Source organism: Bos indicus x Bos taurus, chromosome 2 (assembly GCF_003369695.1).
Source record: "Bos indicus x Bos taurus breed Angus x Brahman F1 hybrid chromosome 2, Bos_hybrid_MaternalHap_v2.0, whole genome shotgun sequence".
NCBI classification, from domain to species: Eukaryota; Metazoa; Chordata; class Mammalia; order Artiodactyla; family Bovidae; genus Bos; species Bos indicus x Bos taurus.
In genome coordinates, this window is record NC_040077.1 from 122,028,766 (window position 1) to 122,099,641 (window position 70,876).

The 70,876-nt window shown below is 49.6% G+C and overlaps 1 protein-coding gene and 1 long non-coding RNA gene across 2 annotated transcripts; both read left to right on the top strand.

The window, feature by feature from the left end:
- The first annotated feature begins 962 nt into the window (after positions 1–962).
- Positions 963–46,830, top strand: NKAIN1 (sodium/potassium transporting ATPase interacting 1). The gene is made up of 7 exons (XM_027517871.1): positions 963–1,039; positions 40,174–40,311; positions 42,171–42,251; positions 43,473–43,670; positions 44,016–44,076; positions 44,612–44,693; positions 44,843–46,830. Exons 1-7 carry the CDS (start codon positions 986–988, stop codon positions 44,850–44,852), a joined length of 624 nt encoding a protein of 207 aa, XP_027373672.1. The 5' UTR covers positions 963–985; the 3' UTR covers positions 44,853–46,830.
- Positions 46,831–57,055: 10,225 nt separating this feature from the next.
- LOC113877616 lies at positions 57,056–59,063 on the top strand. The gene is made up of 2 exons (XR_003506777.1): positions 57,056–58,113; positions 58,712–59,063. It is a non-coding gene; the product is annotated as an uncharacterized LOC113877616 (long non-coding RNA).
- The last annotated feature ends 11,813 nt before the right edge of the window (positions 59,064–70,876 follow it).

The window sequence follows — 70,876 nt, forward strand, 5'->3', positions numbered from 1 at the left end:
CGCTGCAGGGCTCATTTCTGGATCATAGGGGCCCCAGGGGTGTGTATGCAGTCAGGTCGGGCTCAGTAAATGTCAGTAGAGGAAATGAGAGAAGGAAGAACTCTGGAGGAAGGCTGGGATGGGTAGCAGATATGGGAAGTGGAGTGGAAGGAAATAGAGGCCGAGATTGGAGCCGCCAGGCCCTGGAGACAAGGTGGACAGAGGCATGCTCCACACTCTCGGGAGACCAGGCACAGAACTAAGCGCTTGATTCACGTAACTGCATTTCATCTTTGTGGCAACACGACAGCAATCATTATTGCTCCTATTTTGTTAAGAAAACGGAGGCCCAGAGAGGTGACGTGATTTGCCCAAGGTCACACAGCGAGCGAGCTGCGAAGTCTGGGTTTGACCCAAGCTTGCTCTCTGCTCACTTCATTCCCTGCCTCTTCGGCTCTGCTCTCGGTTTCCCTACCCCTTCTCCCCACCCCTCCGCTTCCTTGGCCGCCCCGCCCCACCTCTCTCCTCCCCTCCTCTCCCCTCCCCTCCTCTTCTCTCCCTTCTCTCTCTCCGTCCTGCCCTCCCTCTCGGCAGCCGCGGCAGCCGAGCCACGTGGTGGGGCCGGGAAACCGCGGCCGCCGAGCACCCGGGCGGCTGCCCCAGCTGGGCAGTGCTGCTCTGCGCTGCGCCGCGCTCGGTGCCTGCGCTCCCCTCTCCGCGCTCCCCTCCAACCGCCCCGGGGCGGGAGGCGCGCCCGGCAGCGGGGCGTCCAGACAAAGGAGGCGCGGCAGAGCCGGCGCGCGGGCGGACGGACCATGGACTCCGAGCGCGAGCGGCCGGCCCCAGCCCTGAGGACCCGGCGCTCCCGGGCCCGGCCCTAAGGCGCCCGGCCCCGCCGCCCGGGGCGCCCAGCGCGGAGGACGCGGAGCCCGCGCCGCACGGAGGAGGCGGCGGCCGCCGAACTAGAGGGGCGCCGCGGCGGTCGGCGCGCGCGACCCCCGGAGCCATGGGCAAGTGCAGCGGGCGCTGCACGCTGGTCGCCTTCTGCTGCCTGCAGCTGGTGAGCGCCGCGCGCCCGGGCGGCCGGGCCGGGTAGGGTAGGGCGCGGCGGGGCGGGGTCCCGGGGCGAGCGGGTGGGGTGTGGGTCTGGGTGTGGGTCTGGGGCGAGCGCCGGGGTTGGGGGTGGTCTGGAGTCACGGAGAGGACGGGCGGAGCCTGCTCCTGCTGGCCCGGCTGTCTCTTTGTGTGCGCCTCTCGCCCGGCGCTCCCCGGTCCCCGAGTGCGTCCTGTGCGCGAGTCCCCGGCCCGCCCGGCGCCTGGGGCTCCACGCGACTGGCCCGCACTGGACGAGTGGCCTCCTGTTGGGGAGATGCGCTGTGGGAGTGTGGTTCTCCGGGGCTTGGGGGTGTGTCCGAGGCGGGTGTGTGGATCCCTTGAGGTTCCTGCCGTGTGTTTTCCTCTAGATCACTCGTTTGCGTGGGTCTCTGCCTCTGGTCTCCGCCCCACTGAGCGTTTCTCACAAACTCTCTGCTCCTGTGTGTGTCTCTCTCCGCGTTTCTCCTTGGTATGTGTCTAGATCTCTGACCATTTCTGGTCCATGTTCATCTGTGTGTGGGGGGCTCTTAGACTCCAAGAACCGTTCACTCTTTTGTGCTCTTCCTGCCTGCCTCCACCCTCCTGACTGGGCAGGCCTAAGAGCCCCTCCCTGGAGAGGGTCACAAGGAGCTACTAGGTCCTGGGCCAGCTGATCAACCAGGTGCGGGACTGCCCTCCCTGCTTTGGCTGTGACAACCCTAGCCATAGGCATTGTCAGTCTTTCCACCAGAGGGGCGGGGTGTGGGGGGGTGGAGTGGGTGAGATAGGGCTGGCAAGGATGGGAGTGGAGATACTTGGGTGCCCAGGGAGGGTGGGAGTACCTGGGGACACTGTACATAATCTCAGCTCAGGGAAATCAGGTTCTTGTCTCAGGGAAGTGAGGGGAGTGAATTTGGGGGCTGAAGGGGACCAGCTCTGCCCCTCAATACAGACTCTGGCAAGTGAGTTTGGGAAAGTGATTAAGGAGAGGCCAGGATCTCCTGCCTATGCTAGAGCTGAGATCTAACCAGTAAAGAGGTCTGGTCTGGGTTCCACTTTTGCCTGCATCCATTGCCCTTCCTCCACCACTGGTGTGTACATACAGTAAAGCAGAAGGAAGCTTTGAGTGTGGATACACACACCCCATTCATCTTTCTTCTTTCCTCTTGGGGACCCCAGCCCCGAACACTCCATCCACAGACCTGCCCTCTTGGACAGCGGCCCAAACAGCTGGACCCTGAAGATTGGAGCCCTGCTCCCAGCTGTGGGCTGCAGGGCAAGTGACATCTTGGTCAGCCTCTCTGTGAATTGCTCATCCTTGAGGTTGGCAGGGGGGATTAATTAAGATCAGGTAGAATGGAAACTCCAGAAGAGCAGAGATTATCTGTTTTGTTCGTGCTAAATCCCCAGCAGCTGGAACAGTGCCTGGCACTCCATTAATATTTGTAAAGTAAATGAGTGAATCAGTTATTTGGCAACTCCTGGCTCCCGGTAGAAACACCCTTCTTTATCTCCTTTCAAGAACATAAAATTCCAAAAAGTTCTGAAACTTTCCAAGGAATTTTCTTTCTGAGTTTATTTTAAAATTTTAAACTAGGACTTTTTCTTATTAGAGAAGTAATATACAGGGACATCTTGGTGGTCCGCTGGCTAAGACTCCTTGCTCCCAATGTCGGGGGCCCAGGTTCAAGCCCCGGTTAGGGATCTAGATCCCACATGCAGCATCTAAGAGTCTGCTTACTGCAACTTAAGATCCACTTGCTGCAAATAAAAAAGAAAAAGAAAGAAAAGTAACATACACATTTTATAAAATGATTAAATCAATAAATAACCAAATAGAGCAGAAGATAAAGACGTTTCCTTCTATGCCCAGTCCTATACTCCAGAGATAAGCAGTATTAACAGTTTGACCCACCGTATTCTCTGTTGATGATAATAACAGTCCTTAGCTTTAGGGAACAGTTACTAGGTGCTAGGTGCCCTTGTAAGCACTCTTCCATGTATTAACTCATTTAATTATCATAACGATCCTATGAATTTACTGGTCCTGAGTTCTCTAGTTAGGGGCTATGAAGCCAGGCAGCTGACCAGCATCCTCCCTTGCCTTCTTTACTGGAAAATAAGTAGTTCTGGCTGTGATGAGGGGTGCTTACTTCTCTGTAGATAAATGAAGGTGGCGAGGCAGTCTCCCTGCTTCTCTCTTACCTGCCTCCGTAGCTCTCCCTAGCTCAGCTAAACCCACCTTTCCACTTGGAGGGCTCCCCAGCATAAGCGGCTCTGGAATCCGACAAGACCTGGGTGGGATTCTGATTCTTCTGAGTCTTAGCTGGATGCCTTTGGGTAGCTTGTGAGCATTCCATGAGATAATCTGGGGAGGTGCTCCAAGGAGGGACTTGGAAATTGGTCTCTTGGGTCTGTTGCTCTGTCTGGGCCGATTGCAGAGTGGGTCCCTTCAGCTGTCGCTAATCCCCAGGAGCCTCTGCTGCCTCGCAGTCTCGTTAATGTGCTCCTGGATGGTAGAATTCACCAACCTGACCATCCCAGGGAGAAGGGAGCCTGTTTTCTCATCCAGTGGAAAGGGGCAGAGAAGGAAGAGGCCGCTAAATGTTTCTCAGCTAAAAACTTTTGCAGAAGAACTGTATCATTTTTCTTTCTCATGTGGGGTTTGATGATTACAATAAAACAGCCCAGTTCTAAACACTTCTGGAGTTGGGTTAGACTTGCTTTGGGTGAGGGAGTAGGATGTGAGGGTGCACTAGAGGTGGAAGAAGCGGGTGAGGGCTGAACTGTTCAGGTAGACAAGTACAGGGGACAAGCCTCTGGAGTTTGACAGGACAGACATGGGGTTGAGTCCTGGCTCTGTCACTTCCTAGCTGTGTGATCATAAGCAAGTTGTTTGGCCTCTCTGAGTCACGTTTTGTCATCTGTTAAATGGAGATGATAGAAACAGTTCCCGGGGGACTTCCCTGGGTGTCCAGTGATTAAAAATCTGCCTTGCAATGCAGAACACCTGTTTGATCCTTGGTCCGGGAAGGTCCCCTGTGCTGCAAGGCAAGTAAGCCTGTGCTCTGGAGCCTATGCCTACTGAGCCTACGTGCTGCAACTCCTGAGGCTCCTGCACCCTGGGACCTGCGGAAACTGAGAAGCCACCGCAATGAGAAGCCTGTGCACCTCAACTAGAGAGTAGCCGCCGCCCTCTGCAACTAGAGAAAGCTCGAGCAGCAACAAAGACCCTGTGCAGCCCAAAATAAAAAAATATTTTTTGAAAAAGAAAAGAGTGCCCAATCCTTAGAGGTGTTGTGAGGGTTAAATGCATATAGCTTGCACTGTGCCAGGCACAGAGTAAGCATTCAGTAAACTGTAACTTTTTTTTTTTTTAAACTGTAACTTTTTGTTGTTGTTATCTTTTTAGAAAAATTTTTTTAATTTATTTTTTTCACTGCACTGGGCCTGTTGCTGCACTCGGACTTTCTCTAGTTGCGGAGAACGGGGCGTGCTCTCTAGTTGCGGTGCATGGGTTTCTTACTGCAGCGGCGTCTCTTGCTGCAGAGCACAGGCTCTAAAGCACGCAGGCTTCAGTAGTTGTGGCCCATAGGCTTAGCTGCTCCACAGCATGTGGGGTCTTCCTGGACCAGGGATCGGACCCGTGTCCCCTGCGTCAGCAGGCAGATTCTTAACCACTGGACACCAGGGAAGTCTGTATTGTTATTATCTTAATGATGTGTATCCTGAGATGCTTCCCCGGAATTGTGACCCAGACATATCCAAGGGCCATCCTGCACTCTTCCTTTGTGGGAAGCAGCACGAAATTGGACACGAAGCTAAGAGTCTGGAGGCCTGGATTCAAGCCTTCCTCACTGACATCCGGTGAACCTGGGCAAGTCTTTTCCCTACTGCAAGCCTTGGCTTTTCCTCATCTTAAAATGGGAAGAACCACTGGTCTGTGTCTCTAGGGTCCTGCTAGTTCTGCCCATCTGGCACACTGGGAGGATGTCTAGACTGGCCTGGAGGTTTCCATGTGTCTCAGTCTGGTTCCACTATGTGGAATATCTTGGGTCCCTTGCTTTCTCCTTTCCTGGTGTATCATCTTGACATTATTAATGTTATTCCTAATTTTTGTGTGTTTCCCATTTACCTCCCCTGCCCTTCTTTCCTGGTTCACCTCCTTCCTGAAACCTTGCAGGCTATGCTATTCTTCCAGTAAGAGGATGAACCAAGGAGATTTACACAAGGGAATCATCATCAATTTCTTCACCATCGTCATTTTCTGGACTCCTGTGCTAAGCACTTTATATGCATTACCTCATTTAACCCAATGAGCTTACATATGTCACGTACTTGGCAGAGTGCCTAGTGTGTGTTCAACGATCGATAAACGTAAGCTATTTTACAGCTTTTATCCTTCTTATTGTTACCCTACAAAATGTGATAGAGGTTTTTATTAGCCCCTTTTTCTGATGAGGAAACCGAGGCTCAGAGAGGTCTAAGCTAGTCAGTGACGGAACCAAGATTCATGCGCTCTTTGGCCTGAGCAGAGAGCCACCCTCTCTGCCCTGTGTCACTCTGCTGCTCATGCTTCAACAGCCTGTGGCCTCAAGTCTCTTCACTGCGTCAAGCCTCAGTTCCCTTATCTGAAAACTGAAATGGTACTATTTCAGTAGGATCACGCACCTGCCGGGCTCCGTGAGCCGTGAGTGGTCAGTAATACATCATTGCCATGGTTGTTCTTGTCCCTGCTCCGGGTGACCTTGGGCACATGCATTCGTTCCTCTGGGCCGCGGTGTCTTTCTCTGTCCAAGAGAAAGAGTTATCCTTACCCTTCAGAGTTGGAAAAAGGGCTTGGCCAGCTGCCGTGTACATAGTAGGTACTCAAAAAAAAAAAAAAAAAACCCACCGATTTTATTCTTTTCCCTTCTGGAAAGCTCTTTGCTTTCTGGAAGGTAGTGGATGAGGGGGGGAAATATGTTGCTTCCTGCTGAGCTGCGAGTAATGGTGTGAAACGTGGTCAACCTGATTGATGTCGTTATTAGCAGCAGTGATGGTGAAGACCTGAGGGAGCGGGGTTCTGCAGGGGCCTGTGCTCAGAAGCAGCTGCATCTGCATGCTCAGGGCTTCCTGGGGAGGGGCCGGCTTCAGAGTCAGAGCACTGGCCCTCTTTGTTCCCTATACCCCTTTGGACAACATAGGGGCTCAGGTAATCAAGTCCCTTTTGCAGATGGACAGACTAAGGCCAAACAGCCCTCAACACCCTGGATTGGGGCAGGGGGCAACATATGACCCTGGTTCTGCTCCTTTGCAGGGGTGGGTGCCTGGGCGAATTTGACATAAGTACCCCATAAATGGCAGCCACTCTGAGATCTGGCCTCCAGTACTCTTGCCTGGAAAATCCCATGGATGGAGGAGCCTGGTAGGCTGCAGTCCATGGGGTCACTAAGAGTCAGACACGACTGAGCGACTTCACTTTCACTTTTCACTTTCATGCACTGGAGGAGGAAATGGCAACCCACTCCAGTGTTCTTGCCTGGAGAATCCCAGGGACGGCAGGGCCTGGTGGGCTGCCGTCTATGGGGTCGCACAGAGTCGGACACGACTGAAGCGACTTAGCAGCAGCAGCAGCAGCAGCTGAGATCTGGCATAGAGGGGTGAAAGACCAGTACCTCTGGGATCAGGCAGACATTGCTGCCTTGCTTTGTGACTTCCACAAAGTCTCTTACCTTCTCTGAGCCTCTGCTATAAAGTAATCAGAATAACCATGGTACCCCATGGCAGTTTGAGGGTGTTCCCTGAGCTGATGATCCGACAGCACTGGCCCAGGCAAGTGCTCCCTGTGGCCTTGAGGTTCGGATAAGTCACTGCAGCTCCCATCTCTGCCTGGATTAGAGATTTTAGTGATCAGATTCATACCCATTAACTTTCCAAGTCTTAGTTTCTTTATATGGAAAATGTGTGGTTCTGCCAGAAAAAATAATAAGAACGATTTCCTTTTTATTTGGTGTGTGCTGTGAGCCAGGCACTACACTAAGCATTTTACATACCTTGTCCCTTGTTACTATCTGGCTTATCCACGGCCACCTGTATACTGGGGACAGAAGAGGATTCACACATCAGATCTAGAACTCCACACCTTCTACCTTGCATGCCCTGTTGTGCCCTCTGTAGGATTTGGGAGATGCAGGATGTGGAAGCTGATGGAATAATCTAAATCTTCCTTCATCCGTAAAGAATTGTTACTAGATGACTAGATGCCAGACCGTCTGAGCTGCTTATTCAACTGCAACCCCATCCAGCATCCCCACTTCTACTCACCGCAAGGCCTGTGTTAGGTTTAAGAGAATTTGTGACACAGGTTAAGAACAAATTACCCAAGAAATTAACCTGTATTGAAGACTTATCAGCCCTCATTACAACTCGATGAGATAGGGACGGTCTTTATACCCATTTACTGATGGGCATACTGAAGTCAGAAGAATGAAATGACTGGTTGCCAAGGAAACAGAAGATACAGTCTAGGCATCACATAAATGATCAAGGGGAAAGGATCTGAGAATAGTTGCAAAATCTGGACCAAGTAGAGATGGTCAGCTCTGATGGTTGAAGTCTCTTTTCTCCTCTAGTTTCAGGGAGTAGTGAGTGATGGGAAGCAGGCTGAGACCAGAGATGTGGGGTTTTTTAAAATTATTTTTGGTTGCACTAGGTCTTCGTGGCTTTGCACAGGCTTTCTCTAGTTGGGGGGAGCAGGGGGCTGCTCTTTGTTGCAGCACATGGGCTTCTAATTGAGGTGGGTTCTCTTGTGGAACACAGGCAGTAGGCACGCGGACTTGGTCGTGGTGGCACATGGGCTTAGCTGCTCCACAACATGTGGAATCTTCCCAGACCAGGGATCAAACCCGTATCCCCGGATTGGCAGGTGGACTCTTATTCACTGTACCGCCGGGGAAGTGCAGAGGTGTGTTTTTAAAGGCCGGCTCCTGGCCACAGTGGGTGGAGATGGCTTTGGTCTGGGGGACCCCAGTCCTATGCTCTTGGTCTCCCTGCTCGTCCTGGAGAGGGAGAAGGATGGTGATTCAGAGACCGAGGGAGAGCCTCAGGCAGCAAAGCACGCCTCCCTGGGACTTGTGCCAGCCAAGTACCGGGGTTTTGGAAGAGCAGTTGCTGAGGCTGTGCGTTCTGATGGCTTACCCTGGTCTCCTGGCCCCTGCCTTTCAAAGCAGCTAGTACATCCAGAGGCAGGGAGTTCAACTGGGAAGAGCTTGAGCTATGTCGTCTGGCTGGGGGTTGAGTTCCATCTCTTGTCTCTTTATAGCTGGGTGACCTTGGGTAAGACACCTAACCTCTGTGAGGTTCCACCTGCACTTCTCTAAATCAGGGTACTAGTAATGTGCCTCAAAGAATTGTCCTTCCTGGAGATAAAATAGGCTGCCTAGGAGCCCACAGAGTGTTCACACTCTTTTTTAAAAGTACATTTATTTAAGTAAATTTATTTATAATTTTCTTATTTTTTTATTTATAAATTTTTATATATTTATTTGTTTTTAGCTGTGTCAGGTTTTGGTTGCAGCATGCGAGGTCTTCGTTGTGGTGCATGGGCTTCTCTCTAGTTGCGGTACTCGAGTTCCAGAGCGCGTGGGCTCTGCAGTTTGCAGTCATTTGGGCTCAGTGGCCCCATGGCATGTGGGATCTTCATTTCCCTACCAGGGATCGAACTTGCGTCCCCTGAATTGGAAGGTGGATTCTTAACCACGGGACTACCAGGGAAGTCCCAGGGTTCACTCTGGAATGCCTTGGAAATGAAACAGCAGATTCTATGAACCTGAATATCGTGGGATAGGAAATGGACATGTCCTTTTATTAAACTAGTTGAAGCAGAGGTTCTGCTAAATCTGTGTGGCCTTCCGCCTTACTGTCCCTCGATCTTCTGCTGTCTGTTTGAATGAGATTCCCTATCCCAAATGCCCACATGGCATATTTGGTTGTAAAATCAAGTCTCAGGCTACAGAGGCTCAGAGCAGGAGGTTCTAACCCATCACTAACTCCTGGCCCACCTCAGGGGAACTTCCTCACCCCAGGAAGATAAAATACTGTCGGGTAAGAGGGCAAACATTGCTTCAACTAACCCTACCCTGAGTGGCATTCAGCAAATATTTATGAAGCATCTACAAAGTTCTGGGCATGATTCTTGCTGCTGCCCAGAACCATGATTCTTGGTCACTTTAGGGTACAAAGTATGCCCTCAGCTGCAAGGCAGAATCCCAGGATTCTGGTACTCACTTGCTGTGCAACTTTGAGCTGGCCCTGTCCCTCTCTGGGCCTCTTTCTCTCCAGTCTATGAAACCAGGGGATGGAGGAGAGGGTGTTGAACTCTATCAGCGGTTTTCAAACTACAGAGGCTCTGCCTTGGTGGGCTGACCATTGAGTGGTGAGTTCCCTGTCTGTCATAGTGATTAAGGATTAACATGTAGGTTGGATGACTTGGATGTGTACCGATCTAATGATGATCTGAGTCCTTTGGAGGCACGAGATGCTGATTCTAGGTCCTGAGAGGACAGTGGCTATCGTACAAAATGGTATATATTATGAATAATGAAAATTGTGAGCACTTTTGTGCTTTCGCCATGTCCCTTTACCTTGAGCCTGTTCCCCCACCACCCCAAATCACAGAGCCTGGCTGAGCTCCTGGCACTGAAGTGGGGAAGAGTAGAAGTCTGCAGGTACTTTACTCCATGCTCACTCCGGCTACCCGTAGCCCTCGATGGAGAGGCAGCCCTGGGATTATTAGGGTGGGGTGGCTTCTACGCCTCTTTCTTTGGGGGTGGGGGTGTTAGGTTCTGCAGCCCCAGCCTGAACCAGAGACGTGGGTTTTCAATTACACAATTAAATGCACAATTAGGCATAATTACCAGTGCTCAGAGCCCGAGACTGCTCATAATAGGCGTGTAATCTACTGCAGCCTCTGTTTATACTACTCAGCGAGCTCCCTAATGCTGCCAGGATGCCTTCACACTGCACTGTTGCCATGGAGACAAGCCCGCTACCACCATGCAGGGCTGACAAATGGTGTTCTGGTCCTGGACCCCTAGATTGTTTCCGAGGTCTCGGCGGCCAGCCCGGGAGTGGAGGGGCCAGCCAGGTGCTCCCTGCCCTCTGACATACCCCGCTGGTTTGAGCTAGCCTCAGAGCCACCTGGGAGGGCAGGAGGCAGGAGCGTCAGCTTCCCCTCCCCCCGCCCCAGAGTCCTCGAGGCTGGAGCAGGATGGCCCAGGTGCTGTGAAAGGTCTGAGGTTATCGAGCCCCAGTCTGGACACAGGCTGGACAAGGAGCCGTGCACACAGCCGGCTCCCGCACGGTCCTGGCTTTGCTGTGCACTGGCTCCATGACTTCAGAGAGGTCTTCGCCCTGCTCCAGGGCTCAGTTTCGCCATGTGTAAAATGTCCAATAGAGAAGATTTACGGAGCGTTTCAAAGCACTGCCTAATGTCACGACTGCTTTACCTGGAGTAGCCTATTCACACTCGCTGCACCCCGTGTGGTAGACAGTTGCGAGCCCCGTTTTCCAGGAGCAGACTCCAGGGCCACAGGCAGTTATGTCAGGCCGGGATACAAACCTGACAGGCTGACACCAGATCCCACTCTTGGCCTCTAGCATGTGGCCTCACCTGTGTCATCCCACATCCCCAGAGCTGGACCGCTCTTCTCCTCACCTCCTAGAGGAGGCCTCTGAGATTCAGAGAGGAGCAGTTACTTGCCCTGTGTCACACGGCAAGGCAGTGACACAGCCGGGTCTGGCTGATGCCAGAGTCAGGATGGCTAACTGGCCTCTTAGTGGAAGTCATAAAGGGTGAAAAGATTTCCTTCTAAAAGTACACACCGAGAACCCCTTGATCACCACCCGGCCTGGCCCCAGCCACGGATGAGTCCTGGGGTCTCTCAGATCCAGCCCTTCTATTTGACCTTGAAGGAAATCTTGGTCTAGTTCTTTAATAATCTGCCCCAACCTTGGTCACTGTAAACAGAGCATATTGTTATACTCTCTCTCTCTTTTTTTTTTTTTACCTCCTTTCTCTGTCATTCAGCATATTATGGATACTGTATGCCATAATATCCATATGTCCCTAAGAGCTGGTACTGACTATGTGCCAACTGTTGGGGCCCAAAATGATCAAACACAGCAGAGAAGCGACACTGGACCCCAGAGCTTCAGGGTCAGGTGGGCTTGGGTTCAAATCCTGTCATATAATGCATGGTCTGGGGCAAGGTGTTTAACCTCTCTGTGCCTTAGTTTCTTCATGTGTTATGAAGGCATCGATCTGTACCTTGTATGGTGTTGACAGTATTCTCAATAATAACTGCCACTTACCAGATGCTTTCTGTATGCTAAGCATTTGGCTAAGACCACTCACTATATGTTCTGGGTGAACCTTCATCACACAGAATCTCTCATTCCCGTTTAGCAGACAAAGCAACTGAGACTCAAGAAGTTCAAGTGCCTTGCCCAGGGCCCCAAAAGCTCAAGTCCAGAGCCCCTACTTATCTTTACTAGGCATCCTGCCAGCATGGACATGCGTGAGTTCCTCCTGCCACCTCCCTGGAGGCCCTGGCTGCTTGGCCAGTTCTTCTTAGGGAAGGAGGCATCCAGATGAGAGGGCAGTCTGAGGGCAACAGTGCCCTCACCCACGGTTCTGTCTAGCTGGATGGTACCCACTGAAGCCCTAAAGGCTGGGTCTTCTGAGAGGAGGGTATCAAGACACATCACTTCCCCTCCATACTCTCCAGCTGGGAAAACTAGGATTTGCATAAGTTAGTGGTAAAGAACCCGCCTGCCAATGCAGGAGATGTAAGACACCCAGGTTCAGTCCCTGGGTCAGGAAGATTCCCTGGAGGAGAGCATGGCAACTCACTCCAGTATTCTTGCCTGGAGAATCCCATGGACAGAGAGGAGCTTGGCGGGCTACAGTCCACAGGGCTGCACAGAGTCAGACACGACTAAAGCGACTTAACACAAGGACAGTGCAAGTCAATGGCAGAATTGAGGCTAGAACCCAAAGTCAGTTTCGCACACTTCTTGTTACCTTCCTTTTACCACTCCCCACCCCCCACCAGTCCTTTGGAGAGAGGTATCTGGGGCCTGTGGTCTGTATATTTCTGTGTTTGTATGTATGTATACAGGGGCTTCACAGGTGATGCTAGGGTAAAGAACCCACCTGCCAATGCAGGAGATATAAGGAGATAGGGTTCAATCCCTGGGTCAGGAAGATCCCTTGGAGGAGGGCATGGCAACCCACTCCAGTATTCTTGCCTGGAGAATCTCATGGACAGAGAAACCTGTCAGGCTACAGTCCATAGGGTTGCAAAGAGTTGGACACAACCGAAGTGAGTTAGCACGCACGCATGCATGTATACATGCAGCTGTACACAGCTGCATGCCCAAGCGTTTGTGGGGCAGACACTGGCACACGGAGATTTGTGGATCGATAAACATCCCTTCTGCTTCCTCCCTCTTCATTTATTCATGAACTCTGAACTCTTTGGCTCCAGAGAAAACTGCCTGGAAGAAAGCAATTAGAGCATAATTAGAACCACTCCTATTATCAACTCTCAGTGGGAGAGGAAGGGGGGCTGCTAGGGCGTAGGGGTGGCCCCGGGAGTTCCCATCACCCCAACTCCTGCAGTTGCCCATTCAGCTCCTGCTCACCCCACGGAACTCAGCCACCATGGAGTCCCAGGCCCTAGTCCATCTTCAGCAGGGAATAAGGACCTCATCCCTGGAGGCGTCCAAGCGCTTGATAAAGCCAGGGAAGAGAGCGTTCTGCCTTGCACGCTGAGTTAGAGTAGGTGATTTCCAAGACCTTTCCATGCTGAGCTGCTTGGGTGCCCCTGCCAGGACCGGAGCCAGGCACTGCAGGAAAACTAAGAAGCACAATATGGCTCCTGCTTTCTAGAAAACATCCCTGTATCAGATTGCATTGAATGAAGATTACAGTGACAATAGGAAATGTAAATTACCTGGAGGAAGCAATTTACCATTCATTGATGGCTGATTAATAGTAATACTAACAGCACGAGCAGTCGATGTTTATGGAGTGCTTCTGAGCCCAGAGCCACGGCTCTTGAGCAGCGGGGGTCCCACCAGCAGAGAGGGAGCCAGCGTTCCTCCTCCTGAACCTGAGGACAGGAAGATAAGACGCAGTGGGGTGCCAGGCACTATGCTTCTCAGTCAGACGCATTTTCTTACTGAATCTTGCAGGGACTCTAGAGGGTAGATACTAATATCTCCAGTGTACAGGTGAGGAAACTGAGGCTCAAAAAGTGACACTGGCTGCCCAAGATAACTGCACCAAGACTCAAACCCAGGCCTTTCGGACTCTAGAACCCTCCTGTGCTTTGTACTTCACTGGGTTTGAGGGTGCAGTTTGCTTTCTCCTGATCTTCAAGTTGGCCCTTGGAAGCTATTTAATGCACCCTCTGTGTCCATCTCCTAGCAGAAGGTAATGTGTTGAATCATCTTATACCTCTTTTTCTCACCATGTGCCAACTGAAGAAAGAATGGAAGAGCCCTACTCCTGATCTGGGTCACTGCTCCCAGAACCAGCCTTGGCAAAGGACATTGCTGGCCTAGCAGATGAGGATCTGGGGCCTCTTGAGAGAGGGTCACCATGGATACAAGGGCCTGGGCTGTAACCAAGGAGACAGCCCCCCAGCCCTTAGACTGTGGCAGGACAGTGTGGCCTCATGATGGGGAGGGGAGGAGATTGCCACTTGGGGCCCAGGTGGACAGAGAAGGAGATGCTGGGCTACATGCGGTCTGAGGAGGAACCCAGGACTGTGATGCTCCCACCTGGGGATGGGGTGGATACCTAGGGACCACAGACTTCCTCTTCCTTTGTCCTGTCCCACCTGAGGGGAGGTTGCCATGATAACCAATTCCCCTTCATTGACCCTCTGCAGGGTGCTGCCCTCTTTCTCCAAGTGACAGGTGGTCACCCTGGCAGCAGGCTCTGTGTCCCCCAGGGGTCTCTGACTTTCCAGGAGCCCCTCCCTTACATGTGAAGATAGATGGTTCTGCTACACGCTGCAGCTCTGTCCTGCTAGAGCTGAGGGTTCACGTTGGACCAGCTTTTGTTTGTTTTTGACAGCCTTGTGTGGCATGTGGGATCTTAGTTCCCCAACCAGGGCTTGGACCCATGCTCCCTGCTTTGGGAGTGTGGAATCTTAACCACTGGACTGCCAGGAAATTCCTTTTTTTTTTTTCTCCAGCGTGGGGCCAGCTTTCAGATGTGGGCCTTTTACCAGCCCAGTGATCGTCATGAAGTACAGTCAGATCCTGCCTCCTTCTGTTCCTCCCCTCTCCATGGCTCATTGTTGCCTACAGGGGGACGTCTGATGGGTCTCAGACTTTAGCGTGCATCAGACTCATCTAGAGGGCTTGTTCAAATACAGACTTCTGCACCTTGCCTCAAGTTTCTGACTTAGTAGGTCCAAGGTGGAGACCGAGAATTTGCGTTTCTAACCAGTTCCAAGGTGCTTCTGTTGCTGATCTCACATTGAGGACCAGTGGGCTAGCCAGTGGGACAGTGGGCCGCCCCACGACACCACTTCCATGCCCCTGAGCTCAGGCCACGTGGAGGGAAGCTCACAGCTGCACCTCACACCTCTGTGCCTTGCATTTGCTCTTTCTGTCTCTGGAGGGCCCTTCCCCTCTTCATCTCCTAAGGCCCGCTCACTCATCATCTCCTCTTTGGAGCCTGTCTTCCTGCACCTGTCTTCCTATGGACGCTGGCAACACCTTGCCCCTATTACGGCAGGTATCAGTCTGTTGTCATCTGTTCCTATTTCCACATGAAATCGTTCTCTGTAGACTCTGAGCTCCGTGGAGTCTGGAGAGGAGCCTGAGCCATCTGGTCCTCGGAGCCTGGCGCTGAGTCTGGCCCTCAGAAGGCCCTCAGTGGTGGCGATGCTTGAGTGAGCCCTGTAAGCAGATGGAAAACCCGGGTGAATAATCACAAAGCTTACTTTGCCTACTCTAGTTCTGGCCCTGTGCGAGATCCTGGGAATTCAGTGGTGTGGGAGGCAAAGTCTTGGCCCATGTGGGTTCAGGTGCTGTCAGTGATCATATTGCCGTGTGGGCAGAGCTTTGCAAAAAAGAAGACAGTGACGGAGCCAGGTGTTAAGGGGAGGGCTTCTCAGAGATAGCCTTCAGGGGAGTTGAACAGTCTGCAAGCAAGGCACAAAGCTTTTCACAGACTTACTGCATTTACTCCTGACTACAGCCCCACCAGGCAGGAACTGTCGTCGTCCTTGTTTTACAGATGAGCAAAGGGGGACCCAGAAGGGGAATTCACCAGCCACAAATCACAGCACGCAAGCAGCAGAGCTGAGGTCTGCCTGGATTTCGTGATGCTAAATCCTAAGCTCTCCATCTCCTGGGGCTACCCAGAGTCCAGGCACCTATGTGGCCTGAGACTTTGTCGGGAATGTGGCTCCAGTGAGGGCTTACCGGCTTGCTCACAGCAGACCCCAGGGTCCCCTGTTAGGTCAGCCCCAAGGCCACTTTCAGGACCTGCCAAGGCACGTCCAGAGGGAGCCTGTACAGCTGGTGTGTGTGCTCCAGAACCCCTGGGACAAAGGACCACTGTCGGGGGGCAGGGAAGGTGTGGGTGTTGGCCTGCACGTGTGTCCCAGGCCCCCAGACCTGTGTATGAAGCTCCTGCACAGAAGGGACCAGGAAGACCCTACTGTCTAACAGCGCAGAGCCCTGAGGAATCTGAGAAATCTCAGCACACAGCCTGGCCTTCCAGACTGCTGGGTCTGGAGGGGAAGACAGACCATATTTTATTCAAAAGTTTGTCAGCTTGATTCGGAACTTAAATATTTGGACGCACGGTGCTCTGTTGGTACTTTTGCCTCAGTGTCCGGAGGCCCCCAGATGTTAGCAAAGCTTCTGGACTCAGGGGTGGGTGCAGGCAGAGGCTCCCGGGTGCCTTGTCTGCCTCCGGCGATGCCAGCTGCTCCAGCCTGTCACTGCCTGTCTGCTGGTCAGCAGCCCCGGAAGCCACCTGAGTGGGCTGCTGTCCCTAAGCTGCCACTCGCTGTCATCCCCGAGATAGGCCACCAGGGACACAAGGATCCTCCCGTGAAGGGAGAGGCTGGCTGGGGTCCAGCCTGGGAATCACACCGTGCTTGTCAGCTGTTGACAGGTGGGGCTGGTTGGCTCCTGGGCCTGATGGGGGTGGGATGGAGGGTGTGAGGATGCGGCCAAAGGCCTGTGGCCAAATCCTTGACATATGCTAATGGACTCTTGCCCTCCCAGCTTCGGGAGGAAACAGGGAGGAAACAGGGAGGAAACAGTGAGACAACCGGCTTCTGCCTCTCCTGGGGAACTTGAGCGGAGGCAAGGTGCTCAGCCTCTCCGGGGCCAAGTTTCTTCATCTGTAAAGTGGAGATCATCGGATCCTGCCTCTTAGGGCTGCCCAGCAAATTCAGCAAGAGAATCCGTGAAAGGCGCTCAGCGCAGCACCTGGCCCTTAATGCTTACAATGTGGTTCACTTCAGTTCAGTTCAGTCGCTCAGTTGTGTCTGACTCTTTGTGACCCCATGGACTGCAGCACGCCAGACCTCTCTGTCCAGCACCAATTCCCGGAGTTTACTCAAACTCATGTCTATTGAGTCGATGATGCCATCCAACCATCTCTGAGGTCCCCTTCTCCTCCCACCTTTGATCTTTCCCAGCATCAGGGTCTTTTCAAATGAGTCAGTTCTTTGCATCAGGTGGCCAAAGTATTGGAGTTTCAGCTTCAACATCAGTCCTTCCAATGAACATTCAGGACCGATTTCCTTTAGGATGGCCTGGTTGGATCTCCTTGCAGTCCAAGGGACTCTCAAGAGTCCTCTCCAACACCACAGTTCAAAAGCATCAATTGTTCGGCCCTCAGCTTTAGCTGCCGTAATTACAGCCAAGGCGAATCACGCTGAGGCTCCAGAAGGTAGTATGGCTGTAAAACTCCCAGTTAGGACTGTTTGCTGAAAGGGAAGCTCGTGACAGAGAATCTGGGACTGCGGGAGCCGGAAAGTTCCCAAAGAACATCCCTCCAACCCGTTGTACAGATGAGTCCACAGAGGCCCAGGAGACAGTGGGCCCGAGGGGATGTTAATCCCTGTCTCCTTCCCAATGAAATTCAGGGAGCCTGTCACTGAGGCTCACCGTGGACTGTTCCAGAAAGCGAGCTGGGAAGGATCGTGATTACGAGTGTGATTCCAGACCAAAAAAAACCCTGAATAGAAATAAGCTCTCCAGGTGGGTGGAAGCGGATTGCTCTCTGCTCAGTTCTGGGCAGCCATGGGCACAAGGCTGTAGGTAGACCTGTTCTCGTGGGCTCGATGTTTCTGGGCAGGAGTTGGTGGGGAACAGGGGCAAAGTCAAAATGCTATAGACATTCCCAGGAGATGAGCGCAAACCCCATTCTGACACCTGGTGACCTCAAGAAAGGGCCTCCCTCTCCCTCTCTGGACCATGGGGACACAGTTTCCCTAGCAGGATACAAAGTCTGTTACTCAGGTCACCTAGGGCCAGAGGACCTGAATTAAAGCTTCACGAGCTGTGGGCCCTCGGGCAAGTTACTTTTCTCCTTCATGCTCCAGTCTTCCCATGTGCAGAGCGTTGAACTGGCGTGTTTCTGTGGAGGATTAAGTGAATCAAAGCATGCTGAGCATTTGAGATACTTGGCAATCATAAGTGTTAGCTATTGGCCTCTGTGTCATTCTGGGGATAGAATGAAATACCACCTGTGAAGGACGCTGCTCACATGTGCGCATAGTAGGCACCTAAGAACCGTGACTTCTTGGGACTTCCTTGGTGAGCCAGTACTTGAGAATCCACCTCCCAATGCAGGGGGTGTGGATTTGATCCCTGGTCGGGGAACTAAGATCCCACATACCAAGGGGTAACTAGTGAAAGTCGCTCAGTCGTGTCCGACATTTTGAGACCCCATGGACTATACAGTTCATGGAAGTCTCCAGGCCAGAATACTGGAGTGGGTAGCCGTTCCCTTCTCCAGGGGATCTTCCCAACCCAGGGATCAAACCAGGGTCTCCTGTATTGCATGCAGATTCTTTATCATATGAACCACCAGGGAAGCCCAAGAGGTTAACTAAGCCGTCTCAGCTAGAGAGCCCACACTGCAACAAAGACCCAGCGAAGCCAAACAAAAAAGAACCATGCCTTCCCTTTCTTTCCTCCTGTGAACCAGGCCTGGGGATGAGGCAGGGCCCATCCTTGGGAGGGCCCCTCCCTCTCCCTCCACTCTTGGCTGCCTTGCAGACCACGCACCCCTTCCTCCAACAGGTCCGCCAGCAGCCTTCTGGCCTGCAGCCAGGAAGTGATTGCAGGCGGCAGCTCCACTCCTCAGCTCCCCTGCCCTCCCTTTTCATCTTCCTAGCCAGTCCCTCAGGAAGGGGGATAGGGACAAGGATGAGAAGGTCTCCTGGGGGTGGCAGGTATCTGGTTAAGAGCCAGGCTCTGGCTCCAGAACCACCTGGTTTGCCACTGCTCGTGCCCTCTCCAGCTCTGAGATCTCAGGCCACGCTCCCCTCCATAGAACAAGGATGATAGCCCGTCCCTCATTTAAATGAGAGAGTGCGTACAAAGCACTTGCCTCAAAACCCCGTCCCTCATTTAAACGAGAGAGTGCGCACAAAGCACTTGCCGCAAAACCTGGAGCAGAGCTGCTGTTTAGTCTCAGTCGTGTCTGACTCTGCAACCCCATGGACTATAGCCCGCCAGGCTTCTCTGTCCATGGGATTTCCCAAGCAAGAATGCTGGGGTGGGGTGCTATTTCCTTCTCCAGGGAATCTTCCCACCCAGGGATCGAACTCATGTCTCCTGCTTGGCAGGTGGACTCTTGACCACTGAGCCTCCAGGGAAGCCCCTGGCACAGGGTTAAGTGCACACAAAGTACCAGTCATCGATGTTAGTGTAGTATTGAAGTTCAAAGCCGGGCATTTCAAAGGGAAATACTTCAGCTGTGTCACCCAGAGGGGCAGGAGGGGTACTGCCCTCCTGTGCAGGGTCTCTCACAATCCTTTTTTACTACCCTGGCTCTCACAGACCTCACATGATCCCTTCCTCTAGCCTTCTGTTGGGCCAGAATAGAACACTGGGGGCAGGTCCCCTGGAACCGATAGATCACCAAGAAAGGAAGAGGGTGACAGGAAGGGGGAGTGACACTCCATTCTTTCCTAGGTGCCACAGATGAATCAGAGCAGGAGACTTGCACAGATGAGCAGACCTTTACCATATGGGAGAGTGAAGGCAGCACAGAAGGAAGGATGCCAGAGCCCCCCTTTACCTCTCCGAGCCTCAGTGTCTTCATCTGTCCAGGGGGGCTAACAATCCCATTCCAGGGTGGTGGCATCCATTGCACCATCTTCTGAGCTGTGAAGAGCTGCCCAGATGTTGGCAGCTGGCTGTGATTCCCCACTGGAAGGAGAAGCCGGGACCTGAGCCAAGGTCTGGACAGTGCTGGAAGGGGGATTCTGAAGCCCCGGAGAGGGACTTCTAACACCCACCACAGTTGCTAGGCAGACTTCCCACCTGGCCTCTCATCAGGATGGCAAGTCAGAAGTGGTTGCTGTTACCATAGCAGTGAGACTGGTTTTCATCAGTGTTTCCTCCTTGGGAGCATCAGTACAGGAGGGGCCACTAAATAAGGCAGGGAATTGGGGTTTTTTCCATCAGGTCACATGAAGAGTGACTCAGCCAGGAGAAATGACCTCCCAACTCATTCCAGATGTTGACTGGGAGCACTTGACCCCTGCAGTAGGTGCTTATCGCTCTCCACCCCCACACCGTGAACCTTTACCCAAAGAGCACTCAGAGGGCTCGGTACCCCTGCCCCAGCCACAGTGGGCCTCCCAGCCCTTCTGTCTACCTTCTCCCTCTCATTCCCCCTGCTCTAGACATGGGGGTCTTCTCTGGACCCTTCTACTTGCCAAGCTCCTCTCATGCAGGATCCTCGGCCTGAGTGGTCTTTCCTCCTCTCCTGTCCTTGCTAACCCCTCTTCCTTCAGATCACTTCCTCCCTAAAGTCTTCCTCAACCACTTCTGTCATACCTCTCATTCTTGACACCTCTCCCATTATTAGCACAATAATAATTTCCGTTTGTGCACATGTGTCTTTGTGTGTGTGGTTCCCTCCCCCTACCCACCCTTGAATGTAATTTCCATCAGGATGAGAAGGGCAAAAATGTCTGGACTTTTTTTTCTCCTTTTTTTATTGAGATATAATTCATATACCATAAAATTCACCATTTAACAATTCAGTGGTTTTTAATATGTTCACAGAGTTGTGTAACCATGGCCATTATCTAATTCCAGAACATTTTTCACTGCCCTAAAAAGAAACCTCAAACTCATTCCCCCTGCCCTCTGGCCCCTGGCTACCAGTAATCTACTTTCTGTCTCTCTGGGTTTGCCTGTTCTGGACATTTGTTATAATAGAATCATACGATGTGTGGTCCTTTGGGACTGGCTTCTTTCACTTAGCATGATGTTAGGGTTCATTCATATTGTGGCATAGGTCATTCCTTCATTCCTTTCTGTAGCTTAATAATATTCCATTGAATGGATGTATCACATTTTGTTTATCCACGAATCAACTGATGAATGTTTGGTTTGTTTTCCCTTTTTGGCTGCTATGAATAAGGCTGCTGTGAAGATTCCTGTACAAGTTTTGTTTGAGCTCTGTTAAATTCTGAGGTATATACCTCGGCATGGAATTGCTGGGCCATGTGATGTGTGTGTGCTCAGTTGCTCAGTTGTGTCCGACTCTGCAAGCCCATGGACAATAGCCTGCAGGCTCCTCCGTCCATGGGGATTCTCCAGGCAAGAATACTGAAGAACAGTGCCATGCCCTCCTCCAGGGGATCTTCCCAATCCAGGGATTGAACCCAAGTCTCCTGCATCCAGGCAGATTCTTTACATCTGAGCCACCAGGGAAGCCCCGTGATAACTATGGGTAATTTTTTGAGGAGCTCTCAAACTGTTTCCCGTAGTGGCTGTACCATTTTACATTCCCATCAGCAATGCATAAGGGTTCCAGTTTCTCCACATCCTCGCTATACCAGCTTATTTAGAGTAACTGTTCCTGTGGGTATAAGGTAGTACTTCATTGTGGGTTTGATTTCCCTGGTGACTAATGATGTTGAGCATCTTTTCATGTACTTACTGGCCAATTATGTATCTTCTTTGGAAAAATTTCTATTCAAATCCTTTGCCCATTTTTAATTGGGTTGTTTATTGTTCTATTGTTGATTGGAAGAGTTCTTTGTCTTCCCTTGTGGCAGTTCCTGCCAGTGAAGGAGACGTGGGTTTAATCCCTAGGTCAGGTAGATTCCCTGGAAAAGGAAATGGCAACACACTCCAGTATTCTTACCTGAGAAATGCCATGGACAGAGGAGCCTGGCGGACTACAGTCCATGGGGTTGCAAAGAGTCAGACCTGACTTAGTGACTAAATAGCAACAAGAGTTCTTTATATATTCTGGATTCTAGACGCTTATCACATCTATGATTTGCAAATATTTTCTCCTATTCCATGAGCTGACTTTTCACTTTCTTGATAGTATGCTTTTATGTTCAAAAGGTTTGGATTCTGATGATGTCCAGTTTATCTAGTTTTCCTTTGGCTGCTTGTGCTTTTGGTGTCATATTTAGGAACTGTTGCCTCTTTTAAGTTCACTCAGATTGACTCCTGTGGTTCCTTGTAAGAGCTGTATATTTTTAGCCCTTATGTTTAGGTCTGTGATTCATTTTGAATGAAGTTTTATATATGGTGTGAGGTAGGAGTCCAACTTCATTCTTCTGCATATGGATGTCTAATTGTGCCAGCATCCTCTATTGAATAAATACTTTCTCCATTGAATCATCTTGGCACCCTGTTGAAAGTTTTTTGTAAATATATGAGTTTATTTTCAGATTCTAGATTCTATTCCATTGATCTGTATTTCTGACCTTATCTCATTACCACTGTGTCTTGATTACTGTAGTGTGTTAAGTTTTGACGTCAAGAAGTCTTCCAACTTTGTTCTTTTTCAAGATTGTTTTGGCTGTTTTGGGCCCCTTGGGTTTCCATACAAATTTTGGGATTTTGATAGAGATTCATTGAATCTGTAGATCAATTTGGAAGTATTGTGATCTTAACAATATTAAGTCTTCCAGGTTATGAACACTGGATGTCTTCCCATTTATTTAGGTCTTTAATTTCTTTCAGTAATATTTTGTAGTTTTCACTGTATGAGTCTTGCACCTCCTTGGTTAAATTTATCCCAAGTACTTTATTATTTTCTATATTATTGTAAATAAAATTGTTTCCTTATTTCAAGTTTGAATTGTTCATTGCTAGTATATAGAAATAAAGCTGGTTTTTGCATACTGATTTTGGACCTTGCAACTTCAGTGCTCTGATTTAGTAGCTCTAACTTCTGTGTGTGTGTTTGTGTGACTTCTTTAGGGCTTTCTATGCACAACGTCATGTCATTTGCCTCACAAATATCACGAACAAACTAGTGGCTACAGTGGGAGAGGGAAGGGAGAGCGGTGGGGGGAAATATATAGGGTGGGGGAAATATAGGGGTGGGGGAAATATATAGGGGTGGGGGAAATATATAGGGGAGGGGGAATATATAGGGGTGGGGGGAATATAGGGATGAGGGAAATATATAGGGGTGGGGGAAATATATAGGGGGAGGGGGGAAATATATAGGGGTGGGGGGAATATATAGGGGGAGGGGGGAAATATATAGGGGTGGGGGAATATATAGGGCTGGGGGGAGAGGGGAGGGAGAGGAGTGGGGGGGAAATATATAAGGGTGGGGGGAATATATAGGGGTGGGGGAAACATATAGGGGTAGGGGGGAAAGGGCTATGGGATTATATGCAAATAGGTTGTGAAACCTTTTTTAAAATTGAAGTATATTTGATTTACAATGTTGTGTTAGGTTCTGGTGTAAGCAAAGTGATTCAGTTATACATGTATGTATGTATTCTTTTTCATATCCTTTTCCATTACAGTAAAACTATTATAAATTGTAAAGCACTATAGAATTTTAAGGCTTTTTCATTCAATTAAAAAAAATCATATTATCTGGAAACAGAGATAGTTTTACTTCTTTTTTTTCCAATCCAGGTGTCTTTGCTTTCTCTTTCTTGCCTAACTGCCCTGGCTACAATCTCAAATACAATGATGTGAGGGGTTCGGGTGTTTCTCTTTAGACATTTCTGTATTTGTTTGTTTTGAGCTGTACTGGGTCTTCATTGTGGTGCACGGGCTTCTCTCGTTGTGGAGCACGGGCTCTAGAGAGTGTGGGCTCAGGAGTTGCTGCGTGTGGACAGGGCTTCTCTACTTGAGGGGTGCAGGCTTAGGTGCCCCATGGCATCTGAGATCTTAGCTCCCTGACCAAGAATCAAACCTGCGTCCCCTGCATTGGAAGGTGGATTCTTAACCCCTGGAGACCACCAGGGAAGTCCTTCCAATACAATGTTGAATAGAAGTGAAGGAGAGTGGACACGTTGTCTTGTCCCTGATCTCAGGTGCTCACCATTAAATATGATACGAGCTGTGGGGTTTTTCATAGATGGCTTTTACCCGGTTGAGGAAGTTACCTTCTGTTCCTGTTCAGTTGAGTGTTTGGTTCAGTCCAGGGCTGTGTCTGTTTCTGCTTTTGCTCACCACTAGATCTCCAGTATCTAGTATTGGTACTGATACTCGGTGAAGATGTTCTGGTTGAACAAAGAGAAAATGAAAAAGTCTCGTAATGACCTAAAGAGCTCAATCTTCTCAAGACCCTTCCTACAGTGATTCCAGCTTCTATATCTCTGACCTCAGGTGTAGACACTTTCTCTTCACTCATTCCCTTTGCTTATCCTGGCCTCACCCATAGATGTGGGCTCTGATATCAATTATCTCCATTTCAGATGAGATGGGCTCTAATATCAGTTATCCCCATTTCAGCCATGGTAAGAGGCTTACTAGCTGTGTGGCCTGTGGGCAAATGGTGGAGGCAGGATTTGTACCTGGTCTGGCTGACTTCTCAGATTTCAGTTCCTGTACCTGCCTGGTTGGTGAGGGGTCAGGGTGAGAGGAGCTGAACCATAGGATAAAGACCTGTATCTCTACAGAAGATCCATTCTATCCTGATCTGAGGGGAAATGGTAGAAGGAGAACCATAGTCTACTCTACTATGTCAGAGTAGAGAGTGTGTGTGTGTGTGTATGTTTGTATTTTCTCAGTCATGTCTGACTCTTTGCAACCCCCTGGACTGTAGCCCACCAGGCTCCTCTGTCTGTGGAATTTCCCAGGCAAGAATACTGGAGTGGGTTGCCATTTCTTACTCCAGGGGGTCTTCCTGACCCAGGGATTGAACCCACATCTCTTGCATCTCCTGCATTGGCAGGTGGGTTCTTTACCACTGCACCACCTGGGAAGCTTCAGAGCAGAATATTAGGTGCATATTCTTTTGAGATAAAACAGACTTCCAGGAGATTCTTCTCTTGCACCAGGCTCCTTGGAGGTCAGTTCTGCTGTTGGGGATGCTCAGGTGGGAAGGAGGAGGAGCCGGGGCTTTATTGTTCTGCTTCTCTTGACCCAGTTGGAACAGAAAGTGTGAGCCCAGGAGTTCTGCCCAGCGAGGAGGGGAGCTTGATGGTTCCCAGGGGTCAGTTATCCCATTGAGCCCACTCCTTAACCTGGTAGGCAAGTAGGGTAGGGGCTTCAGGCCCCATTCTACAGATGAAAAAACTGAGGCCCCGAACAGTCAAATGATTTGCCCAAGGTCTCAGCATTCATAATTTTCTGAGTTAGACAGGATGTCATAGGTTCATAGCAGAGTCCAGGAGGGAAAAGGCAGGGTCAGGAGGAGGCCCTGAAACGTGTTGGTCTGAGTGCCTCTGCTTACAGACAAGGGCCACCCACTCTCAAGGCTGACTCAGCCAGGCTGGCTCAGAGGGAGCACTGGGTCAGCTTCAAGGGAGCGTTTTGAGGGACCCCTGGGATAGCGCATTTGACATGGAGATTTGCAGAGATGCTGTGAAGGCAGGCAGGCCACCCACTTGAGGTGATAGCACAAGGGCTGCAGGAAAGCATCCAGAAAGAATGAAAGAAACCTTCACTGAAGGGGTGAGAAAACTTCAGCAGATCAGAACACCATCTACAAAAGTGAGGGTGAGGTGGACGGAAGGACTGGACTCAGAGGAGACCAGAGAATGGCATCTTCTGGGTGCACCTTCTGTGCCAGGCATCTGCTTTATATCCTCTCATGTCAGCTCTGAAAGGTGGGTTTAATTCTTTTCCTATTTGTAGACAAGGGAACCGAGGCGTAGGAGGTTTAGACTCGCTGGACATCACACGGCTATTAAATGAGGAGTCTGAACAGAACATATCTCAGCGTCCTCTGTGGTCCTGGTGGATCCTCTGGGAGGGCACCGGTTTCAGCAGTTCGGGGAGGCATCAGCAAGAGTCGTGCTGACGCTGTGCGGGAAGAAGAGGAGCTGATAGGGAGAGTGGGGTGGTGTGCAGGCTCTGGAGCCCACAGCGTGTGTTTGAATCCTGCCCTGTGACCCGGGGTCTGTGACTTTGCTCCCTGAACCACAGTGTCCACAAGCGTAAAATGACACTTCTCAGGAGTGAGACAGTCGATGACACGGACGTCAGGCCGCATGTACAGGGCAAATCCCTGGAGCGGAGGCCTTGCTTTCTGCTCTGGTCTCTCATTACACAGACACTTGGAGTCAATCTTCTGAGCAGCCAGTGCAGGCCTGGTACAGAGTCAGTGTCCACGAATGCTTGGTGAGTGAGTGAGGAGATCAAGGGTGGAGCAAGGGGCCAGACCCAGCCGGGCAGTTGCTGGACTGAAGTGTGGTGGTGGTGGTGGTGGCGGCGGCAGCGAGGCGGGTAGGAGGGTCAGGGGAATCAGGGACAGTGCCTTAAAGGAACCTGCACAACTGGACCACTGTGGTCTCCTGTCCTTCAGAACAGGAGTCCTCTGAACTGTGGGGTTCTGGAATCTACACCATGAGTAATAATCACAGTGCCATTAACATGGCTTTACCTATAGCTGAGGGCCAGCAAGTGTTCTGAGTGTTTTACACATATTCCCTCATTTAGGCCTCAGGACAATCCCATGAAATAGGTACTGTTATTATTATCTTCATTTTACAGATGAAGACATTAAAGCACAGAGAGGTTAAGTGACTTGCTGATGATCACACAGCTAGGAAGTGTTGAAGGTCAGATTCAAACCCAGACAGTCTAGCTTCTAGACCACACTTTTAACCACTACACTGTTACAGCTTCTCTGGGGTCAAGCTGCAAGAGTCTGGCCTCGGGATGAAACCAAAGACTTCATAGTGAAAGTCACTCAGTCCTGTCCGACTCTTTGCGACCCCATGAACTCCAGCACGCCAGGCCTCCCTATCCATCACCAACTCCCGGAGTCCACCCAAACCCATGTCCATCGGGTTGATGATGCCATCCAACCATCTCATCCTCTGTCGTCCCCTTCTCCTCCTGCCCTCAATCTTTCCCAGCATCAGAGTCTTTTCAAATGAGTCAGCTCTTTGCATCAGGTGGCCAAAGTATTGGAGTTTCAGCTTCATCATCAGTCCTTCCAATGAACACCCAGGACTGATCTCCTTTAGGATGGACTGGTTGGATCTCCTTCTAGTCCAAGGGACTCTCAAGAGTCTTCTCCAACACCGCAGTTCAAAAGCATCAATTCTTCGGCACTCAGCCTTCTTCACAGTCCAACTCTCACATCCATACATGACCACTGGAAAAACCATAGCCTTGACTAGACAGACCTTTGTTGACAAAGTAATGGCTCTGCTTTTTAATATGCTGTTTAGGTTGGTCATAACTTTCCTTCCAAGGAGTAAGAGTCTTTTAATTTCATGGCTGCAATCACCATCTGCAGTGATTTTGGAGCCCAGAAAAACAAAGTCTGACACTGTTTCCACTGTCTCCCCATCTATTTGCCATGAAGTGATGGGACCAGATGCCATGATCTTAGTTCTCTCAATGTTGAGCTTTAAGCCAAATTTTTCACTCTCCTCTTTCACTTTCATCAAGAGGCTTTTGAGTTCCTCTTCACTTTCTGCCATAAGGGTGGTGTCATCTGCATATCTGAGGTTATTGATATTTCTCCCAGCAATCTTGATTCCAGCTTGTGCTTAGTAACAGTAGTATTCCCATTTTACAGATGAGGAAACTGAGGCTCAAGGAAATGACTTTCCCAGATCCCACAGCTTGTTAAGTGACAGCTAGGACTCCATCCAGAGCCTGCGCTGATAACTCCTAGACTCTGTTCTCAGTCCCCTCCTGGGCAGATGTTGACTCCTGATTGTTTCATCAACTTTCCGATCTTTGCTACCCCACTTCCATTGTCATAGCCACTCCTGAGATCCTCTACACCTCCTTAACTAATTAATTCTCACTGCCTAAGTGCCAGCTTCATTAATGTTCTTTCTACCATGAGTTTTTGACTTAATAATATGGTATCGTTCATTGTACTTAATGGGGGGAATCTGATTAATCACCTTTATGTATATCCAAATGTCCATTTGTCTATAGCAGCCATGTCCTGGGAGAGCCTGGTTTATGGTGGGTTTTCTCTGTCTGGGTTGTCTTCCCCCACTCCCCAGGTTCTCTCTGGAGGGCACCCTCCTCCCAGGCCTTCACTCCCCACTCCAGAGCCTGCTGAGGAATGGCACTGGGGATATGCTGACAGTTTGGACATGGGAATGGAGCAGAGGTAGAGGGGGCATCTCCAAGAAGGTGGGAGCCCTAGGAGGGAGTCTCCGAGCATGGAGAGGGATTCTGGCTCCTGCCTTCAGCCATCCGAAGAAGGCCTTGATATCTCCATTAGATTGCCCATCTCCAGCCCCCTTCCCCAGTCAGGGAGCCCTGTGCTTGAGGCATCCATCCATGGATTCTACCTCTGTCCATGGAATCCTCCAGGCAAGAATACTGGAGTGGGTTGCCATTCCCTTTTCCAGGGGATCTTCCCGATCCAGGGATCAAACCCAAGTCTCCAGCATTGCAGGCAGATTCTTTACCATCTGAGCCACCAGGGAAGCCCTGGCTAACCCTACTCAAACCTTCCCTGGCTCCTGGGGCCAGTGGGATAAAGCTCTAGGTCTGAGGCCCAGCTGTAGCTGTCCATACCCTGCCACCCTCACTTCATCCATGCAGAGCTGCTCCAGGCCCCCAAGTGGACCACACCCTTCCACATCTGGGGTGACTAACTCATCCCAGTTTGCCTGGGACTTTGGGGTTTATCCCCTCAAGTGCTGGACCTGGAGAAACTCCACAGCCCCAGGCCAATCGGGGTGGTTGATCACCCCACCCACACCTCGGGGGGTTTGCCAATGCTCATTCATCCCCTGGTAATTTCTTCTCTATTTTGTTTTTTTATAAAAGCATTGCTCATCAATGTAGCAACCTTACAGAAATCTCTCTAGTGGACTCTCAAAGACCCCCCTCCAGTTCCAGTCTCCAAAGTTAACAGTTTGATGATTCTTTTTCTTTCTTCTGCATGAAATTTGGATCCTGCTGGGAATTCCCTGGTGGTTCAGTGGTTAGGCCTCTGCGCTTCCACTGCAGGGGGCACAGGTTTGATCCTTGGTCAGGAACTAAGATCTCTTATGCCTCTCGGCACAGCCGAAAGGAAGAGAAAAAGGGTCATGCTTCTCAGGTGGTCCTGCAGCCTTTCATACCACACAGCTTGACCCTCTTTCCACACCCTATTGTAATGTCTGTGTTGGTTTCATCTTAGGGAGATGTCATAATTTACTGCGTGTCCTTTTGAGGGACATCTGGAGGATTTGCAGTTGTTTTTTTTTTAAGTCCAAGGCCATTTTTTTTTTTTTTTTTTTTTTAGTTTATTATGTATTTTATTTTTGGCTGTGCTGGGTCTTTTTGCTATGTGAAGGCTTTCTCTGGTTGTGGCGAGCTGCTACTGCTGGTAAGTCACTTCAGTCGTGTCCAACTTTGTGCGACCCCATAGACGGAAGCCCACCAGGCTCCCCTGTCCCTGGCATTCTCCAAGCAAGAACACTGGAGTGGGTTGCCATTTCCTTCTCCAATGCATGAAAGTGAAAGTGAAAGTCAAGTCGCTCAGTTGTGTCCAACTCTTAGTGACCCCATGGACTGCAGCCCAGCAGGCTCCTCCATCCATGGGATTTTCCAGGCAAGAGTACTAGAGTGGGGTGCGAGCTAGGGCTACTCTAAGTTGTGGTGCATGGACTTGTGGGTTCTTCCTGGACCAGGAATCAAACCAGCAACCACTGGACCACCAGGGAAGTGCAAGGTCTCCTCCGTAAACCCTTCTTTAACCCTCCAGGTGGTCTCAAGTTTCTTTCTTATTACTGTCATTATTTTAATAATAATAGTTAACATTTATGGAGTGCTGATTTTCCAGCACTTGACATACATTATCTCATTTCATTTTCACAAGTCCAAGAAGTGCAGAGACTTGGTATCCCCATTTTACCGATGGGGAGACTCAGGCTCACATGGCAGATAAACCCAAGCAGTGTGACTCCAGAGCATTCCCTGAACTGCCTTGCATGGTTTTCCCAAGGGTACACTGGAGTGGTGGTGCCGGGGGCCCGGGCCAGGCCAGAGGCCCTCTGCTGCCCTCCTTCCCAGCTGTGCACCAACCAGGTCAAAGCCCAGAGGTGTTGTTCCTGAAAGGCCAAAGCTGGTAGCCTACAGTGTCTAATTCACTCTTGCCAAGATCCAGAAATTAGGGGTGGGGAGAGCAGGCTCTTGGGCTTTTCTGGGCCTGTAAGAAGGGTATGCCCACAAGCAGAAAGCAGAGTGCCAGGACTGGAGACTGGAGGTTGGAGGAGTGGGGCCAGGCCTGGACTTGGGAATGAATTTACAAATGTGTGTGCATGTTGAGTTGCTTCAGTCATGTCCGACTCTTTTCGACCCTTTGGACTATAGTCTGCCAGTCTCTACTGTCCTGGGATTCTGCAGGCAAGAATACTGGAGTCGGTTGCCATGCTCTCCTCCAGGGGATCTTCCCCATGCAGGGGTTGAACCCACATCTCTTACATCTTTTGCATTGGCAGGTGGGTTCTTTACCACTGGGGATCTAGAATACCCCTTGATTTTCTCAATACTGCTGTCAAGTAGGCACCTTGTGCCCATTCTACAGAGGAGAAGACTGAGTCACTGGTCTGAAGGTCCTTCTCTGCGCTGTCCACACCACCTCCCACTCTGGTGCCTGCGAGTTTGGACCAGATGGTCAATGAGGAGTTAGGTGTCCCATGAGATAGAGGGACCCTTTGATTTTAGACTGACCTTGGTATCGTCCTGGGCTGCTAGGCCCAAGGGTTATGCAAATTAATGTAGATGTATGCTAATTAGGCCTCTTCAAGGCCTGTTCTTCTTATGGAGCTGCCGGCTCAGAGGTATAGGGGGACAGATCTGCCCAGAAAGGGCCTGAGGAGCCCCTCAACTGGGGATAGGTCAGCAGTCACTGGGATGAAGGGATGGGGTTGCCATGGAGACAGAGGCCAAGCCCCAGCCACTGCCTCAGGATAGTCCAGGACTGGCCAGATCAGCCCACTGAGACAGTCCAGGGCCTCTCTAACAGCTCTAAGTGTGGTCTCCGAGGGCTAATTATGTGGAAGGTAGTGACCAGCTGCTCCCTGGCTCCTCCAGGCCCGGATGAGGGAGGGGGCTGGGCCACAGCGGGTGGGTATGAGAACAGACAGATGGCAGTCTGGGGGCTTGGAGGCTGGGGAGCTGTCCTGAGGAAGAGGGCGCAGCACTGGGAGGAGGGGAGGAGGTTACCCCTCGAGAGCAGAAGGCACGGGGTTGTAGGGGTGAGTATCCCAGTCTCCAAGAACCACGTGGTGGGATTCTGTAAGGGCTCCGCCCCAGCAGACATTTGCGGAATCAGCTCTTCTGTGTGACCCTGGGTAAGCCCCTTGGCTTCCTTGAGCCTCAGTTTCCTCATCTATCAGTAGAGGTCAGATTAAGAGATGTGACCTGGGACTTCCCAATTGGTCCAGTGGTTAGGACTCTGCACTGGCCTGCAAGCCATTTGGCACAGCCAAAAAAAAATAGAGAGCAATGTGACTCGAGTATAAGGGGCAGTATACAGTAGGTACTCAATAGGTGGCTGTACAATTCTAAGACCCATTGGGAGAGGTTAGTTTAGTTTGGGTGGGGGCTTTCTTTGTATTTGTTTTGTTTTTTCGTCCTCGCTGCACAGCTCGTGGGATCTTAGTTCCCCAGTCAGGGATTGAACCTGGGCCCTCGGCTGTGAAAGCACAGAGTCCTAACCCCTGGGCCACCCGTGAAGTCCCTAGTTTTCTTGTTGGAAAGAGCTTCTTCTCTTCTTGCCTCCTCCGGCTTCCCTTGCTCCCTGGCCTGGGCCAGGTGTTCTGGTATCTGTCCTGAGGAGGGGAAGGTTTCTCATCCAGGGAGGAAAGGAACTGGGCCCTGTGGACTCAACACTGAGCTGTCAGCACTAAGCCCACAAAAGACACTCAAGAACTGTTGGCAGAATGAATGAATGAGCAGATATGAAGTGCTCAGAACAGTGCCTGGTTCTAGTTGGAGGTTAATAAACATCAGCTATTACTTCTCTGCCCATGGGAGGCTGAGCTGGGGGGCTCACCAGAGCAGAGCAGATTCTGTCCCCACTTCTGCTCTGTCCCTTCATATCACTTTGGCTGTCTAGAGAGATGTCTGGCAGGTAGGAAGAGCAGTGGAGATAGAGATAAGAACTCAGATCTTAGCTCTGCCACATCCTGTCTGAGACACTTGCAGAGACTCAAGAAGACCGCTCTGAGCCTGCTGTGTAAGAGGGGAACATTCATATCAAGGTGGCCACACTAGGGCTCTGGGGAGAGGGCTGCTGGCACCTGGAGAAGGGGTGGTGATGGGTCTGAGTATAGTCAGGCAAGGGGAGGCAGGGCTGTGATGACCCAGGCAGAACCTAAAGAGACAGGTTGTACCAGGGACTGCAAAACCAGAGGTCCCAGGATCCCAAGGCCAGTCCCCCTGCAGGCAGGTGGGCTGCAGCAACAGCAGGCCTGGATAGTAACCTGGAGCTGGAGTGGCCCCCATAGTGCAGAAGAGAACACTGAGGCCCGGAGGAGTTTTGCCCTTGGTCACAAAGCATGTTCCCGTCACAGGAGATCTCAGATCCTGAGCCACCCAGGTGCTCTCCACATAGTCTTGTGATGAATCAACAACATCTTACAACATTTTCTCTTAACTTTAAAAAAAATGTAGCTTTGTTGTAAAACATCTCAGAAATCCAAAAGTGTTGTGTATTTAAAAGTAAAAGTCTCCCGTTTCCCGCTCCCTAGGGAGAACTTCTCATAACCATTTGTTGTATGTTTCCCTGGCTCTCGATTCGGCATTTACAGTTACACACATCTTGTATCTGTCTTCTTTTTTTTTTTAAACATAAATGGAATCATATTGTTCTGCAGCTCTTTTTTTTTTTTCTTTTCACTTAACAGTGATAGCCTTGGACATTTTCCAGGAGGATCCAGGCTGAGCCAGAGAGAGGCAGAAGGGCTGCAAGACCCCTGGCAAAGAAAGGGAGAGAGAGAGTGTGTGTGGCGGGTAGGAGGAATTCCCCACAAGTCACTACACACAGTGGGTGGGAAACCAGGCAGAGAAGCCTCCATCCTCGGGTCCCAGAGGACTGTGGCATCTGGTCTCTAGGCTTGAATTCTCTGTGGTCAAAGCCACGCTAGCTTGCTTATCACCATATACCCTACATTGTGCCTGGCACATAGTAGGTGCTCAAGAAATGCTTGTTGGATGAATTGAGTTCCTTTTAGTCCCATCTTCCCTGACCCTGCCAGAGACTGCCTAGTCTCCGTTGACCGTAGTCTTTTTAATCTCTTGCTGGGTGTTTATTTTGACTCATGCTCAAATGGCTATGGATGCCAGATGGACCCTAGAGAGGGGGTCCATCCCTGAGCTCTGAGACAGAGCTCAGAGAAAGAGAGAAGACCCTCCCCTTAGACAAGTCACTGCCCTTCTCTGCTGTCAGTTTGCTCCCCTCTCTAATGAGGGCTTGGACCAGCGGGTCTCCAGGGGTCCTTCCAGCTCTGCCATCTGTGGCTTCAGCCCCACTACCTCATTTCACGGATGAGGAGCTGAGTCGACTTTAATTTTGTCAGCTGCCTCAGAAATCCATTGGGAAAAGGGGGGCTTGAGTTTGGGGATGCATCTGAGGCTGCTGCCATGTCCTAAGCACCAACTGTGTGCCAGGTACCCGCTCTAGAGCTTCACGTGCACTGTCCAGAATCATCAGGGCATTTTCCCAGTAGGCAAACAGGCTGGCTCAGAAAGGGGGAGTAACTTGCCCAAGGCCACACAGTGAGTCAGGGACTGATCTGGGAGTGGAGCTCTGATCTGCCTAGAGCCCCCAATGGTGAGCTCCTCCCGCCTCAGCATCTCTGTGAACTAAAGCCAGTAAAGGAAAAAAATTAATAATGTGAAGTCAGTAAAGGAGACCAGGTTGAACCAAACTATTCTCCAGAAACTTCAGGGTCCCCTTCCTCATTGTTTCCCCAGACAATCTGACTTCTGTATCTAAGTCCCCTGGTGACATGGCTAGAATTTGGGGCAAAAAGTGATTGACTTGCAGAACTGGCTGGCAAGGGCTTGGGCACATGAGGCTTCTGATGGGGTTCTGTGGCCCCAGGCTTAGCCCTCTCCCCCAGCTAGTTTCCTGGGGCTGGGGTGGGCCCATCTGCATTATTCATTCTTCACCCCTCAACCCCCAGCCCCCCACCTGGTGTTGGGCTCCTGGGGTTGGCGTCTAGACAGACAAGAGCATCCTACTGAGAACAGAGGCAGCCCTGACTCGGGGCTGAAGGTTCCCATGGCAACTGCATCCCCCTCAGCTGGCAGCTACCCAATAAATAAATAATCAGGGATGGGGGTGGGGAGCTCAAGGCCGGGGGAGGGGCAGCAGGGGAGCCTGGTGGAGGCTTCACTCTGGAAAGAGGTGTGGGTTAGGCTTGAAGTGGCCTGGGGGCTGGTATTGCAATCAGCCAGGTGAGAGGGTAGAGGGAGGAATATGGCCAGATGTGAGAGATTCAGAAGATCAGAGAGCCGGGACTTGATAACAGGCTAGGCATGCAGGTGAGCAAGAGACTAGGACCTAAAGCTTAACTTCCTAGCTCATGCAGCTGGACACCTCATGGGGCCCACATCCCAGGCAATGGACCAGGTTTGGGCGTATTAAGTTCATGATGAACCATCTATTGGGTACTTGGTTATAAGGGGGCTGGAGGCTTAAAAGACTGAAGCTGGCAGGAGGTCGGGGCACGCATTTGCTGGGACACATGGAATATGAAGAGAGGATGGGCTGCACCGCAGTCAGACCTGAGAAGTGGAGGATGTGTGTGCCAGGCATGGCTCTCGCCGCTGGAAATGCAGCAGTGAACATCCCCACTCTCCTGGAATTTGCTGTCTAATGCAGGAGACGGTAAATAATGAGTAAGTAGTATGTTAGTCAGTGAAAAGTACCACGGAAAAATAATTAAGTGGTGAAGGGTGGGAGGAGCCAGGAGTTCTGCAACAGAATATAATTTTACATGGTGCTGACTCTCCTCAAGATGAGATGAGGGAGGTACTGTGAAACATACCCATTTTGTTGGTGAGGAAACTGAGGTACAGGGAGATTCAGTGACTTGCCCAGAGTTGTAGAAAAACCAGTGGCACCAGGGTTCTAACCCAGCTCTGCTCCTAATTTCCTGGACCAAGTTGTTATAGCAGGTGGGTGGGGGAGTGAGTGGCAGGAAGGATGTGAAGACCTTTAATCAACTTTGGATGTGAGAACCTTGGGATACATAAGGCATTAACTGGAGAGGAAAAGGCGTTGTTGTTTTTTTTAATAGAAGAGTCTTGAGCATGTTTAGGAGCCAGAGGGAAGGATCCCAGGCAGGGGAAGAAGTTGAGTTTACAAGAGAAGAGACTGTGGATGACATGGGCTCCTGAGAAGGTAGAGAACACAGTTCGGAGTGCAGGAGGAGGCATTGGCCTTGGGTGGGAGGAGGGATGGAGCCTCAAGTGTAGGAGATGGGGGTGAAGGAGACCAGGTCTTCACCCAGAGCAGGGTGAAGGACACCCAGCAGGTGGAGGACGGCGAGAAGACCTGAATATCATCAGGGAGAGTGATTTCCTGGGGAGCCTCTTGGATTTGATCATTCCAGATCTCCAGGGGCCCCAGTCTGCCCCGGGGAGTGACTCTGCAGCAATGCTTGGCTGCTTTTCAAGAACTAAGAAAACTATTAATTGGGTTTATCCAAGAGTGGGCTTTCCCTGACATTCGTGATGAAAAGGCAGAGGAGTATGAGAGTCTGGGTTGCAGGCGAAGCTGATGGTGAAGTGAGGGATCCCGTGATCCCAGCAGGCTGACTTGGGATGTGAAGTGGGGAATGGAAGCGAGGAGAGGGCTGGGGAGCTGGCACCCTGGGCTGGGCTCGTCATCATGAAGGCTATTGGAAAGAAGGTGGGGTGGTCCGAGAGGGGCTCAGGAATCGCTGACTTTGGAAAGCGTGGCAGTTACAGGTGGTGACCCAGCCCAAGAGGTGGCCGTGGACAAGGAAGAATGGAAGCCTGGGTCGTGGGAGAGGACTTAAGAGGCTGAGAGATTGGGGTACTGCAGGGGGTGCCCCCACCCGATGTTAGAGTCAACCAGGGTGATGCAGGGATCGAGGAATCATCTTCAAGGAACGGACCTGACCTGGAGTGGATGATGAAGCCAGCCATGGATGAGGGTGGGACAGCCACAGGCCTCCCACCTTTGGGCCCGAGGAAGGAGATGAGAGAAGAGAAACAGAGTCACTGAAAAGACTCCAGAGAGGCAGCGTCCTTGGGTGAAGATGTAGCAGGTGGGGGACCCCTTAGAAAAGGCACTGAGGCCAGAGAGACACTCGCTGGTGTGGAAGGGCTCGTGAAAGGGGGCTGGGGGGGTCTGGGTCAGGAAGCGGCACAGAGGGGCATTCAGATCAAGGGCAGAGAGGACTGACCGACGGGCAGGAAAGTGGGACTTACTCTGTGGGCGCTGACAGATCCAGAGAGGGCTGTGGGGCTGAGGGGTCTGGATTTCTTCTGTCCTGCTGGGACTAGTTACCACTCATCCTGCTTGTCTGGAGTCCTGAGTGACCTGAGAGTTGGCTGGCCCAGAGGCCATAGAGATTACCCCAGGCTCTCTGGGCTGCATGGACGACAGAGTGACTCAAGCAGATTTTGTGCTTTAGAAAAAGCACTCCACAGAGGTGGTCGGCAGCCTCCCTCTGCCAGGAAATCTGGCAGGAGGCTGCAGCACTTGCCCACAGAAGCCTTGTGCCAGCTCACGGAGGAGAGAGACCCAAGAAGCCAGCTTGCTCTGGCCTGTAGGCTGACCAGGTCAAAATTTCCCCAGAGTCATTTTTTCCCTCTCACTGCATGTGTACTTGAACTTTTTGCAAAGGGATAGGTTGCTGTTGTCTCCACACAAGTCCTCTCATCAAAGGAAAAAGGACACTCCAAGGCCAGTTATGATTTACACCCACTGCAGTCTTCAGACTAGTGTTTCTAAGCTGGTGGAACCAGATAGGGGAGATACTCCTCCTGTTTTTTGTTCTTATCTTTACTTGTTAATTAGCCGCATATCAGTGCTGGGGAAGCAGGAGTTCTGGAGTAACAACAGCTTTAGAATTGGGATTATATGGAATCTCAGTTAAAATATTTATTTATTTAAGTTGATCTCTGCACTCACCTTTGGCAGAAGAGGCAGCATCGTTCAGGCCTGGGTTATCACGCTTATCACAATGGTTTGTAACTGTCCAGTTTTCCATCCATCTCCCCACCTAGGCTCTGAGTTCCCAAAGGGCAGGGACTGCAACATATTCACTTCAGCATCCCAGCGTCAGCACGAGGCCTGACACAGACTAAACATTCTGTGAATAAATAAATGATGGACCCTGGATGGATGAGGGCATGTCAGATGTCGGAGGGATGAATAAAGGGATGTGGATGGGGTTTTGATGAATGAGTGGGTGAGTGTTGGATGGGAGGCTGCAAGGATGGCTCAGAGTGACAAGAACAGCTAGTGTTCCATATTCAGTGGAAAGAGAGGTCCCTCTGGGCCAGGCAAGAAGTCTTGCTAGGGAAGGAGAAAATTGTGCTATATTTTGAAAAATGAGGAGGACTTGGGTATAGGAAAAGGGAAATGATAGTGAAACCTCAACTGTTATTTCAGCTGCTTAGGGGCAGAAACTGACCCAGAATAAAGAATTGAGCCAAATCCTAGCAGCCTTCAAAGCCCAACTAAGAAGCTTTGGCTGTTAGGTCTTCTATTAATTAACTACCTTCTATTAAGTCTAATAGTTTATGTGATGTCTCCATATCCTCACAGCTTCCTGGGGGAATTCCTGTCTTCCCCATTTATAATTAAAGAAATAGTCTCAGAGAGGGGAATTAACTTGTCCTGAGTCACACAGCAATCTGCAGTCTGAACCTGAGTTGACTGCCGCTCACTCCATCTGTGAGGGCCCTGAGAACACAAGGGCTTTGAGCAAGGGCCAGGGTGGGGGTGCGGGTGATGCCAGGTTTAGGCAGTTGTGTCCAGGCAGGGTGTCTCCCCAGCTACACTGTGAGCCTGGGCAACTCTGTCACAACCTCATTTCCAGGATCCCATGCCAGCTGAGTCTAGAGCACCCACCCGGACCTCAAACCACCAGGGCTCCCCAGGGCCTCACAGAGTCAAGATAGAAAGGAGAACAGACTTGGGGCAGGAGCTTTGGGTTCAGGCCATTGGATTAAAGACCAGAAGAGCCCTTAGATTATTTAGTCTGGCAGCCTCTGTGTATGAAAGAGGAGCCCAAGACCCACAGAGAAGGTGGCTTGCCCATGTAAGCCAGGAGTCAGTGTTAGAACCTCAACCAGAAACCACATGTCTAAACTCCCAAGCCAGTGCCAACCGGGAAAGGTGGCGTGCTGGTGCCAAAATGGGACAGAAGGCAGAGAAAGGCAGGGTGTCTGCCTGGCTCTGCCACCAACCTGCTGTGTGACCTTGGGCAAGTCACTTCCTCTCTCTGGGCCTCATCGTTGCTTTCCTCTGAGCTAATGATCTCAGCGGTGCCTTTCTGCCAAGAAGTATCCAATGAGAGATGAACTTGGAAAGCTCTTTGCAACCTGCAGAGCCCTGGGAGGGGAGTCACCAGCAAGAGGCAGGCCGGTGCCAGGTCATTGGATGCCAGGGTTGGGCCTCTGCCCAAGCTTTACCATCTGTGTGGTACCATCACCTCCACCCCCTCCTGCCTCCTAGCCAGGAAAAAGCCTTCTGGGACCTTATTTTATTAGGATCATCTCTCCCTACCTAGACAGACTCTCTTCTCTCTCCTTCTATGTAGGCAGGACTCTTGGGTATAAGTGACAGAAATCAGTACAAGGAGGGAGAATTCGTTTAGTCATGGCTGGATCCTCAGGCCCAAAACAAGGTCTCCCAGACGCTCCCCTTGCGTGTTCACTCTTCTTTCCTCACTCTCTGTCCCTTAGCTCTGGCTTCCTCCTCAAGCAGGCTGTCCCCTGCATGGTGGCAAAGACAGTCCCCAGGAGCTCTCAGCTGACACTATACCCATCCAGGTATCTTGGCGGACAGGCAGCATCTCTGTCCTGATCCCCCAGCAAATATCCAGGCAACTCTCAGGGGCAGAGCGCAGAGAGAGTGCCCACCCATGAGCAGATCACTGTGTGCTGCTTATTTACTTAGACTTGGGTCCTGAGCCCACCGCAGAAATCAGTACGCATGGACTGAGGGTCTGGGAGGCAGTTTCCAAAACAAAGAGATAGGTTCTGTCAACAGAAGAAGGGATATGGGACGGTCGGTAAGCATTGGTATCCTTGGGACCTGTGTTTCTAAGTGTATCAGCTGAAAGGTTGAATCAGGGGCTATTGGAAAGGGACTGTTGATCGAGTCCTATATCAGTCACCTCCTGCTGCATAACAAATCCCTCCAAAATGTAGTGGTGCAAAAACAATCATTTTCGGGAGTTCCCTGGCGGTCCAGTGGTTAGGACTCAGGGCTTTGACTGCCATGGGCCCAGGTTCAAGCCCTGATTCGGGGAACTAAGATCACACAAGCTGCACGATGTGGCTGAAAATTTAAAAACAGTAATAAAAACAAAAAATAGAACAACCGCTTGATTTAGCTCACGATTTTGTGGGTCAGCTGGAGGTTCTTTGGTCCAGGGACATGTCTTTGGTCTGTTGTTGGGTTGGCTAGCGTCTGAGTGATCTAGGATGGCCTCACTCGTGTGTGTTGATGTGGCTGTTGGCTGGGGTGCCTTGGTTCTTTTCCCCGTGCCCTCTTATCCTCCTGAAAGTGAGCTTGAGCTCTTTCAAAAGTTGTTTTCTGTGTTATCAGTGTAAAAAGTGGGCAAGCTCCAATGCACCAGCGTTTTTCAAGCTTTTTCACCTGCTTCCTCTTGGCTCACATCTCATTGAATGAAGCAAGTCATGTGACCGAACACAAGCATTAGTATGGGAAGGCACTGCCAAGGAGCACAAAGTTAGTGTGGAAGCAGGAGGAGAAAAAGGAAAGCAAATCCCTTTCTCTGCAGCCCATGGATTCCCTGGGCCAGGACAACCTCCAGAGAGGGGTCCTTAAAAGAGGAAACTCAGTCCTACCAGCTTCCCTGGGTCCTCCAGGGCCATGGCTCATCCCTAGACCAGTGCTAGGGGGAGCCAGTCTGAATCCTGACTCCACTGAGACCCACCCCCCTGGGAAGCTGCAGGTGCCAGGCGGGGAGGCTTCTTGGCAGGGAGGAAGGTGTTCTGAACCCTGGCTCCTGTCTCCCATTAGCCCACCCCAAAGTGATCACCAGGGCTCCATCCCTCTCTCATCCTCACCAATTTGTCCTCACCTCCCAGTATCCCCTTGGGTACTCCAGGCTGGGGTGACCTTGAGACGTGTGTACAGTCAGGTCATGGTGCCTCATCACCCTGGTAACTGGTGTCCCCTGCTCCACAAGGTTGAGGAGGAGTCCCCGTCTTCCTCCTTTAGGGAGTGACGTGGCCTCAGCCTGCTCTTTCCCACAGGTGGCTGCGCTGGAGCGGCAGATCTTTGACTTCCTGGGCTACCAGTGGGCTCCGATCCTAGCCAACTTCCTGCACATCATGGCAGTTATCCTGGGCATCTTTGGCACCGTGCAGTACCGCTCCCGGTACCTCATTCTGGTATGGCTCACTCGGCCCCTCCCCAAACCAACTCCCTCTTTCTCATCCCCATCCATTCCCACCTCATTCTCCAGCCAGAGCTGCCCCCCAACCCCGGGCACCTAGACCCCTGCCTGAGTCTTGGCTCCAGCCTGGCTGGTGATATCCAAATCCCAGTGCTTCTTTGCTCAGTGGAGACAAGATTAGTACTTTCCTAAAGAATTTTCTATGGAAAAGTCCAACTATTAACCAGATGCATCATTGAGTGAGTGCTTCCCATGTGCCAGAGCTCCCTAGTAGCTCAGTTGGTAAAGAATCTGCCTGCAATGCAGGAGACCCTGGTTTGATTTCTGAGTTGGGAAGATCCCCTGGAGAAGGGATAGGCTACCCACTCCAGTATTCTGTCCTAGAGAATTCCGTGGACAGTCCATGGGGTCGCAAAGAGTCAGCCACAACTGAGTGACTTTCACTTTCATACTTCACTTTCCCATGTGCCAGGCACATGCCAAGAGTTTCACTAGCTTTACTTACCTTTACGACAGCCCTGCGAGGTGTATCTTACTGTCTCCATTTTCCAGATGAGGAAATGAGGCTCAGAAAGGTGACCAGGACTCCTTGAGTCACACAGCTAATAAGTGGCGGGGTTAGAGCATCGCTGCCAGAGCGAAGGCTCCTGCTGCATCCCCACGCTGCCCCAGTAGGTCCGTGTGAGGGATGCACTTGGTCTGGCTTCTCAAGTTGCTTCAGGAAGGCTTGGCTCTTGTCCCTTGATGTTCATCAAGCATGTGGTCTAGAGAGACTCGTGGGATTCTGAGGCCAGTGCCTCCTGCGCCCAATCCTAGGAGTACATTGTGTCCCTGGCTCCCTCCACCTACGTCCTCTTTCTAAGCTCTGGTCCCTGAAGATCAAACTCCTGTTTTCAGCTGGTCTCATCCTCGTCTGCTGCTCTTCCGCAGTGACCCATTCACACACCTCTCTTGAGGGAAAAGGCTCTTTGGTAGGTTTGCTTCATAAATGCCTGACACCTCCAATACTGATGACATGTAATTTCATGCCCCTCCCACCCCCAAGCCCACTCACCCTCATTCTAGGCTGAGTTTCCCCACCTCCAACAGGCTCAGTTCCAGAAGTCAGGTGAACAGGGCCCTTCCAAAGCTCTCCCTCACCTGAGAGGACTCTTCTCTCCAGTCCTTAGGAATTCCCCAGGCACCTCTGTAAACAGCACTGTCTTCCAGGAAGCTGCCATTAGAATCACAGGCATAGGATTTGGGTGGAAATCATCCAGCTCCTTGGGCTTCCCAGGTGGCTCAGTGGTCAAAAAACCCAACTGCTAATGCAGAATCTGTAAGAGATATGGGTTCGATCCCTGGGTTGGGAAAATCCCCTGGAGGAGGAAATGGCAGCCTACTCCAGTACTCTTGAAAAATCCCATGGACAGAGACGCCTGGCAGGCTACAGTCCATGGGGTCACAAAAGAGTCGGACACGACTTAGCAACTAAACAACAGCAACCGCGAGCTCCTCTCTAGTTCTTGGCCATGCGCAGGATGCCGTCTGGTGTCTCTGTTCTCTACAGATTGGATAGGACTACCTACCAGAGGACTTGGGTTTGCATGACAGCCCTACCTCTTCCTAGCTGTGTGATCTTGGAAAACGTAAACCTCTTCTCTGAGCCTTAGCTTAGCTTTAAAGAGAAAGACGGTGCTTTCCCTGCAGGGCTCTCGTAAGGGAGCCTGATTGTAAGATGATTTATACACTGAGAAGTGCTCTCTGAGTGAGGCACTGTCATAGTTTCCCCTGCGGAGGTCTTTTTAGTCCATTGACCCACCCCCCTCCCCACTCCCCCAGGCCCCGCCCTGACCCCCCCTCTGCTTTCCCCAGTATGCAGCCTGGCTGGTGCTCTGGGTTGGCTGGAATGCTTTTATCATCTGCTTCTATTTGGAGGTTGGACAGCTGTCCCAGGTAAGCCTCGGGCCTGGCATTGTCAGAGGGCAAAGCCTGGCATCCCCTGCCCCAAGGGCTCCTGTGGTGTGGGTCTGGGGTGTCATCTCCTAAAGAGAACACTCTCTACACATTGAAGTAATCTGTGCTCCCCCTCCACCCCTACATTTTCATTTCTGGCCTCTGTACTTCTCAAAAACAAATGATGAAGCTGAAGGGCAGTCTGAGTGAAGATGGGTTGGGGTTCCAGTTGATCACAGTCTCAGAAGAAACCATCAATATGTCATGACCCAGAAGACTTCTCTTAGGCTTCACACATGTTCAGTGCAAAAGAAGTGAAGATGCAACATGCTTAGTATGGCTTAGACCGTGAAGATTTGAGTCCAGTTCTGATAGATATTTTTCAGATGAGAAAGAGACTAGGTAGTAGAGTCTGTTCTGGGAAAACTGAACAGACCATGTCACATGGAGAACTGTTGAAGAAAGTGGGAGTATTTAACCTGGAGAAGAACAAATCCAGAGGGCACAACTCCTAGTTTTAGATAGAAAGGAGGCGAAATACATGAATGAGAGCACTTGGCTTCGTACTGTTGCTAGATTTAAATCCCAGCTCAAACATTTCCTAGCTGTGTGACCTTGGGCAGGTGGCTTACCCTCTCTGAGCATCAGTTTCCTCATCTAGTAAGTGCAGTTAATAGAAACTCCAATTTCATGTGGTTGCGGAGGGAGATCGCACATCTCAGTGCTTGGCACCCAGTCGGTATGCAGTGAATATTTGTTAATGGACCATATGAGTGAATGGATTGGGAAACACATGCATACGTGGGTGAGAACTGATTAGCCAGCCCCTTCTCCATTTCAAGAGGAAACCAAGGACTAAAGAGAGGAGAGGTTTGCCCAGGGTCACACACAGGGAGCAGTGGAGAGGTTGAATGAGCTGTGAAGGTCTGTATTGGAGATTTCACTAACAGCTGGAAAGGGGAACCGGCCACCATTAATATCCTTTCCCGCCCTGAAATTCTGAGGCTCCTGTGGGGCTGTAGCAGCCCGGCATGATCATCTGGCGCCACCTACTGGCCAAACGTAGACTTGCAGATACAGACCATACCTTTCACAAATCAAGCCAGGAAGGAAAGCTGTTATAACCCGGTGTGAAGTAGACATTTATATAAGGTCTCCTGGAACCTGGGAAGGATCTTCACCCTCCCCCCAGCTCAGTATCCTAGGCCCCTCTGCCCCTAGGACCGGGACTTCATCATGACCTTCAACACATCCCTGCACCGCTCCTGGTGGATGGAGAACGGGCCAGGCTGCCTGGTGACACCTGTCCTGAACTCCCGCCTGGCCCTGGAGGACCACCATGTCATCTCAGTCACCGGCTGCCTGCTCGACTACCCCTACATTGAAGCACTTAGCAGTGCCCTGCAGATCTTCTTGGCTGTGAGTTTCTGTCCCCCTGCCCATCCCAGCCCTGCCCTTGGCAGTAACACACACACACAGTTACATAACCCTCTTTCCTCTTAACAAGCCAGTAAGATATCGCCCAGGTCCAACTGGAGAAACAGAGGTAAAATAATCACTTGTTCAAAGTCACACCCAGAACGGAGAACAGAACCAAGTGTATTAAGTTTAAGGCACAGTCATTAAACTTGGGAAGTTGTTCTGGGTTTGCCTTCCTCTCAGCATATTTGGCCCCTCCAGCCAGGGTGGGCAGGGCCAGGCAGGGGGTGAAGAAAGAGCTTCCCACTCCTCCCTCTCTTTCTGATGCGCTGTGTCCTCCCTCAGCTGTTTGGCTTCGTGTTCGCCTGCTACGTGAGCAAAGTATTCCTGGAAGAGGAGGACAGCTGTGAGTCCGGAACCCCTAGGGAAGTGGGGACCCCATGTCGTCAGCACCCTGGACAGGGGCCCAAGCGGGAGGGAGCCCTGGGTCAGTTAAGGGGTCCCTGAGACTAGGCTGGGTGGGGATCTGCATAGCCGGCCCATTCTGGATGAGGATCAGATGTCCAGGTGCCCAAGCCAAGGCACTGCCCCACTACCCGCCCCGTAGGCCCCGTCCTGTCCCCTCAGAGGGGTCCACAGCCTCACTCCAGTCAAGCACCACCCATTCCCAGTTCGTCCCACTCCAGCCCCTCGGAAGGGCTTGCCTCCCTGCTCGTTCCCCCACTCCCACCCTACAGCCTTCTCCCTTAAACGACAGCCCTCCGCATCTACCCTCCAGCTCTCTATCTCAGGCCTTGGCCCATCCCTCGGGATGTTACAGCAAAGCTCAACCCCTCAGGCCCTGTACCCGATCTGGTCCTCCCTTTCAAGACCCAGCCTCCCATCACCTCGCCTATCCACAGGACCATCTCTCTAACCACGTGCCATCTCCCCTTCCGCAGTCGATTTCATCGGCGGTTTTGACTCCTACGGATACCAGGCGCCCCAGAAGACGTCGCATTTACAACTGCAGCCTCTGTACACGTGGGTCATGGCGCGGAGCCGTGTCGGGTGGAGGGACCCCGGCATTAGTGTAGGAGAAAGAAGGGGAGGGGGGAGCGGAAAGGGCAGGCGGATCTCTCCGCCTCCCTATTCAGTGGTCCGCTTCCCTAATTGGTTTTTGTTTCTTGCAGGTCTGGGTAGCGTTTGCCCCACGCCCACCCCCGCGGCTAGACTGACCGGCGCTGCCGCGAGCTCTGGCCAAAATGGCAGGCGCGCCCCCTGGCGGCTCCCTGACTGACTGCAGCCTGAGCCGGCTGGATCTGGGTCTGAAGCGGACTTGGACTTGGCCCTTAGCAGCCTGGACTTGAGGGGCGGGGCGGGGAGCGGGGTGTGGCGGGGAGAATCGCGGGGTTTGTATTTTTGTTTTTTTAATCTCAGCCTTGACGTGTGCGGGAGACTCCCCCGCCCTTCTCCAGCCTCCCCTTCCTCCCTTCTTCCCCCAGCATCCTGTCCCCTGTCCAGAGGGAAAGGGCAGGAGAGACACACACACCCCATCTCGCCACATTTATTCACCAGCCCTGAGGAAAGTTCCCCCGAACCATGAAGAGGAGGAGTCCTGGGTTCTAATCTCAGCTCCATCACTAACTCTGTGTGACATCTGGCAAAGCCCTTGTCTTCTCTGGGCCTTAGCTTCTCACCTCAAATAATTAAAATAATCCCTTAGTAAATGGAGCTCTTCCTAGCCTTTTCATTTGACTCTCAATTCTCTGGACTATACTGGGGCTTTGCTATAATCCCCATTTTGCAGATATGGAAACTGAGTCCCAGAGATGTAAAGCGATTTGCTTGAGGTCACACAGCTGGGCTTTTGGTGGAGGCAGGCCTTGAATACAGTATATCATCTGTAGTTTCGGACTCCAAAACCCAGTGTCCAGTTTCTGAATTCCGTTTCCAAGCCCCCTTCCAACTTGGACACTGTAGAACCCATATGGCATACACCACTCTCACATACCACCACCCCCACTTGCCAACGCCTCTCTTAAAGCAATATACCCGTTCTCTTGTTGGACACGGGATGGACAGATCCCAGAGCCCTGAATTCAGCCTGACCGACAGGGAAGCCTTCTTAGACTCGGCCTCTGCCCACCCTTGGCAAAGCTTTCGAGCTTTCTCTAGCAAAGGGGGGACACAATCCCATTGCCCCAGTCCCTCCCAGGTCCCTGAGGCTGCTGCACCCATGACCCCTCACCCCCTCAGCAACTTTGCCAACCTCTAAGGACACCATCCACTTCATCTGGTGAAAGACCAGTGGTTCCAGCATGGAAAAGGGCTCATCTGTGCTGCCCAGCCACCAGTGTTGAAAGATCACCAGCATTCATGATCGTTTCGGTGTCCAGAAGCAACTTCTAACAACCCCAGAAGTTGTTCCAGAGAGGCAGAATGGGGGAGGGATGCCGTAGGGGAGATGGGTCTGGAGGGCCAGCACCCTTCCTTAAGAGCAAGTCGACGTAAGGGCTCAGTCTCCTCACCTCCCTCCTCAGACACCTCTGAGGACCCTGCATCCCGTGTGCTGGCTGGTGAATCCAAGGGCAGGAAGATTGGGCCTCAGCTTCCAGTTTGTGAAACAGGAGTGGCTCCGGCTTAGGAAGGCGGGTGGGAGGCCCAGGGGAACCAGGTGGAAGTACAGACGGTCGTACACCTGAGCCCCTCCATGACGACCATTCCTCACTCTCCACGCGCTGATCTGCCATCCCCTCCTGTCTAAGGCCAAAATATCCTGAACTCGGATCCCACCCCAACATCTAGTATGCAGGTCTGTGCTGAAGAGCCAACCCTGGGCATTTCTCTGGTCACTACGGGACCTGAGATCAGCCCTGGCCAGCTACAGGTGCAGCTCAAGAGTGTGATGGTTCCCTCCGGCCTGGCTGCTGCTCTGCCCCTGGGCCAACTCCTGCCTCCAGCCCTCTCCTCCCACCCCCAGCCAGCTGTCATCTCACCCCGAACCCCTTTTCTACTCAGCAGGTTTAGCCACTGGTGCTTTGAAGCCTTTTGTTTTTATAAGATGGGTTTTTTTTTCCAAGGAGACGAGATTTTCGTCTCACTGGCAACTTGCAAGGCAGGGAATGTTGCCCTGGTTTCTGTGCAGGTGGGTTGATTAAAGACTGTGTTTTCTTCTCTCTTCCTGTCCTCCTGCCCATGAGTTAGCAGGGTCTTCTAAGGGAAAAGTCTTTGTATGAAGGGTGGGCAGAGGTTGGGAACCTATGTCATTGTCATGATCAAACATTCCTGGGACACTGGCCTGTGCCTCTGGCTGGCTGTGTGGCTTTGGGCAAATGATCCTCCCTGTCTTGCTTCACAATCCCTTGGAGAGCTTTCTATTTTTCTGATTAAGTGCATTTTAAGATTATGCTTTCAAATATCATTGGCATCTTGGCTCTGCCCTCTTCTGATGATTCAGTTCCTGACTTGGAATAAACTGGCAGACAGTGCTTTAGACACAGATTCCTGCTTCCCAACTAGGACATCCTGGCTCTTTTTCTGACCATACCATGAGAATCAGTCTTTTGAATCTTAAACATTTATTTTTGTGTGTAAATAAGTAATACGTATATATGACGCAGAATTCAGAAAGTTTCAGGGGGCTATGTACTCTTCACCTATTTTTCATATCTTTCCAAAGATAGTCAATTTTTTAAAATTATATAAAATCTTCCCCCCTCTTCACACAAATGGTAAAATATGTTACTTACTCTTCAACTATACTTTTTTCAACCTAACTCTTGGAAATCTCCCAATAACACATGTGGAGCTGTCTCCCATTCTTCCACAGTGATTTGGTAGAACAGATTTTCAAGATCTCCAGATGACCTTGCAGTTAGGGCCAAGAACCAGAGGTTCCACATAAGCATGCCAGGTCCACTATGCCAACCTCTGTGGACCACTCCTGGTTGTGGAGTCAGAGGGAAGTAAATCAAGGAGTTTATGGTCTAGTGGGGAGCCCGTGGAGTGGTCAGGTGGATGCTGAGAGCAGGTGGTCAATGCTAAGGACAGTTTAGCATGAAAGGCAGTTGTTAATAGGAGCTAACAACATGAGCAAAAGTAGGGAAGGAGGAAAGCCCGTGGTGTCTAGGGTAAGAATGGCCAGAGATGAGCTAGCTGGAGGAAGGTTCAGTGGGGAATGTATTGGATTTCTCTTGCCGTCATAAATTATCACAACTTTAGTCTCTTAAAGAAATACACATTTGTTATCTTAAAGTTCAGTAGAAGTCCATCATGGGTCTCACTGGGGTAAAATTAAGATGTCTAGAGGATTACACTTCTGGAGGCTCTAGGGGAGAATACATCTCCTTGGTCTTTTCTAACTTCTAGAGGCTCCCTGCATTTCTTAGCTCTTGGCCTCCCTCTTCAAAGCCAGTGACATCACAGCTCTCTGATCCTTTTTCCCATCATCGCATCTCTCTAACCACAGCCAGGAAAGGTTCTCCACTTAGAAGGATCTGTGTCCAGGATAGTTTCCTCCTCTCAAAGTCTTTAATCCCATCTACAAAGTCCCTTTTGCCATCTATCACATTCACAGTTTCCAGAAATTAGAATGGGAACATCTTTCCCAGAGCGGGAGGTCATTATTCTACCTTCCACAGGGAAGGAGTCCTATCCTGTAGCCCTGAATGTCAAACCAGAGTGCATCAGAATGTCAAACCCGGGGGTGGAGGGGGGGGTAGGTGTGGGGGGGTAGCTATTGAAGGACTTTCAGCAGAAGCTACTCAGAATTGTCCTCTAGTGAGAACTGGCAGGGCTGGAACAGTGGGTTAGAGGAGGGAAGCAGGAAGCAGGAAGCAGTGTTTTGTCTGGAAGAAGTTTAGGGTTTCCTTCTTCTCTGTGTAAACATGTGTTCTTGGAGGTGTGTGTGTGACCAGGAGCTCTATGTGTATAAACTTGGGATGGCCCCTGCAGTAGAGTCACGATCAGCATGAACTGCAGGACTCAGGCATCCCTTGGTCCCCGTTCATCACTCTAGAAACTAGTTAATTTGGCCTTCCCACAAAGCCCAGCACAGGGACTTCCCTGGTGGTCCAGTGGTTAAGAATCCGCCTGCCAATGCAGGAGACACAAGTTCGATCCCTGGTCAGGGAAGATGCCACATGCTGCAGGGCAACTAAGCCTGTATGCCACGATTACTGAAGCCCATGCACCCTAGAGCCCGTGCTCTGCAACAAGAGCCAGGGTAAAGAGACGCCCACGTGCAGCAACGAAGACCAAGTGCAGCTTCTGCTGCCCTGGGGCCATTTCCCAGCAACCTCTGCACATTCGAATAATCCAGCTAGGATAGATCTTCCAATGACTATTGAGTCATAAAGGTGCCCAAGCCATTCTTTGAAGCACTAAAATACGAATTCCCCAAGGTGCATTTGACAAGCACAAGAGTCTCCTGGGATTTGTAGATAGACTAGTGTTTGCTTGAATAAGTTAGGATGGGGTCTTCCTGTTTCTAAACAGAGGGAGTGCCTGACACCAGACCTCCTTGCCTTGTAAGGTTCATTACTCCACAGGCTACTGGCGCTTGACAGGCCAAGCTTCTCACGTTTACAGAGCATAAGAATGCCTTAAAAATCCAAATTCCTAAGCCTGATCTGAGCCACACTGAACCCAACATCTGGGCAGCAGCAGGAACCTATGTTTTTCCCAAGTGCCCAGAGTGATCCAGGTTTGGGAAATTCTAGAACCAGGTAAAGAGGCCTCCAAACATTTTTGAAACTTTCCCTCCTCCAGGGTCATGGAAGTGAAGTGAAGTCGCTCAGTTGTGTCCGACTCTTTGCGACCCCATGGACTGTAGCCTACCAGGCTGCTCAGTCCATGGGATTTTCCAGGCAAGAGTCCTGGAGTGGGTTGCTTTCCTTCAGGGGATCTTCCCGACCCAGGGATTGAACCTGGGTCTCCTGCATTGTAGGCAGACACTTTACCGTCTGAGCTACCAGGGTCATGGAAGGCCTACCCAAATTATGCCTGCCATCCCCCACAGAACTCTACTCTAAGACCTCTAAAGTTTAAATTTCATTTGTTAATACTTGTTACAGTCTTAAATTTTTTTTAAAATGGGTTAATCGTGTCAAAAGGTAGGATCAACTCTTGAACTTTAACACTGACAACTTCACCACTAGGTTAGTTTGAGCAAAGACAGGTCTGAGTTTGCCCACCACCACCTGAGCTGGGCACCACACCGTGCCCCGAGTCTCAGACTCAGCGATTCGCCTGATACCAGTCTGATGAGGTCCAGGCCGACGAGGTGCAGAGAGAGCCCTGTGTTGGCCTTCCAATACTGAAGTTTGAGATTCCCCTCTGCCCTCTCCTCACCCTGGGACCTGGGGCCCCTCCTCCCCACCTCTGGCCTTGCCGACTTCATCATGACATGAGAGGACTGGACTTTGCAGAATACTCCTGGGTTTCTTTACTGCTGACGTTCTGGGATGGGACTTCTCCACCCTACCTGTACTTGGGGTGTGTTTTTAAAATACAGATTTCTGGGCTCCACTCATGTACCAGATTCCAATTCACTGAGACCTGAGCATCTGAATTCATTCTTCAAATATTGATTAAGAATTTACTGTGTACCAGGCACTGGGGATATGAAGTGAACAAAGCAGGACATAATCACTGCTCTCCTGGGGGGAATCTATGGGAGGATACACACAAAGGCAGAGCAGTAAATTATATGGTTTGTCAGATAATTGTCGTGGAGCAAAAGAGGGCAGGGCAGGGAAGGCAGGATAGGGATCAATTCTGGTTTTAAATTGGACATCAAGTCCGTCAGAAAGGTTTCTTCCCCCTGGCCATGCACTGTATGGCATGTGGGATCTTGGTTCCCCAAGTGACCAGGGATCAAACCCACACTCCTTGCATTGGGAGTGCAGAGTCTTAACCACTGGACCGTCAGGGAAGTCCCTGAGAAATTGTTTTGATAAAATACCTGAAGAAGTTAGAAGACAAAGGGAATAGCAAGTACAAAGGCCCTGAGGTAGAAGCCCGAATACTAGAAGGAAGCAAGGAGGCTCAGATCAGACAAGTCGCTCAGTTGTGTCTGACTCTTTGTGACCCCATGAATCGCAGCACGCCAGGCCTCCCTGTCCATCACCAACTCCCGGAGTTCACTGAGACTCACGTCCATCAAGTCAGTGATGCTATCCAGCCATCTCATCCTCTGCCGTCCCCTTCTCCTCTTGCCCCCAAACCCTCCCAGCATCAGAGTCTTTTCCAATGAGTCAACTCTTCGCATGAGGTGGCCAAAGTACTGGAGTTTCAGCTTTAGCATCATTCCTTCCAAAGAAATCCCAGGGCTGATCTTCAGAATGGACTGGTTGGATCTCCTTGCAGTCCAAGGGACTCTCAAGAGTCTTCTCCAACACCACAGTTCAAAAGCATCAATTCTTAGGTGCTCAGCCTTCTTCACAGTCCAACTCTCACATCCATACATGACCACAGGAAAACCCATAGCCTTGACTAGATGAATCTTTGTTGGCAAAGTAATGTCTCTGCTTTTGAATATGTTATCTAGGTTGGTCATAACTTTCCTTCCAAGGAGTAAGCATCTTTTAATTTCATGGCTGCAATCACCATCTGCAGTGATTTTGGAGCCCAGAAAAATAAAGTCTGACACTGTTTCCCCATCTATTTCCCATGAAGTGATGGGACTGGATGCCATGATCTTCGTTTTCTGAATGTTGAGCTTTAAGCCAACTTTTTCACTCTCCACTTTCACTTTCATCAAGAGGCTTTTGAGTTCCCCTTCACTTTCTGCCATAAGGGTGGTGTCATCTGCATATCTGAGGTTATTGATATTTCTCCCAGCAATCTTGATTCCAGCTTGTGTTTCTTCCAGTCCAGCATTTCTCATGATGTACTTTGCATATAAGATAAATAAACAGGGTGACAATATACAGCCTTGATGAACTCCTTTTCCTATTTGGAACCAGTCTGTTGTTCCATGTCCAGTTCTAAATGTTGCTTCCTGACCTGCATACAGATTTCTCAAGAGGCAGGTCAGGTGGTCTGGTATTCCCATCTCTTTCAGAATTTTCCACAGTTTATTGTGATCTACACAGTCAAAGGCTTTGGCACAGTCAATAAAGCAGAAATAGATGTTTTTCTGAAACTCTCTTGCTTTTTCCATGATCCAGCGGATGTTGGCAATTTGATCTCTGGTTCCTCTGCCTTTTCTAAAACCAGCTTGAACATCAGGAAGTTCATGGTTCACATATTGCTGAAGCCTGGCTTGGAGAATTTTGAGCATTACTTTACTAGTGTGTGAGATGAGTGCAATTGTGCGGTAATTTGAGTATTCTTTGGCATTGCCTTTCTTTGGGATTGAAATGAAAACTGACCTTTTCCAGTCCTGGGGCCACTGCTGAGTTTTCCAAATTTGCTGGCATACTGAGTGCAGCACTTTCACAGCATCATCTTTCAGGATTTGGAATAGCTCAACTGGAATTCTATCACCTCCACTAGCTTTGTTTGTAGTGATGCTTTCTAAGGCCCACTTGACTTCACATTTCAAGATGTCTGGCTCTAGGTCAGTGATCACACCATCGTGATTATCTGGGTCATGAAGATCTTTTTTGTACAGTTCTTCTGTGTATTCTTGCCACCTCTTCTTAATATCTACTGCTTCTGTTAGGTCCATACCATTTCTGTCCTTTATTGAGCCCATCTTTGCTTGAAATGTTCCTTTGGTATCTTCTGTTGTTTTCCTCTATTTCTTTGCATTGATCGCTGAAGAAGGCTTTCTTATCTCTCCTTGCTATTCTTTGGAACTCTGCATTCAGATGTTTATATCTTTCCTTTTCTCCTTTGCTTTTCACTTCTCTTCTTTTCACAGCTATTTGTAAGGCCTCCCCAGACAGCCATTTTGCTTTTTTGCATTTCTATTCCATGGGGATGGTCTTGATCCCTGTCTCCTGTACAATGTCACGAACCTCATTCCATAGTTCATCAGGCACTCTATCTATCAGATCTAGGCCCTTAAATCTATTTCTCACTTCCACTGTATAATCATAAGGGATTTGATTTAGGTCATACCTGAATGGTCTAGTGGTTTTTCCCTACTTTCTTCAATTTCAGTCTGAATTTGGCAATAAGGACTTCATGGTCTGAGCCACAGTCAGCTCCTGGTCTTGTTTTTGTTGACTGTATAGAGCTTCTCCATCTTTGGCTGCAAAGAATATAATCAATCTGATTTCAGTGTTGACCATCTGGTGATGTCCATGTATAGAGTCTTCTCTTGTGTTGTTGGAAGAGGGTGTTTGTTATGACCAGTGCATTTTCTTGGCAAAACTCTAATAATCTTTGCCCTGCTTCATTCCATATTCCAAGGCCAAATTTGCCTGTTACTCCAGGTGTTTCTTGACTTCCTACTTTTGCATTCCAGTCACCTATAATGAAAAGGACATCTTTTTTGGGTGTTAGTTCTAAAAGGTCTTGTAGGTCTTCATAGAACCATTCAACTTCAGCTTCTTCAGCGTTACTGGTTGGGGCATAGACTTGGATTACTGTGATATTGAATGGTTTGCCTTGGAAACGAACAGAGATCATTCTGTCATTTTTGAGATTGCATCCAAGTACTGCATTTCAGACTCTTTTGTTGACCATGATGGCTACTCCATTTCTTCTGAGGGATTCCTGCCCGCAAGCAATAGTAGATATAATGGTCATCCGAGTTAAATTCACCCATTCCAGTCCATTTCAGTTCGCTGATTCCTAGAATGTCAACATTCACTCTTGCCATCTCTTGTTTGACCACTTCCAATTTGCCTTGATTCATGGACCTGACATTCCAGGTTCCTATGCAATATTGCTCTTTACAGCATCAGACCTTGCTTCTATCACCAGTCACATCCACAGCTGGGTATTGTTTTTGCTTTGGCTCCATCCCTTCATTCTTTCTGGAGTTATTTCTCCACTGATCTCCAGTAGCATATTGGGCACCTACTGACCTGGGGAGTTTCTCTTTCAGTATCCTATCATTTTGCCTTTTCATACTGTTCATGGGGTTCTCAAGGCAAGAATACTGAAGTGGTTTGCCATTCCCTTCTCCAGTGGACCACATTCTGTCAGATCTCTCCCCCATGACCCGCCCATCTTGGGTGGCCACATGGGCATGGCTTAGTTTCATTGAGTTAGACAAGGCTGTGGTCCTAGTGTGATTAGATTGACTAGTTTTCTGTGAGTATGGTTTCAGTGTGTTTGCCCTCTGATGCCGTCTTGCAACACCTACCATCTTACTTGGGTTTCTCTTACCTTGGGCATAGGGTATCTCTTCATGGCTGCTCCAGCAAAGCACAGCCATTGCTCCTTACCTTGGACGAGGAGTATCTCCTCACCGCTGCCCTTCCTGACCTTCAACGTGGGATAGCTCCTCTAGGCCCTCCTGCGCCCACGCAGCCACGGCTCCTTCGACGTGGGGTTGGTCCTCCCGGCCACCGCCCCTGGCCTCGGGCGTGGGGTTGCTCCTCCGGGCCGAAGGAGGCTAGTGTGGCTCAAAGCAAGGAAAGGGGAGAGTGGGAGGAGACAAAGTCAGAGAGATAAGGGTGTGAATGTCTGACACTGTATTGGCTTGAACAACGCCATAAGGGCTTTAGTTTCTGATCTGAGATGGGAAACTATAGAACTAGGAAGAATCCCTTGGGATACTGTATGAAGAATACACTGTAAGAGGTCAAGGACTGGAGCATGGAGACCAGGTCAGATGCTATCAAGACAATCCAGGTGAGGGATGGTAGTGCTCAGTTAGGATGGCCAGAACAAAGAGGCCTCAGGGTATTTCTTTCCAGTCCTAAAATGCTAGGAATTGCCAGTCTAATTGAAGCAAGGAGTTAATAGACATGCAGTGCCTTGTCTTGTGTGTTAAGCCAACAAGCATTTATTGATTATCAATCCAGCACCATTTACTGAAAGCTCTGATTCGAGGCAGCATGATCAGCACCTATTAGGACAGACAGTAGCTGCAGGGGTGGTGAGGAGGGGCAACCTCTCCCAGTGGGGACTCAAGGAGGGCCTCCTGGAGTGACCCAGAGGGAAGCGCCTGGATTTCTCTAGATCAGAGTTTCTCCAGCTCCACATCATTTCAACCTAATAGTACCAGTGTTAGTTGCTCTGTCGTGTCCGACTCTCTGCAACCCCATGGACTGTAGCCCGCCAGGCTCCTCTGTCCATGGGATTCTCCAGGCAAGAATACTGAAGTGGGTTGCCAAATGCCCTCCTCCAGAGGCTCTTCTCAACCGAGGGATCGAACCTGGGTCTCCTGCACTGCAGGCAGATTCTTTACCATCTGAACTTGGGGCCAGGTGCTTCCTTGCCTTGGGAAGCTATCCTGTACACTGTAGGATGCTCAGCAGCGGCCTTGGGCTCCACTCACGGGATGTAGCCCCACCCTCAGTAGTGACAATTGCCAGATATCCCTGCGGGGCGACATTGCCCTCAGCGGGGAACTGCCTCTCTAGACAGAAGAAATAAAGTGAGTTAAGTCATCAAGGAGGGATGAGTGAGACTTGGGTAAATCACTTAACTTGAGCCTCATTTTTTCTCATGTGTAAAATGGCGCAGTATCTGAAAGGTTTATTGTGGTAATGAGAATACCTGTAACGCACTTGACATATAGAAGGTCCCAGATAAATGTTAGTTCCTTTCCATCATAACACGAAAATGACACCTCCTGACCCTTGTCTCATCAAATGATGGGCTGCTTCCGAGACTGGGATCTTCAGACTCCAAACTATGGCGTTGGTGTTTCTGCCCAGACAATGGCCCTGGGGAGAAGGGAGGAATGAAGCTAGATCAGTGGCTCCAGACTTTTGAAATTACCATGCTCATCCTCACCTGATTTTTTTTTAAAAGAGAGCATTGATTCATAATTTGTTTCCCAACTACTCAAGGCAGCTGTCCCAGCTCTGTGGGGCAGGACTCACCACATGACCTCCTGGAGCACTGGATCCTTTATCAGCTTGATGACCTCTTCCCATTTCAGTACGAGATGGTTCTCTGGCTTTCAGAAATACTGCGAGGTCACAAGGACCCCAATCTGCTACAGAGGCTCCCAAATATCAGATTAAGAATCACAAATGGTTGGTGATTATAAGAGACCGGGGATTCCCAAGCCTCTAGCACCAGCACCAAGTCCTGCAGCTACCGTGCCAGGCACTGGACTCGGAGTTTCACTTGTGTCAATGGCTCATTCGCCGCTAATGTCACCGTTTCATAGATAAGGACATGGATAAGGATTGCATTAAATCTGTATATTGCTTTGAGTACTATGGTCATTTTTATTTTTTTAGGAAGCAAACAATTTGATGTTTTAATGATCTTATCTTAATTACTTTTGTCTGTGCTAGGTCTTCATTGCTGTGTATGGCCTTTGTCTAGTTGCCAGAAAAAGCAGAGGCTACTCTTCGTTGTGTTGCACAGGCTTCTGATTGCAGAGGCTTCTCTTGTTGCAGAGCACAGGCTCTAAGGCACGTGGGCTTCAGTGGTTGTGGCTCGTGGACTCTAACGTTCCAGCTCAGTAGCTGTGGTGCATGGGCTTAGTTGCCCCCTGGCATGCGGAATCTTCCCAGATCAAGGATGGAATCTCTGTCTCCACCATTGGCAGACTGATCTTAACCACTGAACCACCAGGGAAGTTCACTATGGCCATTTTAGCAATATTAATTCTTCCAATCCAAGAGCATGGGATCTCTCTCCATTTCTATGAAAGCATTAGTTGCTCAGTCATGTCTGATTCTTTGTGACCCCATGGACTGTAGCCTATCAGGCTCCTTCGTCCATGGGATTTCCCAGGCAAGGATACTGGAGTGGGTTGCCATTTCCTTCTCTGGGATCTTCCCAACCCAGGGATCGAACCCAGGTCTCCCACATTTCAGGCAGTTTCTTTACTGTATGAGCTACCCGGGAGTCATCTTTAATTTCCTTTAACACTATCTTATAGTTCTCAGTATATAAACCTTTCACTTCCTTGGTCAGGTTTATTCCTGTTTGCTTTTTTTTTTTAATGTGATTTTTAAAGGGATTTTGTTTTTATTATCCCTTTCTGATATTTCATTATTAGTGTAAAGAAATGCAATAGATTTCTGTATGTTAATCTTTTTTTTTTTTTTTGGTTGTGCTGGGTCTTTGTTGCTGTGTGTAGGTTTTCTCTGGTTGTGGCAAGTGGGGGCTACTCTTCGTTGCAATGTTCAGGTCTCACTGCACTGACCTCTTGTTGTGGAGAACAGGTTCTGGGTGCAAGGGCTCAGTGGTTGCAGTTCAAGGGCCCTAGAATTCAGGCTCAGTGGTTGTGGCTTACGGGCTTAGTTGCTCCACCCATGTGGAATCTTCTTGGACCAAGGATTGAACTTGTGTTGCCTGCACTGGCAGGCAGATTCCTATCCAGTATGCCACCAGGGAAGTCCATCTGTATGTTAATCTTGTATCCTTCTACCTTGCTGAATTCATGTGTCCGTTCTAGTAGTTTTGGTGTGGCATCTTTAGGGTTTTCTAGACATAGTATGTCACCTGCCAAGGATAAGGACTTCCAAACTCCCTCACCCTCCGGGTGAGTACACCTTATATGCATTTCTGTCCACATTCTTGGCTTCCTGCTCTTGTGTGTACGGAGGGTCCTCAGTGTGACTGGTGGGGTTTGTGAGGGTGGTGGGAAATAAAGCTGTGAGGCCCAACAGGAGAGGATGCTACTGACAGGAGGAATATAGCCAACACTAAACCTCACCGAGCCCTTACCGTGTGCCGGGGTTACATCAACTCCCTTAATCCTCACAGAGAGCCTGTGAGGCAGCTGCTGTAATTCCCATTTGGTGGATGGGGAAACTGAGCCACAGAGAAATTAAGATTGCACAGGTGGTAAAGGGGGACGACGCCTGTTTGTTGAACGCCTGGCTGGACTCCTCATGAGTGATGTTGTTCATCCTCCCCACCATCTCCAGTAGAGGTACAGCCCCTGTTTTACCCTTGCTGTCTCTTGCTTGTTTTCACAAAAATCCTAATCTTGCTTTTGCGTGATCTCACTCTGCCTCCTTCCGGGGGGAACTCTGGGGAGCATGGCTGTCACAGTGACACCTGCTGGCTGGTGCCATATCTACACTGCCTCCAGACACCTGGACTCCACTTCCCCCGCGAATGCCTGACCATCCTGCTGCCCAGACACCACCCTCCCTCTCTTGGCACCAGACTCAGAAAGGGCTCTGCAGAATAACCAGGGTTATGCAGAACCAGACCAGGGTTAGTGTCCTGGCTCTGGCACCTGCTAACTGGGAAATCTTAGTCATGTCTTATCATTTCTTGATAAAAATCCCTCACTTGTAAAATTCCTCACCAGGCAGGGTTCTCTGAGGATCACAGGTGCTCCTGAAAATGAGAGATGCAGCGTGAGTTCCGCCCCCTGGCCTCCAGGCACAGAAGGTGTCCTCTCTGCCCACCTGGGGTGAGTGTGAGGATGTAGGATTGCACTCCAGCCTGCGCGCCTGCTCTTCCCTCGCATCTCCCCACTTCCTGAAAGATGGCAGCTCCTGAATCACCATGGATGGGGATGGCGGGGGCGCTCAGGGCCCCAAGGAGAAGGTAGATGGGGAGCTGGGGTCAATGGGACTGCACGGGGAGAAGGTCAGTAGGGAGAGGAGAGGAATCAGGGTGAGACAGAGCACTAGGGGACCAGGAAGGTGAGTTCTTGTCTCAGTTTAATGGATCACTTTAGACAAGCCAGCCGCTGGTCTGAGCCTCAATATTCCCATCTGGAAAATGACCCTCTTAATGCATATTTTCAGGCCATAAAGGGTAAGAGCTTTGGAAATTGTAAAAACTACACAGGGAAAGAACTCACTCTATTTTGGGGTGGCCTGAGGCCTCCTTGACAGACCACACTCTGGAGCAGTCTGGTAGGACCTGAATCTCAGTTCCGAACCCCAGAGGGGCTCCCAGAGGCCCCCTCAACCAGCCAGACCCAGTCTTCCTCCATCTGCCTCTGCAGCCCAGCCCGCCCTCCTGAGATGGCCACGGGCAGAGGACCCATTTCACTGTTGCAGGACTTGGCCTTGAGAATCAGCCACCATCCGTTTCTGCCTCCTCTCCATCCCAAGTTCTGCTCACCTCCCTGCGGCCTGCACCCAGAGGCCCCAGGAAGTATCTCTGAACCTCCACTGTGATAAGCACTGCCGTTGCCCGGAAGTGAAAAGAGAGCTCCCGGATGGAAAAGGAGCTGTTCCGGGTCTGAGGACCATCATCTCTCCCCATTCCATGACTGCAAGCACTGGCCAGGGGTCTGGATGTCACTGGCACACTGCTGCATCCAGCCTGGTCCTGTCGGTGCTCAGTAGGTGCTTGTTGAGTAAGTGAGAGAATGAACGAATGAATAAATGAATGAGTGAAAGAATAGCAGGGTGGATACTGTGGTTATTCCCTTCTACAAACGAGGAAATTGAGGTTCGGTGAGGCAGAGGGCCCTTTCCTTCGCCGGGCCACCCAGCCCATGACTGGACTCCTGTTTTCCCAGTCTAATGCCCTGTTCTTCTGCGGGCAGAGATCCTGCCCTTTGCCTGGGTCCTGCAGCATGGTAAGAATTACTGGCCTAATTCCCTGGGTTTTAGGGAACCTGGGCTCCCCAACATCCCCCACCTTCTTTTCCATGGAAAAAACGTAAAAACCCTCATCCTGGCAGGGGGCAACACAGCCTCGTCTCCTGGGTGAATGCACATGTCACACCCCTGGGAGCTGTGGTCACCACTACCACAATGAGGTCCTCAAATCCCTCTGTCCCCTCTGATGTGGCCAGGTCACAGTGCCATAGCTGGAGCTTTGGAATAGACAGCGTAGAATCCAACCCCAGCTCTGTCCCTGGGCAGCTCACTTACCCTCTCCAAGCCTTAGTTTTACTTATATAGACGCATCTCTCTCTCTGGGTTGTACTGGGTTTATAAGGACCCATGCATCACTGTGCCTGGCACTGAGTAGGACCTCTATACATGTAGCTTTTCTGACCCATGTCATCAGTACAAGGTACGTTGACACCTCCACTCTGAGGTCAATGCCAAGGACCACCAAGGACTCTCTAAGCTTGGGCCAGCCAGGGAGAGGTGAGGTGGCCACTGAGTACCTATTCCTCCAGCCACAGCCCCATTAGAGTGCAAATGAAGCTCTCTTTGCTTTCCTTTTCCCACCAGAGTGTCACCTGCCCACCCTTCTGAGTCCTGCTGGTGGCCCAGCCAGCATCCTTGGCCTGGCTCCCTAAGGGGCTTGCTCCCTCTGTTCCAGTGACCTATTGCTGCCTAACAAATCAACTCAAAATGTTGTAGCTTAAAACATTTTAATATATCTCACAACTTGGGGCGGGGATCAAGGATTTGGGTGGGTTATTCTGCTCCATGGCACCAACCATAGTTACTGGGCAACAGTAGTTAATGGGTGATGAGTTCGGTCTGAGAGTCCTAGGCACCCACAAGGCTGCTCTCACATGCTTGCTGTCTGGATGGCATCAGCAACAAGACTGAGCTCAACTGGGCCCATCTCCCTGTTGTCTCAGGGCCTCTCCACATGGTCTCTCCAGCAGAATCACTGGAGTTTCACCGGGTGATTCAGAGCTTCAGAAACCCAAGGTGGCACTTCCAGTCTTCATAAAAGCTAGGTTTGGAACTGGTACAGCATGTCTTCCACTATAATCCATTGGTCAAAATAGCCACTGGCTGGTCGACATTCAAGAAGGGGAACCACTAACCCTATCTCTTAACAAGAGGACTGGCAAAGAAATTGTGGCCGTCTTTAGTCTGTCACACCATCTAAAGTCTCTCCATTCCCTTGAATTTAACACACATGTGTATAGCCTCAGCTTCTATTGTGTCAGGCCCTGTACAGGGTACTAGGGATGAAATGGTCATGCTAGAGGAAACTTAAAATCATGGCTGTGTCTTAAGAAGTGGAGATATCCTTATATAAAAGATGTCTTGTTTCTGAATGCCTTAGGGGGTTAGATTTGCGATGGGTTTAGGAGTAGGGGCTAGAAAGAATAGAACATTTTCCACATACAGGGTGAGAAGAATGTTGGGGGACAAACTGATACAAAAAAAAAATGAGAAACAGGAAAAGGCCTGGAAAAACTGGAGGGGGTGAGCTGGATGAAAATCTCCCCATGGTGGAAGAGCTTTTCAGACAGATGTCCAAATTCACATTCACTCATTCATTCAACTGAGGTCAGTCTACTGCCTACCAGGACTGAGCACTATAAACAGGATGATGAGCAAGATCAGTCCTTATTACAACATCATAGGGGAAGAAAACGAACACACAAAAAGTAAAAAGACAGATAAACAAAATAATGACAAATTGCTACATATCTTACTAAGGAAATTCACAAGTTGCTGAAAAAGAATAAAATAAGAACCAACTTTAGATATTAAAACCCTCCTCCCACGCTCATCAAATCTTTAGTAAAATCTGCTACCCACACAAAGGCCTGTGCGAGGGGGGATTTGTGGAAGTCAGAGAACAAGGCTGAGTTCTAGATCTGGTCTAACAAAATGAGTACCAGAGACAGGAGAACAAGATGGAGATGCTTCCACGAGCTCAACTAATTAAGCAGGAACAGGGGCTCAAATTCCAAGTCCCATCCCTACACTGCATCTCCCAGGATTTTGCAAACAGCCTGCAAGTGTGTGGACCTCTACAGATATATGAATGGATGAGTCAAATCACAATCTGGGTTCATAATCTCAGCCCTTAAGGGGTCACAATCCAATAGGGTAGGCACCCTCTCCAAAACCGGAGCACATCAGAATCAGATGTAGCCTGTGATGGAGGCATGGAGAAGGGACTTAGAAACACAACCTTGTTCATTGATGTATGGCAGAAATCAAACCAATGTTATAAAGCAATTATCCTTCAATTAAAAAGAAATAAACAAAACAACAGCAAAAAAGAGAGAGAGAGAAACACAACCTTGAAACACGGAGCAGGGAGAACTGATCACTCTTCTGGATGAGTTCAGAGAAGACTTCCTGGAGGAGGGGACATTTGAGCTGAGTTTCAAAGGATGAGAAGGAGGTTGCTGGGTATCAGGAAGAATGAATCAGTTGGTGCCAAGCCAGACAGCTCTTACATAGAGACCCAACAACACAGTGGCTTAAGGAACACAATGTCTTTCTCACATTACAGTCCCCATGTGAATCGTCCAGGTAGGTGGCAGCTCTGCTCCCTGCAGTTACTCAAGGACCCAGGCCATTCTCTACAAAATTGTTATCATGAACGTCTCTGCAACTGTCTCAGCTCTCACATCTCCACTTCCTGCTCCTCTCCTACTGGGAACTCTTGTCTCCACCACGTGTGCCTGTGTCCATGCTGTGGGTCAAAAAAGACGCAGCATGGAGCTCACTTGTCTCCTCATTGAAGTCAGGGTGAACCCACATCCAGGCCCTTCCCAGACTGATTTCTCCCTCTTCATCTCTCAGTGACAAGGACTCTAGATTGGCTCAGCCTTCAGAAAGGCCCTCATTCTGGGGAGACGTTCCAGCCCCATCCGCACTAGATCACTGTAACTCCCAAAACCCATTCCGATTGGACAAATGTATGTCATGTGCCCATACATGAGCCAATCACCACAACGAAGAGAATGGATACAAAGATTGGTCAAGCCATTCCTGTACTCACTTCATCCCTGATGCTGTGAATGTAGCCCCATCCTCACCGCACTGAGTCAGTGGGAAGGGCACTTCCCTCGAAATGATAGATCTCCAAATGAAAATCAGAGGGGATGGATGCTGGGGAGCCAATTCACAAATGATCATTATGGTGCAACCCCCCTTCAGTTTTCCACCAGCCTTTCCAAAAATCAGTAATGTCTATTCCTGCTTCCTGGTCAAGGCCTATACCTTCCTCTTTTAGCTTGGTTCACAAACATTTGCTGAGTCCTCTTTCTCCATAGAGGGGCTGTAAACTGAGAAGAAATGGATACAACCCCTGACTTCTACAAATTCACAGTTCAGGGGAACAGTATTAGAAGCTACCATTCGTTGAGTGTCTGCTGTATGTCAGGCACTGTTATGCCTTTCACACATCACCACATTTGATTCAAACACACAAAAAATGGTAGCCTCTGTGCACAGCCCCTGTTTCTTCAAACTGTAAGCTCTGAGAAAATCCACCAGCCTCTAATGACCTCTACCTCCTCATCTCATGCCAATCCTCCTTCTTGTTTGAGTGCCCCACAACGACCTTCTTTCAAGTCCTTGATATCACCATGCTGCCTTCTACCCCAGGACCTTTGCACATGCAGGTTTCTCGGTCTAAAATGCACTATCTCTTATTTTTCCTACTTAACCTATGAATCCTTCAAATGTCACATCAAACATTCCTCTGGGAGAGGAAGGTCTCCTCTGACCTTCCAGACAAGGCAAAGATCTCTGCTTAGAGGCTTTTGGACCACTCTGCTCTTCTTCCTAGCACTACTCACAAGTATAATTATATGCTCATTTGTATTTAGTGTTTGTTATTAGTTTCCCCACGGGACAGTAAATTCCCATGGGGGCAAGAATAGGGTCACCAGATAGTTTTACCTAACACATAACAAAAGCTCAGCAAATATTTGTTGAGTGAATAAGTTGTACATCCATGTGCCTGTCCCCCAACATATGAGGGGGCAGGAGCTGAATCAATACTTGTTAATGTGCTCTTAATCCAGAATGTGACAAAGCAATGCTTACTTTGGTTTGTGGTAAGTTTTGTCACTTGTAACTGCTAGAATCCTGGTTAACACAACGTTCAAACAAGTTTGATAAAGACTTTTTTTTTTGGCTGCACCACTGCAGCCTGTGGGACCTTAGTTCCCCCACCAGGGATCGAACTTGTGCCCCCTACACTGGAAGCACCTAGTCTTAACCACTGGACCACCAGGGAAGCCCTCTGAGCTAGATTTTAAGGGGGCAGGAGACCCAAGTCAAATCATAAATCGTTTAGCATGAACCTGGCTTCCCAGGTGGCTCAGTGGTAAAGAATCTTCCTGCTAATTGAGGAGACAGAAGACTGCTGCTTGATCCCTGGGTCAGGAACATCCCCTTGGAGAAGGAAATGGCAACCCACACCAGTATTCTTGCCTGGAAAATCCCACGGACAGAGAAGCCTGGCAGGCTACAGTCCACGGGGTCGGGAAGAGTTGGATACGACTTAGCGACTGAGCATCCATGACACATCACAGGCCCTCATCTCCCAGAAGACATCTCTCTTATAGTTCCCCATACTTTTCCACCAAAGTACATACCACAATTTTAACTGGGTAATTCGTTTTGCCATCAGTTGTTCACTGTTTTCTGATTAGACTGTAAGCCTTATTTGTGTACAAACTGTAAACTCGTCACTGCATACCTTATACTCAATATATGACCAACACAGAGCAGGTGATCAATAACTATTTTTTGAAAGAAATCAAAGTGAATAAATTAGTGAATAAAATAATTAGGCAGTAATTAAACGGTGGTTCAAAGCACCAGCTTCAGGGTAAGAAAGACTCTCAAAATACTAAGTCAGACCCCAGGTTGAAGTGCTTCTACCACCTACTAGCTGTGTTAATCCGGGCAAGTCATATCAACGCTTCTGAGCCTCAGTCTTCTCAGCTGTAAAATAGGATGATAATACTGAAGAAGGAATTCATAGGGCCTGGACTCCATCTTAGGCCTGATCATGCTCGGCCACCTTTCCAATGGACTCTGAACTCTGTGTTTAGTGCCTTTGAAAACAATAACAGAAGGATAAGACCCCCTCCAGACAGGGGAACCTTGAAGATCGTATCTAGGTTACTCATCGCCTAAGAGAAAACACACACTAATCACCCCTTCCTCCAGACAGGCCATAAATTTTTCTGTATCTATCAGAGTTTAACCTCGGGTTTATCGATTATTGGCTAATTGTTTGACTGTTTGAGCACATGAGCACATAGCACGTGAATGATGGGGTTATTGGGATTGTATTTTCCTTGGTTTATGTAAGTCTCAAGGAATTTGGAGTGGTGGGTTCAGACATGTACACACGGGATATAAAAGATTTTCACAAATGCTGGTCGGGGTCCTTGGCCAAGAGGAGATTCTGCCTTGGGCCCACCGGTGTGATAAAGTGCACTCCACTATCTGCATTGTCCTTCTGAGTGAGTTTGTTTCCCAGAACGCATGGCTACCAACACCACCACCTATCCTATGGATTGGTGTGTGGAAAAGTGGAAATTGCGTGTGAAGTTATTAGTACAGCTATTAATACAATTCTTCCTAGCAAGTATTCAAAATGTGTGTTGGTGAAGAGTCTGACAACAGCCTTCCTTTTCACTTCCATCCTCCCAATCCACTCTCCAAAGACCCTGAGAAACAAGATAGGCCGTGGTCATGCTACAGAAGAAAATGCAGACAAAGGATTTCCTCCAGGCCTCGGTGGATCAGACCTGCTGATCCACAGGACCGGCAGAGTCTGCCGGAGACCAGCAGGTGGGGCTGCAGAGCGAGCGGCTTCCTGGAAACTTCTGGGGCCGCGGGCGCTCAAACAGGCGTCGGGTCCTCGGTCCGCCCATTGCGCCCCCTCCAGCCTGACACCTCCCACCCCTTGGTCCCTCCTGGACTGACACTCCCTGAGCTCGGGCCCCGCCTCCAGCCTCACCCTTCGTGGAGCACCTCTTCCTGACTCTGGGCCCCTCCGAGCACCGCCTCTTTCCCCGGAGTTGAGCCCCGCCCCCCGCCTCCACCCTGCCTCCTCCCAAGGCTTGCGCCCCGCCTCTCAGCCCCACTGATTCCCTTTGTTCATGAGCCAGCTCGCCCGGGTCTTGGTAGGCGCTGACTCAGCGGAATGGAACCAGACCCTTGGCGCCCCCACCCCCACCCCACTCTCCCAGCAGAGTTGGAGGTTGGCGCCTGGGGAGATGAGAGGTGCGATTGCGCCCGCCCAGCCGCTCTTCTTTTGTTCGGAGAACATTCCTTTGCTCCTGCCCTCCCAACCTGGACTTCACGGTTCCTCTTTCAGGACCGTGATACTCAATATGCAGCCCTAGAACCTGGCTCCCACCACGTCCTGGTTGTTGGTGTGAACCTCAGGTTTGTTGTTGTGTAGTCGCTAAGTTGTGTCCCACTCTTTGCGACCCCATGGACTGTAGCCCACCAGGCTCCTCTGTCCATGGGGTTTCCCAGGAAAGAATACTGTGTTGCCTTTCCTTCTCCAGGGGATCTTCCCCAGCCAGGGATCATACAGGCATCTCCTGCATTGGCAGGCGGATTCTTGACCACTGAGCCACCAGGGAAGCCCTCAGTTTGCTCATTTGTACAATGGGAACCAGAAGGCTGATGTTGAAGGAACACTTGGGAGATTAACTGCGAAAACACGATTATGAAAGCTGCAGACACAAAATGAATGTTAGATGCTTGGCTTTGGAAGGGCTCCACTGATAAAAGCTGACATATGTGTGTTAAGTTCACCTCCTTCATTTCTTCTCACCTTTCTCAGGTCTTTGAAACCACACTTTCTCAGTAAGGGCCTTCCCTGATCTCTCTTAAACACCTACAAGCTCCTGGAGTTACCCTGTCACACATTTCCATAATAGGCAGTAGCTTCCTCAACTCAGATACTTGCACCTACTTTCTTTTTAAATTGAGGTATAATTTACGGCGAATGAAACGCACAGACAGAACTTAAACACGCAGTTCCATGAGTTTTGACAAAATGGAAACATCTCTGTAACTTACACCTCTATCAAGACAGAGAACACTGTGGAGACAGAGAACTCCACAGGAAATTCCCTTCCCAATGAAGAGCATCTGTCACCGCCCACAACCACTGTTCCTATTACAATTAACCTGGAGAAGTTTTGCCAGTTCTAGAACTTCATATAAATTAAAGCATACAGTATGACTTTTCTGAGTCTGACTTCTTTCATTCAGCGTATTCTTCTTGAGATTCAGATATATTGTATGATTAGTAATTTGTTTCTTTTCCTTGATGAGTAGTATTTCATTATATAGCCATAGCATGCTTTGTTTATTCGTTTCTCTGTTGATGGTCTTTGGGGTTGTTTTCAGTTGGTGGCAATTATTAAACTATGAACATCACAATTTTTTGTGGACCTGCTTTTTTTATTTCTTAGGAGAGGAATTTCTGGGTCATAAGGTTGTTGTAGGTTTAATTTTATAAGAAACTGCCAAATAGTTCTCTACAGTGGTTATAATATTTTACATTCTTACCAGCAACATGAGAGACTTCTGGTTCTTCCACACGCTCCTGAGCATTTGGCACCCCCAGTCGTTTCACTTTCGTGAAAGTGGGTGCAATGTATCTCCTTATGGCATTGCTTTTTTAAAAAAATTAATTAATTAACTTATTAATTTTGGGGGGGGGGGCTGCCCTGGATCTTACTGCTGCAATTAGGCTTTCTCTAGTTGCAGTGAGCTAGCTCCTCATTGCTTTTCATTGCAGTGGCTTCTCTTGTTACGGAGCACTGGCTCGAGGTGAGTGGACTCCGTAGTTGTGACACACAGGCTTATTTCCCTGTGGCAGGTGGAATCTTCCCAGACCAGGGATTGAACCCATGTCCGCTGCATGAACAAGCAGATTCTTAACCACTTGACCACCAGGGAAATCCATGGCATTCATTTTTGAAAATAATGGATCAATATTTTTAAACGATTAAGACAAGTACACAGTTCCAAAAATTTGAAAGGGTCATCAGCAAAGAAAAGGCTCAGGCCACTCCTTTTTTCTCCCTAGAAAGTGTCAGCCTTAAGAATGGCTTGTCCTACATGAAAAGATCCTCAACATCACTCATTAACAAAGAAATGCAAATCAAAACCACAATGAGGTACCATCTCACCACAATGAGGTACCAGTCAGAATGGCTGCTATCAAAAAGTCTACAAACAATAAATGCTGGAGAGGGTACAGAGAAAAGGGAACCCTCTTACACTGTTGGTGGGAATGCAAACTAGTACAGCTACTATGGAGAGCAGTGTGAAGATTCCTCTAAAAACTGGAAATAGAACTGCCATACAACCCAGCAATCCCACTGCTGGGCATACACACTGAGGAAATCAGAATTAAAAGAGACACATGTACCCCAATGTTCATTGCAGCGCTGTTTACAATAGCTAGGACATGGAAGCAACCTAGATGTCCATTGGCAGAAAAATGGATAAGAAAGCTATGGTACATATATGCAATGGAATATTACTCAGCTATTAAAAAGAATGCATTTGAATCAATTCTAGTGAGGTGGATGAAACTGGAGCCTATTATACAGAGTGAAGTAAGTCAGGAAAAAAAACACCAATACAGTATATTAATGCTGTAAATTCCATATACAGCGTTTTAGAATTTAGAAAGGTGGAAACGATGGCCCTATATTTGAGAGAGCAAAAGAGGCAGAGATGTAAAGAATAGACTTTTGGACTCTGTGAGAGAAGGCGAGGGCGGGATGATTTGAGAGAATAGCATTGAAACATGTATATTACCACATATGAAATAGATCGCCAGTCCAATTTTGATGCATGAGACAGGGCACTCAGGGCCAGTGCACTGGGATGACCCTAAGAGGTGGGATGGGGAGAGAGGTGGGAGGGGGGTTCAAGATGGGGAACAAATGTACACCCATGGCAGATTCATGTCAATGTATGGCAAAAACCATACATTGTAAAAATGGCAAAAACCATACAATATTACCATACAACATTGTAAACTAATTAGCCTCCAATTAAAATAAATATATTAATTTAATAATAATAAAAACAGAATGGCTTGTGCTAAAAAAAAAAAAGAAAAAAGAATGGCATGCACTTCCACTGAGATTAAATGTTCTCTTTGGCTATATGTCTTTTTTTTTTTCATTAGAATATAAACCCCAGGAGGAGAGGGACCACCTATGGTGTTCACAGCTGTGATTTGAGCTCCTCTCCAAAGTTAATAAAAGCCCAATAAATATTGTTGAATGAATGCCTGGGACTGTTCTAGACAAGCCATATAATCTATTATATTATCACATTTTGATTTAAGAGAGTAGCAGAGTCCCTTAGGACAGAGCTTGGAATTGAGTGATTCAATAAAAATTTGTTAAATGAATGAATATTGATGAAGAAGATCCCAGAGGAGTTTTGTCTGCAATGCAAGCTGGCTTTTTTCTTTTTTCCCCCAAACACTTATTTGTCAGGCACTTATGAACACACAGAAAAGAGACATCTGTTGTTTTGGCTGCCTAGCATCACTTCTCCCTGAGTTTGCCCAAGTCCACATCCATTGAGATGGACGGGAGACAGTGAGGGACAGGGAGGCCTGACGTGCTGCAGTCCATGGGGTTGTGAAGAGTTGGACATGACTTGGCTACTGAACAACAACAACAGAGCATCACTTCACCCTTCTGGTAACATGACCTCAATTTTTCTCTGGGAATTGCCTTCCTTCATGGGCAGCCCACACTTGCATTAGCTCCAGGTGGCCATGCGACTCAAGCCTAACCAATCAGGTCGTCTCAGCCCTTTGGCAACAGTGACTGGTTTAGGGATGTGCCCAGAGAGCAACTTGGGCCAATGAAAACCAGCCTTGGACTTGTGTACAAACTGTTGTGCAAGAGAGCTCTGTGTTTTTCTTACTTGACTTGGAATTGTAAGGACAGAAGCCTGGACAGTTGAGATCAAGGGAATTGAGTTTTGAATTAATTTAGGGAGCAAGGCACAGGGGTAAGTTCTTGGCAGAGGGAACACCCCCAGCATGAGAAATAATGGGAAGAAGCAACTTGTGTGCTTATAGTGCAGTCAAGTGAGAGAGAAAGGAAGCAGGAGATGAGTTCAGGGGTTCAGGCAGAGGCCAGCCTTGAAGAGTCTGATGGGATTTAGAGAAGGGTTTGGATTTTAGTCCAAGAATTTTTTGGAAGGTTTTGGGAGGGATGTCATGAAATCTGATTCATGCTCTTTACAGACCATCCAGTAGAGTTGAGACCAGGAATGAGGGATAGGAATATTGGAAGAAAGGAGACCAGTTGGGAGGCTGTTTTAGTCACCAGGGTAGAAACAATGGTGCTTTGGACTAGAGTAGCAGTTGTGAAAAATAAAGTGATTTGGCATGGCTTATTTGGGAACGGAGCCAGAGCAAAAGAAAGCAGAGACTAGAGAGTTGTTTTTGGTGACATCAGTTGAGACCTTGGATTCACCTATGCCTGAAGCTGTTTCTCCTGTATTTTTCAGTTATATGAGCCAATAAATTCTCTTTTATGATTAAAGATAATTTGATTTGGGTTCTAACACTTGGAAATGAAGTGAGTCTTAGCTTATGTGCATTACTTCATTAATCCTGAAAACAAATCTATGGAATTGGCACTATTATTAGCTCAATTTTGCAGCTAAGAAAACTGAGGTTTAGAGAGGAAAAGTGAACTACCCAGGGCTACACAGAGATTAAGAGGTAGAGATGGGATTTATACAGAGTCACTAACTCTGAAGCTTGTGCAATTAACCCTACAGGACACTGATTGTAAACTCTGCCCTTCCCCTCCCCTCTGCCTAATATCACCTTCCTGACTGGCACTCCTGACTTGCTCTGCCTTAAAGGAGGATTCAAGGCCTTTTAGTTCCATGATTCAGGGGGAGGCCTCCTACTCCAAAAGCATCCTCAAGGGGTCAGAATCTCATCCACCTATTTATATGACTCCCCAAAGTTACCTATGCAAAATAAGTGACATACCAGTGTTCTCAAGCAAGTTCTTAGTACTGACCCTGTTCAGTTCAGTTCAGTCACTCAGTCATGTCCAACTCTTTGTGATCCCATGCACTGCAGCATGCCATGCTTCCCTGTCCATCACCAACTCCCAGAGCTTGCTCAAACTCATGTCCATCCAGTCAGTGATGCCATCCAACCATCTCGTCCTCTGTCGACCCTTTCTCCTCCTGTTTTCAATCTTTCCCAGCATCAGGAACTTTTCTAATGAGTCAGTTCTTCACATCAGGTGGCCAAAGTATTGGAGTTTCAGCTTCAGCATCAGCCCTTCCAACGAATATTCAGGACTGATTTCCTTTAGGATGAACTGATTTGATCTTCTTGCAGTCCAAGGGGCTCTCAAGAGTCTTCTCCAACAGCACAGTTCAAAAGCATCAATTCTTCGGCACTCAGCTTTATTTATAGTCCAACTCTCACATCCATACATAACTACTGGAAAAACCATAGCTTTGACTAGATGGACCTTTGTCGGCAAAGTAATGTCT

Coding starts and splice junctions, on each gene's coding strand:
- NKAIN1 (XM_027517871.1), top strand. CDS start 986: ATGGGCAAGTGCAGCGGGCGCTGCACGCTGGTCGCCTTCTGCTGCCTG. Junction 1,040..40,173: donor CCTTCTGCTGCCTGCAGCTG/GTGAGCGCCGCG, acceptor TCTTTCCCACAG/GTGGCTGCGCTGGAGCGGCA. Junction 43,671..44,015: donor CCCTGCAGATCTTCTTGGCT/GTGAGTTTCTGT, acceptor GTCCTCCCTCAG/CTGTTTGGCTTCGTGTTCGC.